At 42.4% G+C, this 72089-nt stretch overlaps 2 protein-coding genes across 2 annotated transcripts; one reads left to right on the top strand and one right to left on the bottom strand.

Annotated features, from left to right (window-relative positions):
* Positions 1-30452: 30452 nt before the first annotated feature.
* On the top strand, positions 30453-51959 carry ITGAD (integrin subunit alpha D). Its single transcript, XM_043559954.1, has 30 exons — positions 30453-30570; positions 32321-32426; positions 35193-35296; positions 35429-35499; positions 35625-35739; positions 37088-37218; positions 37883-38028; positions 38587-38740; positions 38837-38987; positions 39184-39257; positions 40560-40689; positions 40806-40948; positions 41100-41240; positions 41334-41543; positions 42244-42374; positions 42493-42650; positions 43534-43688; positions 43947-44078; positions 44900-44973; positions 45204-45345; positions 46843-46956; positions 47070-47149; positions 47251-47334; positions 49621-49699; positions 49863-49970; positions 50079-50156; positions 50360-50473; positions 50624-50725; positions 50984-51094; positions 51567-51959. The coding sequence occupies exons 1-30, from the start codon at positions 30537-30539 to the stop codon at positions 51678-51680; spliced, it is 3486 nt and encodes a 1161-aa protein (XP_043415889.1). The 5' UTR covers positions 30453-30536; the 3' UTR covers positions 51681-51959.
* A 912-nt stretch (positions 51960-52871) lies between these two features.
* LOC122471407 (cytochrome c oxidase subunit 6A2, mitochondrial) lies at positions 52872-53585 on the bottom strand. The gene is made up of 3 exons (XM_043559955.1): positions 53450-53585; positions 53124-53260; positions 52872-53006 (listed from the first exon to the last, which is right to left on the bottom strand). Exons 1-3 carry the CDS (start codon positions 53520-53522, stop codon positions 52926-52928), a joined length of 291 nt encoding a protein of 96 aa, XP_043415890.1. The 5' UTR covers positions 53523-53585; the 3' UTR covers positions 52872-52925.
* Positions 53586-72089: the final 18504 nt, after the last annotated feature.

The following is a 72089-nucleotide window of genomic DNA, read 5'->3' as shown; positions in this document are numbered from 1 at the left end:
AGTAGCCAAGGTAATTCGGAAGAAGACCAAAGCAGGAGGCATCACAATCCCAGACTTTAGCCTCTACTACAAAGCTGTAATCATCAAGACAGCATGGTATTGGCACAAAAACAGACACATAGACCAATGGAATAGAATAGAAACCCCAGAACTAGACCCACAAACGTATGGCCAACTCATCTTTAGCAAAGCAGGAAAGAACATCCAATGGAAAAAAGACAGTGTCTTTAACAAATGGTGCTGGGAGAACTGGACAGCAACATGCAGAAGGTTGAAACTAGACCACTTTCTCACACCATTCACAAAAATAAACTCAAAATGGATAAAGGACCTGAATGTGAGACAGGAAACCATCAAAACCCTACAGGAAAAAGCAGGAAAAGACCTCTCTGACCTCAGCCGTAGCAATCTCTTACTCGACACATCCCCAAAGGCAAGGGAATTAAAAGCAAAAGTGAATTACTGGGACCTTATGAAGATAAAAAGCTTCTGCACAGCAAAGGAAACAATCAACAAAACTAAAAGGCAACCAACGGAATGGGAAAAGATATTTGCAAATGACATATCGGACAAAGGGCTAGTATCCAAAATCTATAAAGAGCTCACCAAACTCCACACCCGAAAAACAAATAATCCAGTGAAGAAATGGACAGAAAACATGAATAGACACTTCTCTAAAGAAGACATCCAGATGGCCAACAGGCACATGAAAAGATGTTCAGCGTCGCTCCTTATCAGGGAAATACAAATCAAAACCACACTCAGGTATCACCTCACGCCAGTCAGAGTGGCCAAAATGAACAAATCAGGAGACTATAGATGCTGGAGAGGATGTGGAGAAACGGGAACCCTCTTGCACTGTTGGTGGGAATGCAAACTGGTGCAGCCGCTCTGGAAAGCAGTGTGGAGGTTCCTCAGAAAATTAAAAATAGACCTACCCTATGACCCAGCAATAGCACTGCTAGGAATTTATCCAAGGGATACAGGAGTACTGATGCATAGGGGCACTTGTATCCCAATGTTGATAGCAGCACTCTCAACAATAGCCAAATTATGGAAAGAACCTAAATGTCCATCAACTGATGAATGGATAAAGAAATTGTGGTTTATATACACAATGGAATACTACGTGGCAATGAGAAAAAATGAAATATGGCCTTTTGTAGCAACATGGATGGAACTGGAGAGTGTGATGCTAAGTGAAATAAGCCATGCAGAGAAAGACAGATACCATATGGTTTCACCCTTATGTGGATCCTGAGAATCTTAACAGGAACCCATGGGGGAGAGGAAGGAAAAAAAAAAAAAGAGGTTAGAGTGGGAGAGAGGCAAAGCATAAGAGACTGTTACAAAATTGAGAACAAACTGAGGGTTGATGGGGAGTGGGAGGGAGGGGAGGGTGGGTGATGGGTATTGAGGAGGGCACCTTTTGGGATGAGCACTGGGTGTTGTATGGAAACCAATTTGTCAATAAATTTCATATATTAAAAATAATAAATAAATAAATAAATAATAAAAATATGTTAAATATTATTATTATATTATTTAAAAAAACAATAACTTTTCCTAAGCCTGTTGATTAGAACAAAATTCAGGCTTGCACACCAAAGCTTGATGAATGTGCTAATGATTATTACAATCAACTCTAAATTGTCTTTAAGTAAAATTCTGATCTTCTTTTAGATGTTGAATCCACCTAGGTAGCATTTAACTCTATGTTTATCAGAGGGTTAAGCTTTTCTCTTTTAGTTAAAGAGGAGCAGAATGGAATGGGAAGTAACCCACTCCAAATATACTTAATATGGCAAACCAACTCACGCCCTACATGAGTCAACTAGAAGAAAGATTGCTAAAATTCTCAATGTTCAACTCCAGAAAATGAAGACCCTTGAACAAAACCAAATAGCCTTTCTGCTATTATTGAATTTAAAAAGAGAGAGAGATTGTTACAAATTTAAATGTTCCATGCATCCTCAGCCCTCTGGTCAGTCTTTCCAAAGCCCTCTGAATTGCCAGTGACATGGTCCGGGGAACTACAAGGGCTCTTCCCAATCCTTCTTCTTAATCAGCTCAGAAAAAACACTTTTCAGATTGGTAATTAATCTCTCCCTGTCCTTATTGACATCAGACCTACACTCTCAGCGCTTAACACCCCTGATATAAAGCAGTCCCTGTCTTGGAGCACTAAAACAGCTCAAATACTGGGGGTGTCTAATAAGCTTCAATAGTTTCCTGCCTCTGAGCATATTTTCTTTTATCTAGGCCCCTTGAGAGACACCCATCCTTTTTCTCCTTTGTTCTTATGCCCTTATTCATTTATCGGACCAAGATTTCTTAGAAAAGTATCATAGCAAAATCTCTCCCAAAAGGGGGAAATCATTCCAGAACTTGACAGTTGTAACCAAAGTAGCCACTAGGGGAATTAAATGACCATTCGACATCTTTTGTTTGTTCTGTCTCTGACAGTACTATTGCTGAGTCTGCGGACACTGATTATTTATTCTTATTAGATCTGATACCATCCTCTTTATGCAGGAAAATCCTCAACTTATATGGGCAGAATCTACACTGCATCTCCCATCAGGATTTAAATAGATCCTTTAAAACCTCCTCCCATAATAATCAATACCTTATAAAGAAGTCCTTCAAGGCATCAAGCCCATTATAAAAGATTATAAAGCTCAAGGTCTAATTACCCCTTCCAATGGTCCCTGCAACACCTCTGTTTTACCTGTGAGAAAACCCAATGGCCACGGATGGAGGTTTCTCCAAGACCTCTGAGCAATAAATACAAATAACCACAGTTATCCCTCAGTACCCTAAAGTTCATAAGCCCCATGTGCTGACATCCATTCCCACTGAGAGCAAACTCTTCACTATAATTGTTTTATGCAGTGCATTTTTAGTATTCCAGTTGATAAAGATAACCAATATGTTTTTTGTCTTTTACAGGAAAGAACAGAAATACACCTGGACAATAATGCCCCGGGGATTCACAGAGAGTCCTTCCCACCTTTACAAATCTTAAAAGCTGATTTAGATGATATAAAATCTTCTACAGGCTCTAATTTATTACGGTATACAGACGATTTGCTTCTCCCTTCCCCTTCCTCAAACCTCTTCACAGAAAAGTTCTTGGCCTTAAAGGACACAAAGTCTCCAAAGAAAGATTACAGTTTACTCAGGCTCAGGTTAGATACTTAGGGAATTGGATCTCAAAACAAGGACTGCATTTGATCCAGAAGAAACTCCTCACAACTGCTTAATACCGGCAGGTTACCTTTTCAATCCCAATGAAAATTTACAGATAACCCCTCTAACCAATACACGTTGTTCATAGTTTCCTGATGGTTCTTATTTAAAGGATAAAAATGGTAAATATTGTCCTGGGTATGCTATTGCAACTCTCTTTGAAGTCATTGCAGTCATTGCAGCACTTTTACCTTTGGCTATTACAGCTGAATTATACACCCTTACTCAAGCTTATACTTTAGCCAAGGATAAAACCACAAATATTTATACTGATAGTCAGTATGCCTCTGGAGTAGCTCATGATTTTCAAATATTATAGAAACAATGAGGTTTCCTTACCCCCAATGGGGATAAGATTTAAAATGGCTCGTATGTACAACATTTATTAGATGTCATACTTTTGCATGTGGCTCTAGCTGTTATTAAGGTTCTGGGGTATTCCAGACTCAACTCCATAGATGCCAACAGAAGCCACCTCACTGATATATGTACCAAAAATGCTGCTTATAATGAGACCAATAGCCAAATCTCTGTCATGTTCCAAAGGGATGTTCTCCCAAATGATAAGTTTTGGGAAAATTGACCAGAAAAAAATTGGGGAAACATGACCACAGAAAAGGAGAAGCAATATTGGAAATTTATTGATTATTGGTTTGATAAAAAGAGAGAGAGAGAACTCTGGTTTCGGCCAAATAACAATCTGGTCATTCCAGTAATTCTAAAATTCTCAATACTTGTAATTGTAACATGCATTAAGCCATTGGTGTACTGACAAAATGACAGCATTCGTGGACCCATATTGGTGGAGAACAGTTAATAAGACCATAAGAAGGGCCTACCTTACTTGTCCCACTTGTCCAAAGTATAATCCAGGAAAAGCTGTTCATACGGATGGATTTCATACAACTTCTCCATCTCGTAGTTTGTATGTTTTCTCACTGGACCAAATCTTTTCCTTCGTGGATAGGCTTGCATCTCTTCCGTGGCTAAAATTCTGTTAGAAAAGATTATCCCTACCTGGGGAACCCCTCTAAAACTTCATGGTGATTAGGGAACCCATTTTACCGGTCAGGGGGTTTGACAAGTTTGTGCTGTTCGGCCAGTTTTACAACACTTTCACTGTGCAGTGATAAAGGTATCTTCTGTTACATTGCTGAGGTGACTTTGAAAATCACCTAAGGGTAGGGGCTAGTTGCCAGTAGGTACAACAATGTGTTCGGAACCTTCAGGTCCACCCTGAAATAACATCCCGGGAAGGAAGAGGGGCTAGGGTTAAACCAATCACCAACAGCCAATGATTTGATCATGCCTATGTAACAATGCCTCCAGAAAAACCCAAAGGGATGGGTTTGGAGAGCTTCTGGTTGGTAAACACACAGAAATTTAGGGAGAGTGATGAAGTTGGAGGTGGCACAGAAGCTCTCACCTTTTCCCAAACCTTACCACGTGTATTTCTCCTGTCTCACTATTCTTCTTTATATCTTTTATAATAAATTGGTTACCTGGAAAGTAAAATGTTTTTATGAGTTTTGTGATCTGCTCTAGCAAATTAACCCAATGGGGGCGGGTTGCTGAAACCTCCAGTCTATAGTCTGTTGGTCAGAAGCACAAATGCAAACCGGACCTACAGTCGGCATCTGAAATGGCAGTAGAGGGCAGTCTTGTCGGACTGAATCCTTAATCTGTGGAATCTCCAGGTAGATAGTGTCAAATTGAGTTGAGTTGTAGGGCACACAGTTGGTGTTGAAGAATTGCTCATTTGTGGGAAAACATCACACACAAACTTCATTGGGATTGGGATGCTCAGAACCATTATAGCTATACTTAAAAAAAAAATTAAGCAACACATTTAATAATTTTTTCAAATCAGTGTGAAGGAGGATGTGTTTCCCATCTTTCACCAGAATGACTTCTGCCTGCCTCAGTAATGGAAATCATGACCACAGGTCCACACAGCTTAATTTCCACATTTAGTGAGTGAGTGTGTGTGTGTGTGTGTGTGTGTGTGTGGGCGGGGGGTGGGGGTGGGGGTGTTGTTCCCTACTTTTTATTTGATTAAACAAGAAAATCCTGATGAAAATTATAAGTCAACAGGATAGTAGCATGTGTTGACAGCTGTGTATATTTCTATATTTTCAGATAAAATGTAAACCCTAAGTTATGGAGAAGTCTCTCAGATCACTTTCAGAATTTTCTTAGGCTTTAAGTCAATGAGAATTCCAAAGAGAGAAGTTTGGGTGCTGAGATTCAAGGATAGTAGCAAATGGACTCCTAGCCCTGTCTTTGATTGCATTTGATCAAAGATTCTATGCTGTGCCGCACCATTTGGATGTGTGTTAAAATATGTCTAACAATGCATCACTTGTTTCTTTGTCTTTCTTTGATGAGTAAAGAACATCTTAAAGTCTGGGGGAAAGTTTGTAACACAATTTGGTCTTAAGAAATTCCCAAAGCTTGTCCTTAATATTTAAAATTGTGCTATTTTGGTCCTAGCGGGACAGGTTTAGTCTCTTTAATATGTGGAACAATATATTGCTAAGATGTGAAGCTTGAAAAACTACTTGAAATTTTAAAACTGGACCTACAAGTTATCTTCTGACTCTGATAAGATGCTTTAAACCTCGTTAATTTTTAAATCCCATATGATTATAATGGAATACTACTCAGCAATAAAAAGGAAAGAAGTATTGATACCGACAACAATATGGACGAATCTCAAAATAAAATCTTGCCTTGGGGCGCCTGGGTGGCGCAGTCGGTTAAGCGTCCGGCTTCAGCCAGGTCACGATCTCGCGGTCCGTGAGTTCGAGCCCCGCGTCAGGCTCTGGGCTGATGGCTCAGAGCCTGGAGCCTGTTTCCGATTCTATGTCTCCCTCTCTCTCTGCCCCTCCCTCATTCATGCTCTGTCTCTCTCTGTCCCAAAAATAAATAAACATTGAAAAATAAAATTAAAAAAAAATAAAAGTAAAAAAATAAAATCTTGCCTTTTGCAACAACGTGGATGGAACTAGAGTGTATTGTGCTAAGCAAAGTAAGTCAGTCAGAGAAAGACAAATACCATGTGATTTCACTCATATGTGGAATTTAAGAAACAAAACAGATCAACATAAGGGAAGGAAGAAAAAATAAGATGAAACAGAGAGGGAGGCAAACCATAAGAGACTCTTAAATACAGGGAACAAACTCAGTGTTGCTGGAGAGAAGGCGGGGAGAGGGGTATCTGCTAAATGGGTGACAGCATTAAGGAGGGAAGTTGTTGGGATGAGCACTAGGTGTTATATGAGCGATGAATCACTGGGTTTTACTCCTAAAACCAATACTACACTGTACGTTAACTGACTTGAATATAAATAAATAAACAAATAAATAAAGGTAATTATCTTGAGTGAAAGAAGCCTAATGAAAAATAACAAATTCTATGTGATATGATGTATAGAAAATCTTTTTAAAATGCAAACTAACGTATAGTAACAGAAATAAGATCAGTGGTTGCCTGAGGATGGAAGAGAGAGGATTAAAAAGAGGCACAAGGTGGCAAAACTGGATACCCACATCTAAAAGCTTGAAGCTGGCCCCTTACCATTGCCTGAGTGGCCTTAAAAGGGGTGAACTTGATGGGGAGTGTGCTCTCAGAGCCAAAGATTGGCTGGAATAAATGAAGACCATGGTGCAAGGTCTTTTCCCCTTCTGACATACTATCATCCTTGGATTGTATTATATACTCAAATTTTGTCTGTCTATTGCTTTACAAACTAACCCTCCTCAAGAATATTTCTTTAGCTAGCCTTAAGAAGAAAAAATATATTTTATTTAATAAACAAACATGTGCCCAGATGCAATGCCGAGGAGACAATTATTGTATATCTTTATAATTAGCTCAAAATGGCTCAAACATGTACAAAAAATAACTCAAATGGCTCAAAGACCTAAGTGAGTTAGTTAACCTACAACACCCTTTGAAAATAGGAGAAGCTGGATTCCTGAAAAATTCATTACATTGGATTTGGCAATCATTTCATGGATATGACACCAAAAGAACAGACAACAACAACAACAACAAATATATAAATTGAACTTCATCAAAATTAATTCTGTGCATTGAAGGACACCATCAACAGAGTGAAAAGATGGAATAGGAGAAAATATTTGCAAATCATATATCTGATAAGAGGTTAATATCCAGAATATCTAAAGAACTCTTACAGCTCAACAGCAATAACCACAATTTTTTAATGGGCAAAAGACATTAAATAAATATACATATGTAATATATTTATAATGTATATATTTAATATATAATATATAATATAAATATATTTAAATATATTTAATATTTATAATATATAAATATATATTATATATTTAATAAATTTAAATATGTTTAAATATATTAAATTTTATATTATATTATATAATTTATATATAATATAATATATATTCCAAAGATATACAGATGGCTAACAAACACATGAAAAGATGTTCAACATCACTAATCATTTAGGGAAATGCAAATCAAAGCCACAATGAAAAACCACCTCACAACCATTAGGATGAACATTGTCTTTTTTAAAATAGAAAATAACAAGTTTGGGGAAGGATATGGAAAAGTTACAGCCCATGGGCACTATTAATGAAAATGTAAAGTGGTGTGGCTTCTATGGAAAGCGGTTTGGTGGTTCCTCAAATAATTAAAAATAGAATTGCCATATGACATAGGAATTCTACTTCTGCTATGTACCCAGAAGGTACTGAAAGCAGAATCTTGAAGAGATATTTGTACACTCATGTTCATAGAGATATTATTCACAATAGCCAAAGGATAGAAGCAATCCAAGTGTCCATCAATGGATAAATAAAATGCTAATGAAATAGTGCTTATTCAGCCTGAAAAAGAAAGAAATTCTGACATATGCTATAATGTGGATGAAACTTGAGGACGCTATGCTAAGTGAAATAAGCCAGGTACAGAAAGACAAACACTCTTTGATTCCACTTAGGTGAGGTACCTAAAATAGTCAAATTTATAGCGACACAAAGTAAGATGGTGGGAGTTGATGGGAATAGGGAGTCATTGTTTGATGGATATAGGGGTTCAGTTTTGCAAGACAAAAAGAGTTCTGGAGAAGGATGGGAGGAATGGTTGCACAAAAATGGGAATGTGCTTGATACTACTGAACTATACACGTAAAAATGATTAAGATGACACATTTCATCTTATGTGTACTTTACCACAATTTAAAATAAAAATAAAAATTCATGGGACTGGGGGCGCCTGGGTGGCTCCGTCGGTTGAGCGTCCGACTTCAGCTCAGGTCATGATCTCACGGTCTGTGAGTTCGAGCCCCGCGTCGGGCTCTGTGCTGACAGCTCAGAGCCTGGAGTCTGCTTCACATTCTGTGTCTCCCTGTCTCTCTGCCCCTCCCCCATTCATGCTCTGTCTCTCTCTGTCTCAAAAATAGATAAACATTAAAAAAAAATTCAAAGGACTGTATTTCTCCCTAACATTACTTTAGTGTGAAAGGAGTCTCCTACTAACGTATATTTCCATACAGCACTGCAAAGATGAACACCAAGAGGCCATGATTTTGTCAGATTTAAAATTTTCTCTCTCTCCTTCAGCACTTAATCAAGGTTAAAAGGTATATTGTTACAAGCTGCACCATCCGCAACAAATAAAATATATGTAGACCAACCTCTTTAGGGAAATGCTCCATCAGCAGCGATCCCACCCAGTTTTCTGCCACTCACAGGGTAAGCATCAATTGCAAACAAACAACCAAACCTCATTTTCTGTTACTTGGGTTTTCAGCAATAAACAAAAATCCATCAAGCACGTCTCCCTCATATATGCACTGCAAAGAGCCTAGGGCTGATTCAGACTTTCAACATCATTGATTTAATCCAAGTATAAAGTGGTGTGTTTATTCTGCCACACATGATTTAGTCATTGATATTCCACCATATACTTCTGAGACTATACAATGTTCAAGCTGTTCCTTGGTAAAGGGATTTTGGCCTTACCTTATTCTTCAGGCATAACATTTGCCAAAAGCTCAGGGTAGCCTATTCAATAGCCATCAGTCCTGCTATTTCTTCCTGGCTAGCACTATTACTTCTATTATTAGGCTTCTAAAAGGCAGGTGACTACTCTCTCAGCACTCATGTAACCTAGGGATGGAACTTACTTGAATCAAGGTCCACAGGACCTAAGGGGGAATCTGAGGATCTACGGAAAAGATTTATTTCCCTAATAATAAAGACGAGAGGAGAAACTGCATGGGTTTTCAAACTTGGGAATCGCCAGGATGAACTCTGAAAATTGCCCCTGTGCACAGAGGGTCAGGAGAGACTGAAGAAAGAGGTAGGCTGCTCCAGACTGGTAGGTGTCAGGGTTAATAAGCAAGAGATTGTTTTGGCAGCCACAGGACAAGCATATCTCCACACCCACCTGCCATGATTTAAGAGTTTGTGTACAGAGGAGGGAGTTAAGATGGAGAAGTTGTACGGGGACTCTGAGTTTGTCTTGTCCCTGAAACATGGCTGGATCAGCACCAAACCAATGTGAACACTTAGGAAACTTATCCGAGGATTAACACAACAATCTTGCATAATTTGAGTCACAGAACTTGACAGGTATGTGGTGTGAAGGGTGAGTTGGGGGAGAGAAATGCCACAAAGATGCGAAGGGTAGGGAGCTGTTTTTTCAGAGAGGGGACGAGACAGAAAGAGAAAGAGGGGGAATGCAGTGTATCAGGATCGTGCAAGAAAATCACTCCACCCATAGTACCTGGAGAGAAAGTGAGAAAGTAAGAGTGAAAGCACTTGCAGGGGACTGGACAAGAAGTATCCAGTGATGGGGATATAGGAGAGGGTTTCAATACCACCAGGTTTTGTTCTATTATCTATTACTGTTCTATAAGCAATGGAGTGCAGAGTCCTCAGGTTCAGAGCTTAGTGCCTGGCAGTGCTCTGGTAAGGAAACAGGTTGAATCCCCAGGAGCAGGCAGTGTAGTCTGAGGGGTCCAAGTGCCACATGGGAAGTGATTAGAGTGCATTTGATAGAGGCCATACATCCTCCCCTTGGGCAAAGATCCTGGCGGACTCCTGAGAACGACCACGTTTGCTGATATTAGGACAAAGGCGTCAGAGTGTGGCAAAACTTGGTGCCAGCTGTGTGTTGTGATTTGCCATGAACTCTGAACCTCTGCCACTGCACGATCATGCAAATATTTTCTGGGACAAGCTGGCACCTGGCCATTGCTCCACAAGACCCTCCCCCAGAGAATCAGCACAGGTCTAAGATGCGGGTGGCTCTAAAGTGTGGGGTTTTGAAACACAGCCCCATCTGAGATAAAATTCTGGAGGGAGGTGCCACTTGGCAGGGAGACAGCTTGGACATGGACAAGGTAGATGTGGGGAGTGGGTGGCGGTCTGAGACAAGCGAGGGGTGCTTGATCACAGATCAGTGAGAGCACAAAGTTCCTGTACCAGAGACTAGGGGGCTGAGTGAATCAAATTTCACCCTGAGCGCATGTGGGCACATGTGCACCCACATGTGTACTAGCACACACAGATGCACCACAGTAGCTAAGCAGTGCCACCAAGTGGAAGATGGAGCTGTTACACCAAGTCCTTCCCAACTTCACCCTCTGAGCACATCCTCAGAAAACCAGCACAAATCCCTCCCACCTGCTTAGTCTAAGAACTATATATAGTGTGCTTGCTTCAAAGTTTCAGTCCTAGGGGAAATTGGATGTAACTTCATTCAGGTCTCATTCTGTTTTTTTTTTAATAAAATTTATTGTGAAATTGGTTTCCATACAATACCCAGTGCTCATCCCAACAAGTGACCTCCTCAATGCCTGTCACCCACTTTCCCTCTCCCCCACACCTCCATCTACCCTCAGTTTGTTTTCGGTATTTAAGAGTCTCTTATGGTTTGTAAAATCTGTTTGCTGGTTCATTTGTTTGTTCATTTTCTTTATTTCTGTTTTTGCTTAAATTGTTTTCTTTTTTCTTTCTCTTCTTTCTTTCTTGGATATGGAAAGAGCAAATTCTTTTTTATTTTTATAAAAATTTTTAAATTTTTAAATTTTATTTTATTTCCTGTATTTTATTTTATTCTTTTCTTTTCTTTTTTTCTTTTTTTTTCCAATATATGAAATTTATTGTCAAATTGGTTTCCATACTGCACCCAGTGCTAGTCCCAACAGGTGCCCTCCTCAATACCCATCACACACCCATCCCTCCCTCCTACCCCCATCAACCCTCAGTTTGTTCTCAGTTTTTAGGAGTCTCTTATGGTTTGGCTCCTTCCCTCTCTTTTTTTTTCATTCAGCTCTCCCATGGTCTTCGGTTAAGTTTCTCAGGATCCACATAAGAGTGAAGACATATGGTATCTGTCTTTCTCTGTATGACTTGTTTCACTTAGCATAACACTCCCCAGTTCCATCAACGTTGCTACAAAAGACCATATTTCATTCTTTCTCATGGCCACGTAGTATTCCATTGTGTATATAAACCACAATGTCTTTATCCATTCATCAGTTGATGGACATTTAGGCTCTTTCCATAATTTGGCTATTGTTGAAAGTACTGCTATGAACATTGGGGTACAAGTGTCCCCTATGCATCAGCAAGCCTGTATCCCTTGGGTAAATTCCTAGCAGTGCTATTGCTGGCTGGGTCATAGGGTAGATCTATTTTTAATTTTTTGAGGAACCTCCACACTGTTTTCCAGAGTGGAAACAGTTCCCATTTGTCCACATCTTCGCCAGTATCTGTATTCTCCCGATTTGTTCATTGTAGCCACTTTGACTGGCATGAGATGGTATCTGAGTGTGGTTTTGATTTGTATTTCCCTGATGAGGAGTGACGTTGAGCACCTTTTCATGTGCCTTTTGGCCATCTGGATGTCTTCTTTAGAGAAGTGTCTATTCATGTTTTCTGCCCATTTCTTCACTGGATTATGTGTTTTTTGGGTGGGGAGTTTGGTGAGCTCTTTATAGATTTTGTATACTAGCCCATGATCCGATATGTCATTTGCAAATATCTTTTCTCATTCCGTTGGTTGCCTTTTAGTTTTGTTCATTGTTTCCTTTGCAGTGCAGAAGCTTTTTATCTTCATGAGGTCCCAATTTTCATTTCTGCTTTTAATTCCTTTGCCTTTGGGGATGTGTCAAATAAGAAATTGCTGCGGCTGAGGTCAGAGAGGTTTTTTTCCTGCTTTCTCTTCTGGGTTTTGATGGTTTCCTATCTCACATTTTAGGTGCTTTGTCCATTTTTAGTTTATTTTTGTGAATGGTGTAAGAAAGTGGTCTAGTTTCATTTTTCTGCATGTTGCTCTCTAGTTCTCTCAGCAGCACCACTTGCTGAAGAGACTGTCTTTATTCCATTGACTCTCCTTTCCTGCTTGGCAAAGATTAGTTGGCCATACTTTTGTAGGTCCGATTCTGGAGTCTTTATTCGATTCCATTGGTCTATGTGTCTGTTGTGCCAATACCACGCTATCTTGATGATTACAGCTTTGTAGTAGAGGATAAAGTCTGGGATTCTGATGCCTCCCGCTTTAGTCTTTTTCTTCAAAATTACTTTGGCTACTCTGGGTGTTTTGTGGTTCCATACAAATTTTAGGATTGCTTATTCTAGCTTCGAGCAGAATGCTGGTGCAATTTTGATTGGGATTGCATTGAATGTGTAGATAGCTTTGGGTAGTATTGACATTTTGACAATATTTATTCTTCCAATACATGAGCATGGAATGTTTTTCCATTTCTTTGTGTCTTCTTCAATTTCCTTCATAAGCTTTCTATAGTTTTCAGCATAAATATCTTTTACATCTTTGGTTAGGTTTATTCCTAGGTATTTTATGCTTCTTGGTGCAGTTGTGAATGGGATCATTTTCTTTATTTGTCTTTCTGTTGCTTCATTATTACTGTATAAGAATGCAACTGATTTCTATACCTTGATTTTGTATCCTGCGACTTTGCTGAATTCATGTATCAGTTCTAGTAGACTTTTTATGGCATCTGTCGGGTTTTCCACGTATACTATCATGTCTTCTGCAAAAAGTGAAAGCTTGACTTCATCTTTGCCAATTTTTATGCCTTTGATTTCCCTTTGTTGTCTGATTGCTGATGCTAACACTCCCAACACTACGTTAAACAACAGCGGTGAGAGTGGACATCCCTGTCATGTTCTTGATCTCAGGGAAAAAGCTTTCAGTTTTTCCCCATTGAGGATGATGTTAGCTGTGGGCTTTTCATAAATGGCTTTTATGATGTTTACGTATGTTCCTTCTATCCCGACTTTCTCCCTATCCTTTCTCTTATTAAGAAAGGATGCTGGGGGCGCCTGGGTGGCGCAGTCGGTTGGGCGTCCAACCTCAGCCAGGTCACGATCTCGCGGTTCGGGAGTTCGAGCCCCGCGTCGGGCTCTGGGCTGATGGCTCAGAGCCTGGAGCCTGTTTCCGATTCTGTGTCTCCCTCTCTCTCTGCCCCTCCGCCATTCATGCTCTGTCTCTCTCTGTCCCAAAAATAAATAAAAACGTTGAAAAAAAATTAAAAAAAAAAAAGAAAGGATGCTGGGGCACCTGGGTGGCGCAGTCGGTTAAACGTCCGATTTCAGCCAGGTCACGATCTCGCGGTCCGTGAGTTCGAGCCCCGCGTCAGGCTCTGGGCTGATGGCTCAGAGCCTGGAGCCTGTTTCCGATTCTGTGTCTCCCTCTCTCTCTGCCCCTCCCCCATTCATGCTCTGTTTCTCTCTGTCCCAAAAATAAATAAAAAACGTTGAAAAAAAATTTTAAAAAAAGAAAGGATGCTGAATTTTGTCAAATGCTTTTTCTGCATCGATTGACAGGATCATATGGTTCTTATCTTTTCTTTTACTAATGTGATGTATCACATTGATTGACTTGCGAATGTTGAACCAGCCCTGCAGCCCAGGAGTGAATCCCACTTGATCATGGTGAATAATTCTTTGTATATGCTGTTGAATTCGATCTGCTAGTATCTTGTTGGGAATTTTACATCCATATTCATCAGGGATATTGGCCTGTAGTTCTCTTTTTTTTCTGGGTCTTTGTCTGGTTTAGGAATCAAAGTAATGCTGGCTTCATAGAATGAGTCTGGAAGTTTTCCTTCCCTTTCTATTTTTTGGAACAGCTTGAGAAGGATAGGTATTATCTCTCCTTTAAACGTCTGGTAGAATTCCCCAGGGAATTCTGGACTCTTATTTGTTGGGAGATTTTTGATAACTGATTCAATGTCTTCGCTGGTTATGGGTCTGTTCAAGTTTTCTATTTCTTCCTGTTTGAGTTTTGAAAGTGTGTGGGTGCTTAGGAATTTGTCCATTTCTTCCAGGTTGTCCAATTGTTGGCATATAATTTTTCATAGTATTCCCTGATAATTGCTTGTATTTCTGAGGGATTGGTTGTAATAATTCCATTTTCATTTGTGATTTTATCTATTTGGGACATCTCCCTTTTCTTTTTGAGAAGCCTGGCTACAGATTTCATTGATCTGCTCTACAGTTTTTTTAGAGTCTATATTGTTTATTTCTGCTCTGATCTTTATTATTTCTCTTCTTCTGCTGGGTTTGGGGTGTCTTTGATGTTCTGCTTCTAGTTCCTTTAGGTGTGATGTTTATTTTGTATTTGGGATTTTTCCTGTCTCTGGAGATAAGCCTTGATTGTGATGCATTTTCCTCTCTGGACTGCCTTTGCTGCATCCCAAAGCATTTGGATTGTTGTGTTTTCATTTTCATTTGTTTGCATATATTTTAAAATTTCGTCTCTAATTGTCTGGTTGACCCATTCCTTCTTTAGTAGGGTGTTCTTTAACCTCCATGTTTTGGAGATTTTCCAGACTTTTTCCTGTGGTTGATTTCAAGTTTCATAGCATTGTGGTCTGAAAGTGTGCATGGTATGATCTCAATTCTTGTATACTTATGAAGGGCTGTTTTGTGACCCAGTATGTGATCTCTCTTGGAGAATGTTCCATGTGCACCCAAGAAGAATGTTCCATGTGCATTCTATGCGATGCAGAGTTCTAAATATATCTGTCAAGTCCATCTGATCCAATGTATCATTCAGGGACCTTGTTTCCTTATTGATCCTGTGTCTAGATGATCTATCCATTGTTGTAAGTGGAGTATTAAAGTCCCCTGCAATTACCGCATTCTTATCAAAAAGGTTGCTTATGTTTGTGATTAATTGTTTTATACATTTGGGGGCTTCCGTATTCAGTGCATAGATATTTATAATTGATAGCTCTTCCTGATGGATAGACCCTGTAATTATTATATAATGCCCTTCTTCATCTCTTGTTACAGACTTTAATTTAAGTCTGGTTTGTCTGATATAAGTATGCCTACTCCAGCTTTCTTTTGACTTCCAGTAGCATGATAGAAAGTTCTCCATCCCCTCACTTTCAGTCTGAAGGTGTCCTCAGGTCTAAAATGAGTGTCTTGTATACAGCTAATAGATGGGTCTTGTTTTTTTATCCATTCTGATACCCTATGTCTTTTGGTTGGCACATTTAGTCCATTTACATTCAGTGTTATTATTGAAAGATATGGGTTTAGAGTCATTGTGATGTCTGTAGATTTCATACTTGTAGTGATGTCTCTGGACCTTTGCGGTCCTTGCAACATTTAATTCACAGAATCTCCCTTAGGATCTCTTGTAGAGCTGGTTTAGTAGTGAAGAATTCCTTCAGTTTTTGTTTGTTTGGGAAGACCTTTATCTCTCCTTCTATTCTGAATGACAGACTTGCTGTATAAAGGATTCTTGGCTGCACATTTTTTTTCTGTTCATCACATTGAAGATTTCCTGCCATTCCTTTCTGGCCTGCCACGTTTCAGTAGATAGGTCTGTCACTAGTCTTATCAGTCTCCCTTTATATTTTAGGGCGTGTTTATCCCTAGCTGCTTTCAGAATTCTGTCTTTATTCTTGTATTTTGCCAGTTTCACTATGATATGTCGTGCAGATCGATTCAAGTTACATCTCAAAGGAGTTCTCTGTGCCTCTTGGATTTCAGTGCCTTTCTCCTTCCCCAGATCAGGAAACTTCTCAGCTATGATTTGTTCAAGTACACCTTCAGCCCTTTTCTCTCTCTCTTCCTCTTCTGGAATTCCTATTATATGAATATTGTTCCGTTTGATTGCATCACTTACTTCTCTAATTTTCCCCTCATAGTCCTGGATTTTTTTTATCTCTCTTTTTCTCAGCTTCCTCTTTTTCCATAATTTTATCTCTAATTCACTTATTCTCTCCTCTGCCTCTTCAATCCAAGCTGTGGTCGCCTCTATTTTATTTTGCACCTCATTTATAACATTTTTTAGCTCCTCACGACTATTTCTTAGTCCCTTAATCTCTGTAGCAATAGATTCTCTGCTGTCCTCTACGCTTTTTTCAAGCCCAGTGATTAATTTTATGACTATTATTCTAAATTCTTGTTCCATTATATTGGTTAAATCGTTTTTGATCAATTCGTTAGCTGTCACTACTTCATGGAGTTTCTTTTAAGGAGAGTTCTTCTGTTTCATCATTTTGGATAGTCCCTGTGGTGGCTCCAAACTGCAGGGCTCTTCCCCTGTGCTGTCTTGAGTAGCTTGTGTTGGTCAGTGGGGCTGCAGTCTGACCCAGTGTCTGTCTCCAGCCCACCACTGGGACCACAGTCAGACTGGTTGTACCTTATCTTCCCCTCTCCCAGGGGCCAGACTCATTGTGGAGTGGTGTGGCCCCTGTCTGGACTACTTGCACACTGCCAGGCATGTAGTGCTGCTTCATTGGGATCTGGTGTATTAGCTGAGGTGGATCCGCAAGATGCACAGGGGCGGGAGGTGAAGTCTTAGCTCAATTTGCCTTCAATGGGCCCCTGCGGGAGGGGCCCTGCAGCACAGGAGGGAGGCAGACCCGTCAGAGGGATGGGTCCACAGAAGCACAGCATTGAGTGGGTGGTGCCAGCAAGTTCAGTGATGGGAACTAGTTCCCTTTGTGGTTTTGGCTGGGGGATGGGAGAGGGATATGGTGCTTGCCGGCGCCTTTATTCCCGCTGAGCTGAGCTCTGTCTTCTGGGGCTCAGCAACTCTCCCTCCCGGTGTCCTCTTGCCCTCCCTGCTCTCTAAGAGCAGAATTGTTGACTTTTAACATTCCAGATGTTAAGTCCTGCTGGCTGTCAGAACTCATGCAGTCCAACCCCTCTGCTTTTGCAAAGGGCTTTGCCTTTCCAGGTGGCCTGCCCCTTCACCACCCGGCTCCCTTCTGCCAGTCCATGTAGCATGCACTGCCTCTCTGCCCTTCCTACCCTGTTGTGGGCCTATTGTCTATGCTTGTCTCCTGAGAGTCCGTTCTGCTAGTCTTCTGGTGTTTTTCTGGGTTATTTAGGCAGATGTTAGTGGAATCTAAGTGATCAGCAGGATGAGGTGAGCCCAGAGTCCTCCTATGCAACCATCTTCACTCCAAAATGAAGACATCAGGGTTTAAATCCCAGCCAAGCAACAGGGAGGCGCGGGAGTTGGCAGAACAGGACAAACTGCCTCATTTTCTCCATTGCACTGTGAGGACAACCTGAACAGAGTGGTTTGGGACACTCACTCTGTGGAAGAGAGACTGGGATGTTGCCATTTTTCTCACCATCACCAACAAGGTGGGGAGACTCAGGGAACAGACAGCAAGCCCACATTGGAGGTGGGACCTAACTACACCAAACCACTCCCCTTCATGTTTGATAACTGCATATCTACTGGAACAGGACTGATGCTGTAGAACCAGACAGCACTTCCTCCAGACCAGCACTGCCACTGGTCCCAAGGCACCCAGCGGTTGTGCATTTTATGATTTAATTTTGGACAATTTTGGACAAATATATATATATATATATATTTGTATATACATATGTACATATATATATTTGTATATATTTATTTTTTCCTTCCCCCCCTTCCTTTTCTCCTTCTTATCTCTTCCTTCCTCTAGTCTAGTTATTCTCATTGTTGGTTTGTTTAAGCAGACAAATTCAATCTATTCTCTTTATACCTGTTCTATATCTCCTTCTTTATTTTTCCCTCTCTCTCTCTGGATTAAGCCATAGAGTTTCTCTGCCCGGTCAATTTTCTTTTCTTTTCTTTCTCCCTGCCCCTGTCACATCTCCCTTTGTATGGGATAAGGCTTCCTCAATAAACAATGCCACCAGCCCATTATATTGATGTAGCTGGTGTTTTTTTTTTCTGTTTTTGTTTGTTTTCTTTTCTAGTGCTACTTGAGTGAACAAATCAAAGCATCCCTGGTGTGTGCACACCTGGTGCTCACTATGAGTAAGGTGATAAAACAACTAGAGTCACAACAACAGAGAGCAAGTAACACTCTCCAAAAAAACACCTCTGAATATAGTAGTGCTCACAGGCACAGGGCACATAAAATGCTTTAAAACATATAAGGGATAGAAAACTAGCCAAGATGATTAATTCTCCTCAAAAGAAATTCCAGGAAGGAATGACAGCTAAAGAATTGATAGAAACAGATATAAACAGTATAACTGAACAAGAATGTATATTGATAGTCATAAAATTAATCACTGGGCTTTAAAAAAGCATAGAAGACAGCAGAGAACCTATTGCAGCAGATAAAGGAACTAAAAAATAGTCATGATGAATTAAAAATGCTGTAATTGAGGTGCAAAATAAACTGGACTCAGTGACAGTGAGGATTGAAGAGGCAGAGGGGAGATCAGTAAAATAGAGGATAAAATTACTGAAAAAGATGAAGCTGAGAAAAAGAGAGATAAAAAAAATTCTGGACCATGAAGGGAGAATTAGAGAACTAAGTGCTTCAATGAAATGGAATAATATCCATATCATAGGAGTTCCAGAAGAAGGGAGAGAGAAAGGGGCGGAAGGTGTACTTGAACAAATAATAGCTGAGAACTTCCCCAATCTAGGGATGGAAACAGACATTGAAATCTATGAGGCACAGAGAACTCCCTTCAGCCATAACTTGAATCGATCTGCACAACATACTATAGTGAAACTAGTAAAATAGAAAGAAAAGACAATTCTGAAAGCAGCTAGAACAAATGGGCCTTAACCTACAAGGGTAGACACATAAGGGGAGTAGCAGACCTATCTACTAAAACTTGGCAAGCCAGAAAGGAGTGGCAGGAAATTTTCAATGTGATGAACAGAAAAAATATGCAGCCGAGAATCCTTTATCCAGCAAGTCTGTCATTCAGAATAGAAGGAGAGATAAAGGTCTTCCCAAACAAAAACTGAAGGAATTCATCATCTCTAAAACAGCCCTACAAGAGATCCTAAGTGGACTCTGTGAGTGTAATATTGCAAAGACCACAAAGGACCAGAGAAATCACTGCAAACATGAAACCTACAGATAACACAATGACATTGAATCCGTAACTTTCAGTAATAACACTGAATGTAAATGGACCAAATGCTCCAATCAAAAGACATAGGGTATCAGAATGGATAAAAAACAAGATCTATCTATTTGCTGTCTACAAAAGACATATTTAAACTTGAGGACGCCTTCAGATTGAAAGTGAGGGGATGAGAAAGCATCTATCATGCTATTGGAAGTCAAAAGAAAGCTGGAGTAGCCATACTTATATCATACAAACTAGATTTTAAACTAAAGGCTGTAACAAGAGATGAAGAAGGGCATTGTATCATAATTATGGGTCTGTCCATCAAGAAGAGATAACAATTATAAATATTTATGCACTGAATATGGAAGCATCCAAATATATAAAACATTCACAAATGTAAGCAATCTTATTGGTAAGAATGTGGTAATTTCAGGGGACTTTAATTCTCCACTTACAAAAATGGACAGATCATCTAGACAGAAAATCAGTAAAGAAACAATGGCCCTGAATGATACACTGGACCAGATGGACTTGACAGATATATTCAGAACTTTTCATCCAAAAGCAACAGAATACACATTCTTCTTGAGTGCACATGGAACATTCTCCAAGATAGATCACATGCTGGTTCACAAAACAGCCCTCAATAAATATAAAAGAATTGACATCATATAATGCCCCTTTTCAGATCATAATGCTATGAAACTTGAAATCAACCACCGGAAACAGTTTGGAAAACCTCCAAATGCATGGAGTTAAAGAACATCCTACTAAAGAATGAATGGGTGACCAGGAAATTAAAGAAGAAATTTAAAAATATATGGAAAGAAATGAAAATGAAAACAAGATAGTCAAAGCCCTGTGGGATGCAGCAAAGGCTGTCCTAAGGGGAAAATACATTGCAATCCAGGCCTATCTCAAGAAACAAGAAAAAACCCAAATACAAAATGGAACATCAAACCTAAAGGAATTAGAAGAAGAACAACAAAGAAACCCCAAGTCCAGCAGTAGAAGAGAAATAATAAAGATCAGAGCATAAACAATCTAGAATCCAAAAACACATTAGAATAGGTCAATGAAACTAAGAGCTGGTTTTTTGAAAAAAATAAACAAAATTCATAAACCCCTAACCAGATTTCTCAAAAGGAAAAGAGAGAGGACCTAAATAGATACAATCACGAATGAAAATGGATTTATGACAACAAATCCTCAGAAATACAAGCAATTATTACAGAATACTAAGAAAAATTATATGCCAACAAATAAGACAACCTGGAAGAAATGGACAAATTCCTAGACACCCACACCCTACCAAAACTCAAACGGGAAGAGATAGAAAATTTGAACAGACCCATAACCAGTGAAGAAATTGAATCAGTTATCAAAAATGCCCCAACAAACAAGAGTCCTGGGCCAGATGGTTCCCAGGGGAATTCTACCACACATTTAAAGCAGAGATAATATCTATCCTTCTAAAGCTGTTCCAAAATAGAAACAGAAGGAAAAATTCAGGACTCATTCTATGAAGCCAGCATTACTTTGATTCCCAAACCAGACAGAGACCCCACAAAAAAAGGAGAATTACAGGCCAATATCCCTGATGAATATGGATGCAAAAATTCTCAACAAGGTCCTAGAAAATTGAATTCAGCAGCATATAAAAAGAATTATTCACCATGATCAGGTGGGATTCATTCCTGGGCTTCAGGGCAGGTTCAATATTTGCAAATCAATGTGATACATCACATTAATAAAAGAAAGGATACAAGGGAATTAAAAGCAAAAGTGAATTACTGGGACCTTATGAAGATAAAAAGCTTCTGCACAGCAAAGGAAACAACCAACAAAACTAAAAGGCAACCAATGGAATGGGAAAAGATATTTGCAAATGACATATCGGACAAAGGGCTAGTATCCAAAATCTATAAAGAGCTCACCAAACTCCACACCCGAAAAACAAATAACCCAGTGAAGAAATGGGCAGAAAACATGAATAGACACTTCTCTAAAGAAGACATCCAGATGGCCAACAGGCACATGAAAAGATGTTCAATGTCGCTCCTTATCAGGGAAATACAAATCAAAACCACACTCAGGTATCACCTCACGCCAGTCAGAGTGGCCAAAATGAACAAATCAGGAGACTATAGATGCTGGAGAGGATGTGGACAAACGGGAACCCTCTTGCACTGTTGGTGGGAATGCAAACTGGTGCAGCCGCTCTGGAAAGCAGTGTGGAGGTTCCTCAGAAAATTAAAAATAGACCTACCCTATGACCCAGCAATAGCACTGCTAGGAATTTACCCAAGGGATACAGGAGTACTGATGCATAGGGGCACTTGTACCCCAATGTTGATAGCAGCAATCTCAACAATAGCCAAGTTATGGAAAGAACCTAAATGTCCATCAACTGATGAATGGATAAGGAAATTGTGGTTTATATACACAATGGAATACTACGTGGCAATGAGAAAAAATGAAATATGGCCTTTTGTAGCAACGTGGATGGAACTGGAGAGTGTGATGCTAAGTGAAATAAGCCATACAGAGAAATACAGATACCATATGGTTTCACTCTTAGGTGGATTCTGAGAAACTTAACAGGAACCCATGGGGGAAGGGGAGGAAAAAAGAAAAAAAAAAGAGGTTAGAGTGGGAGAGAGCCAAAGCATAAGAGACTTAAAAACTGAGAACAAACTGAGGGTTGATGGGGGGTGGGAGGGAGGAGAGGGTGGGTGATGGGTATTGAGGAGGGCACCTTTTGGGATGAGCACTGGGTGTTGTATGGAAACCAATTTGTCAATAAATTTCATAAAAAAAAAAGAAAAGAAAAAAAAATAGAATTGAGTCCCAACAACTGATTTAGACACAGAAACCCAGCAGCTATTAGAATTATGCTGCAAATGAGATCACAGTCTGATCCTCATAGGAACAGAGGATGTGCAACCCAGACCTCTTACCACCAATACTGAATTTAGTCAACATCTCAGAGTATTTGGAGAAAATAATATTAATTTACAAAGATCTTTGATTGGATAGCATAGGCCTAGACAGTAAGATGGCCTATATCTAATGCCATCCCTGAAAAACATCTCAATGGAAAATATCAGGGAAGCTACTCATACAATAATTAAATTAAGACTATTGGCTATGTTTGAGAAGGGACAGACACTCTTATGCTACATGTGGAAGCAACAGAAGAAATTTAAAATGTCATCCTAAAAACTGCTCCCATTGGACAGAACAGCACTATTTACAGTATTTTCAGGCACCAGAAACACAGAAGAGCTGATTGATTTTATAAGAAGAGCAGAGCAACTTAGTCAAGAAAAAGCTATTGATAGCTTTGAGAAAGTGGGAGAAAATGGCAGAATAGGAGAATCCTGAGCTCACCTTCTTCCATGGACATTCTGAGGCAACATGTAATGCAACTCACCCTGACAGCAACCTGAAGACTGTCAGAAGAGACCTTCTGCATCTAAAAACATAAAGAGAAGGTCACATCAAGAAGGGTAGGAGGGGCAGAGACATGGTCAGGCACCAAACCCCCATCACAATGACCCATAAGTCAGAAGGATATCACAGGCACAGAGGACTGAGAGGGTCAAGCTCCACACCAGACACCCATGGCTCTGGGGACCTGCACGGGGAAGAAGAGGCCCCATGATGTCTGGCTTTGAAAATGAGCAGGACTTCCCTCTGGGAGCTTTGAAAATCAACAAGGCTTAATTAACTCTGGGATACCTGAGGGCTATAGGAAATGAAGTCTTTGCTATCAAGGGGCCAGCACGCTGTATCACTTTGTCAGAGCCCCAAACAGAAGCATCCATATGAAAGCACCTGGTAATAAATGAAGGAGATTTATTGACTAATTTTAGGGTGTGTGTTGTAGGGGCAAGTTTCTGCAGGAGGTTTCTCCTAAAACAGAAGTGCTGATAAGCACCATTTTTCTTGCCTTTTTTCAGGCTATCTGGCCAGAGGCGTTCAGAAGCCAGTTCTCATGCCATCCACGTTCTCATTCTAGCACTGCTTGCCCCACCCTGACATTCCCCTTTGGACCTACCCCACTCAACCCATCTGCCCTAACAGGCACTTTTCCAAAGATTCTCCTACTGCACCACACCCGACAGGCAGCATTGGTCAGGACCAGTCTCCCTCTAAAGTGACTGCTAGGGCACAGCAGGTAGTCCTGGTTGGGACCAGAAACCCTTCCAGAGTGGCTCCTGCCCCAAACTAGCCCCAGCCACCAGCACACATGAAGTAGCTACTCAGCCAGCAGCACAGGATGCAAGCCCTAACTACAAGTTCACACACAGTAGTCATGGCCAGTCATTGCTGACAACTGGGCTGAGGGTCTGCCTCACTGACCAGCATGTCTGCAGTAGTGACAGATCAGTCACAACAGGAGGACACAAGCAACCCACAAAAAGCACACTTCTGGAGCACCTGGTTCTGGTAACCAGGAGATTGTGCTACTGGATACCACAGGATGTCTTGTACACAAGGCCACCAATTTTAAGACTAGGAGACATAGCTGATGGACCTAGTACACAGAAACAAACACAGAGGATTAGACAAAAGGAGGAGACAGAGAAATATGTTCCAAATGAAAAAACAAGACAAAGCTCCCAAGAAATAGTAAAAGGAAACACTGATAAGCAATTTGCCTAATAAAGAGTTCAAAGTAATAAAATACTCGCCAAACTTGGGAGAAGAGTAGATCAATTCAGTGAGAACTTCATCAAAGAAACAGAAAACATAAAAAGAACCAGTCAGAGATAAAAAATACATTAACTGAAATGAAAAATACACTAGAGGAAATCACTACAGATTAGAGGATGCAGAAGAATGGATCAGCAATCTGGAAGAAAGGGTAGTGGAAAGCATCCAAGCTGAACAGCAAAAAGAAGAATTTGTTAAGTGAGGATAAGTTAAAGGATCTCTACAATAACACCAAGCATAGTAACATTAGCATTATATGGGTTGTTGGAGGAGAAGAAAAAGATAAAGGAGCAGAAAAATTATTTAAGAAGAAATAAGTAAAAACTTCCTTAATCTGGGAGAGGAAATGGATATTCAGGTCCAGGAAGCATGGACAACTCCAACCAAATGAATGCCAGGAGGACCAAGTGTCCATCAATGGATGAATGGATAAAGAGGATGTATGTGTATGGGGTGTGTGTGTGTGTGTGTGTGATGGAATATTATTCAGCCATAAAAAAGAATGAAATATTGCCATTTTCTATGACATGGATGGAGCTAAAGAGCATAATGTTAAGCAAAGTAAGCCAGTAAGAGAAAGACAAACACCATATTATTTCACTTATATGTGGAATTTAAGAAACAAAACATACAAGCAAAGGGGAAAAATGAGAAACAGACAAATAGAAAAACAGCAAACTGATGGTTAGCAGAGGGGTGAAAGGTGAGGGGTGATGGGGATTAAGCAGTTCACTTGTCACGATGAGCACACAGTGATGTATGGAATTGTTGAGTCACTATATTGTACACTTGAAACTAACACAGCACTGTATGTTAACTATACTAGAAATAAAATAAAAACTTAAAATTAAAAGCGTTAAAGAGGGGTGACTAGGTGGCTCAGCTGGTTAAGCAGCTGACTCAATTTTGGCTCAGGTCATGATCTCACAATTTGTTAGATCAAACCCTGTGTCAGGCACTTGGGGCCTACTGGGAATTCTCCTTCTTCTTTCTCTGCCCTCTATCTCTCTCTCTCTCTCCCTAAAAACAAATAAATAAAACTTTTTTTAAAAAAAAAAAGCAAAAGATCTGTATGTCGAAAACTATAGAAAGCTTATGAAGGAAATTGAAGAAGATATAAAGGAATGGAAAAACATTCCATGCTCATGGATTGGAAGAATAAATATTGTTAAAATGTCAATACTACCCAAAGCTATCTACACATTCAATGCAATCCCAATCAAAATTGCACCAGCATTCATCTCAAAGCTAGAAAAAGCAACCCTAAAATTTGTATGGAACCACAAAAGGCCCTGAATAGCCAAAGTAATTTTGAATAAGACCAAAGCAGGAGGCAACAGAATCCCAGACTTTAGCCTCTACTACAAAGCTGTAATCATCAAGACAGCATGGTACTGGCACAAAAATAGACACATAGACCAATGGAATAGAATAGAAACCCCAGAACTAGACCCACAAACGTATGGCCAACTAATCTTTGACAAAGCAGGAAAGAATATCCAATGGAAAAAAGACAGTTTCTTTAGCAAATGGTGCTGGGAGAACTGGACAGCAACATGCAGAAGATTGAAACTAGACCACTTTCTTACTCCATCCACAAAAATAAACTCAAAATGGATAAAGGACCTAAATGTGAGACAGGAAACTGTCAAAACTCTAGAGGAGAAAGCAGGGAAAAACCTCTCTGACTTCAGCTGCAGCAATTTCTTACTTGACACATCCCCAAAGGCAAGGGAATTAAAAGCAGAAATGAACTACTGGGACCTCGTGAAGATAAAAAGCTTCTGCACTGCGATGGAAACAATGAACAAAACTAAAAGGCAACCAACGGAATGGGAAAAGATATTTGCAAATGACATATCGGACAAAGGGCTAGTATCCAAAATCTATAAAGAGCTCACCAAACTCCCCACCTGAAAAACAAATAATCCAGTGAAGAAATGAGCAGAAAACATGAATAGACAATTCTCTAAAGAAGATATCCAGATGGCCAGCAGGCACATGAAAAGATGCTCAACGTCGCTCCTCATGAGGGAAATACAAATCAAAACCACACTCAGATATCACCTCATGCCAGTCAGAGTGGCTGAAATGAACAAAACAGGAGACTATAGATGCTGGAGAGGATGTGGACAAATGGGAACCCTCTTGCACTGTTGGTGGGAATGCAAATTGGTGCAGCCACTCTGGAAAGCAGTGTGGAGGTTCCTCAAAAAATTAAAAATAGATCTACCCTATGACCCAGCAATAGCACTGCTAGGAATTTACCCAAGGGATACAGGAGTGGTGATGCATAGGGGCACTTGTACCTCAATGTTTATAGCAGTACTTTCAACAATAGCCAAATTATGGAAAGAGCTTAAATGTCCACAAACTGATGAATGGATAAAGAAATTGTGGTTTATATACATAATGGAATACTACGTGGCAATGAGAAAGAATGAAATATGGCCTTTTGTAGCAACATGGATGGAACTGGAGAGTGTTATGCTAAGTGAAATAAGTCATACAGAGAAGTACAGATTCCATATGTTTTCACTCCTATGTGGATCCTGAGAAACTTCACAGAAGACCATGAGGGAGGGTAAGAAAAAAATGGTTAGAGAGGGAGGGAGCCAAAATATAAGAGACTCCTAAAAACTGAGAACAAACTGAGGGTTGATGGGGGATGGGAGGGAGGGGTGGGTGGGTGATGAGTACTGAGGGCACCTGTTGAGATGAGCACTGGGTGTTGTATGGAAACCAACTTGACAACAAATTTCATAATAAAAAAAAGAAAAAAGAAAAAAAGAAAAAAAAAGACACATAATAATTAAAACGGCAAAAAATAAAGAGAGAACCTTGAAAGCAGCAAGAGAAAACCAAACAAGAATATTTTATCCAGCAATGTTAACATTCACAATTGAAGAAGAAATAGTTTCCCAGGCAAAATTTAATGGCCCTACCTATGGCATATCATTTTAAGTATACATGTGACAGTTATTTAAAATACTGGAAATGTCAAATACACATTATAATTATAAAATCATTTCTAAGCAAAAGTTTTTAGCTCAATTTACTTGAGCTGATATTTAATGAATAGAAAAAATTAATTAGAAGCTGGGAAGGGCACTGATGCAGGGAACAGGGCCAAAGATTATGATTTCTGGCTTTGAGGCTGACTTACCTACTTTCTGCAAAGAATGTCAAGGACAAGTTGAACAATACCCTTCTTCCTCTTGTGCTAAGGGGTCCGTAGCAAACAGCACCCTCCATCAGTTCTGTGAATCTGTGAACTTCTTTCTGTGTTTAGAACCACAAAATGATTTTTGATTATTTTCCTTAACACAAAATGTAAAGATATCTTTGTTTCCTCCATCTACAGTACACCTCATCTTTTAGACACAATCTTGAATGAATTAACATTTCATACATAATTTTTAATTTGGGACTTCCCTTCCCAAGCAAAGCTTGAGGGTAACTAATATTTCGCTGATTTCAGCAACTGTAAAGATTTCCAACTGCCTCAATTGTATTATCATTTGTCTCAGCAAAATTTTTGCTTGTTTTGCACTCATTAAAAAAAACAATAAGGGCATATTGCAAAAAGATATTAAAATATTTATAAAAACCACACAGTGTCATAAAAGTATCTTTCTCCTAGGCCTGGTGATGAATGTTCCAAGGTTCTGATTCCTCCAACTTGCTGCAGGTGATATTCCTCAACTCTAGGTATCTTCAGGGCACTTAATGGGGGTTCTATACTTGGCAGAACCACCAACTCTCTGTAATTTTTTTAAAGTTTTTGATATGGTAATTTATAATAAATACATATTTGGTCTTTGTCTTTTTTCTGGCACAGAGCTCCTAAAATCTTGGAATTCCCAAGTGATAAGAACAATATAGGTGTCTCATGTTACAAGGTGAGGTTTGGAAAGCACCTAAAAGTGGGAACTGGTTGCCAGTAGAGCCAAACATGGAATTAGAAGGTTAGAAGTTTCAGTCTCAACCCCCCCTCCCCAATTTCCTGGGAGGAGAGAGGGGCTCTAGATTGAGTTCAACCACCAAAGAGCAATGACTTAATAAATCATGCCTATGTAATGAAGCTTTCATAAAAATCCAAAAGCAGAGTTCTGGTAGCTTCTAGGTAGGTGAACAAGTAAAGATTTGGGCAGATTGCCATGATTGCCATGAAGCCTTCATGCCCTTTCCCCATACCTTGTCCTATGCATCTCTTGCATTTGGCTATTCCTGAGTTACAACCTTTTTAATGAATCAGTAGTTTGGTAAGTAAAGGGTTTTACTGAGTTTTGTAGTTGCTCTAGGAAATTACTCAAATCCAAGGAAGGGGTTGTTGCAGACCTTCAAGCTATAGCCAGTGGGTCAGAAGCAAAGGTTTTATGTATTGGTTTAATATGATTTTAGATCCACTAGCAAGACAAAATAAAACTTGCCTTCATAAGTAAAGTTGTTTTGATATAAAAATAAAAGAAAATAAAAAAGTTGTTTCAGGATGTCATTATCTCATCTTTTCTCACTAATAAAAACTCAGTAGCTCAGCTGCTGAGGGCCCTGCTGGAGGCTTATCAGTAAAAATATGTGAAGAAGCAACCCTGAAAAGGGGACATTAATACTACAAATACCAAGAGTTTGTGAGGACTATCCAAGAGTGTTTAGTATGGTCAAGGCTACAATTGGCTGATCTAAATAGCCTTCTGAAGACCTTGGGGGAAGTTAGCTCCTGCCATGGTAAAACCAGCAATGATGAAAGCCATGCAGCAACCTAAGGTAGAAGATCATCTTGCCCACTTACACCCTGCCATTGTTCTCTATCACATGCTGTAGCACAGGGGAATTTTACCTTTGCACTGGTAGCTGGACATCAGTTCTTGGTTGGCTAAACTCTCTCTGCTGAGTATCATTTTGCCCTGTATTTTAACCTTATAAATCTATTCCTGGACTTTGATACTTTGGACCTTTTTTCATGTTTTTGAGAAACATTTGTGTATGCTTAATTATAGAATATTCAAAACACAAAGGAAATTACAAAGAATAAATACCCTTATCTACCCTTATCCCATTTAACAAATGTTAAAATATTAAAGTATTAGATATCAAAATATCAGGAGTTGAATGTTAAGTTTAACAAGTTCAGAAGTTACCTTTCCACCTCATCTGAGGTAAACATTGTTCCATATTCTATCCTCATAAATTAGTTTTGCCTGTTCATACAAAATGAATCAAACATTGTGCAGTCTGGTGTTTGACTTCTTTTCCTAATAACAAAGTTGAGATTCATCCATATTGTTACATCAATCTGTAGTCTGTTCTCTTATTATGGGCTAGTAAACCCCTTGCATGACTACTAAGCCTATTTGCCAGTTTGATTATACATTTTCCTCTTGATGGAATCTGGTTTTTAATTTACATTAATTTTTTAAATTTAAATTCAAGTTAGTTAACATATAGTTTATTATTGGTTTCAGTACAATTTAGTGATTCATCACTTACATGTAACATACAACAGTGCTCATCCCAACAAATGCCCTCCTTAATGCCCATCACCCATTTAGCTCACCCCCACCTACCTCCCCTCTAGCAACCCTCAGTTTCTATTCTGTATTTAAGAGCCTGATACAGGGCTTAAACTCATGGACCATGAGATCATGACCTGAGTTGTAGTCAGTCACATAACCGACTGACCCACCCAGATGCACCGAGTCTGGTTTTTTAAACAACAGCCTCCTAACTCATGCTCAATCCCCAACACTGCTATCTGAGGGGGAGGTCTGCCTTTCTCCAGACTCACATCCATGTGGTGGGGCATCTGCAGCCATCTGTTTTACCCCTTCAAGTCATATGCACTTTGGTTTCTGAGCCCCAGGGGGGTCCCAGGATTCCCTGGGTATCAACTGGATCTCAAGGGATGGGGGAGGGTGGACTTCTGGGAAAGCCAGGCCCTGGACAAAGAAGTCAGATCTCTAAAGGTGGTGGCGATGGGAGAGTATGGGCGATTTTCTCCAAGGGTGTCTTTGGCCTCCTGTCCCTGCCTCTGTTCTATGATTAACCAAAGACTTCCTCACTATGCCCCTCCTTCTGTTACTTGAAGGCCTGAGTCATTATTTTAATTCTCCCCGAGGACACTGAGCATCCTTCAGTGCTCTATTGCTCAGCTCTTCACTTCTCCTTCGATACCCTGCTCAATGATGGCTTTTGGAATTATGCTCCTCTTAGGTGGTAAGTGGGGCCTCAGAGCTGGAAGAGGTCTGGGCGGGGGCGTCTCTGTCTGATAGGGCATTCTGGGGCTGGTGGTCAGCTCATATAGCTCTGTGGAGGAGGTGAAGCTAGGGAGTGTCTTAGTGTCTAGATTCTGGTGTGGAAAGAGGAATGGCCTGGAACCAGGGGAGGGTCATAACCTGAGCAAAGATGAGATAAGATGGACTCATAGGCTAAGTTTGGGTGGAGAATAAGCTACGTCTCCACATTCCCCAAGGCTTCCCCCCACCTTCTGTCAGGCCCCTGGTGTGTGTGTGTGTGTGTGTGTGTGTGTGTGGTGGTATGGTTGACAGGAGTCAGCCTCAGAGCCCCAGGGGGGAAGGCCATAGAAGTCACTAGGGAGGGGAAACTTTGGATATCTCATCCTTGGTCCTTGGTTTTGATTTCAGGTAGGTTGTTCCACGACTGCCAAGAGAATAGTCCAGAAACTGAACCTGTAACAGGATCACATTTCTGTGTCATTTGAAATCATTTGTGTGTCAGTCAAAAATCAGATTCCACACAAAAATCCAGGCTTTCAGCTTCTCTTGAGAAATGGGAAGGTCTGGAGCTCTGAATTCTAGACCCTGGTAATGCTTACCTCCTTTAAAAGGGCCACATGCTCTAAGTGCCCATAATTCCCTGGTACTCACACCACCCACTTCACTCACTGATGTCACCCTCTTGGCCTCTGAGACATTTCAGTCTGAGACTTTTGGCATCACCCTACTTGTCTGGTCATAGGTTCTTTTTTCAGACTCAGAAATAGAATCATCCTTTGAGGAGATTTGGGATGTGAAGCTCCCTTGCATGTGGCCATGGTAGGATTATGGCACCTTCAACATCTGGCCTTTTCCCAGAACCCCAAGATTCAGTTGTTTGGACCTTGCCTGTCACATCCTGGCCTAATGCTTTATATTCTTAGAGCTTCCCTACTTTGGGGTTGGAGTTGACTCCTCAATCCAGAGACAGCTGGGAATTCTAGTAGAAATGGAGAAGAAACCTGCTGTCTGGGAGTGAGAGTTGTGGGAAAAGCCCTTGAAATGTAGGGGGCCTTCCACTGAGGTTTTTGAGCTTAGTCACCAGAGAGGAGAATGTGAAGGATCAGGAGAGTGGGTTGGAATCCTGGCTATACCAGGGACTTCCTGTGCAGTTCTGGGTCAGCCAACAAATAGTAATTAGTCACCTGTTAAGGGCCAGGCACTGCCTCAGGCAGCAACACAAGATGGTTGCAGTCCTTGTTGTCTTAGAGCCTAGCACCAAGGAAGGGGGGCATGGGAAACACATAAGAATAAATAATTAATCAAAAAATTCTAAGTCTGTTTCCCCATCTGGACCTTAGGGTGGACCATGATGTAATTATTAATGGTGTCCCTTTCATTCTCAGAAGGTCTCAGTTTAGGAAATGAATTGTATTATCATAAGGGACATTCTTGAGCTAACATACCATGAGGTGACAGGCTCAATTTCAGGTTGTACATGTCCTTTGAAATATCCTTGAGGGGGCATTTCTCTGGATTGTTGCCCTTTGTATTGTGCTTTGATTATTGTTGAGGAAGGGAGAGACAGGAGCCACACAGATGGCAAATCAGGAAACAAAAAGAACACCCTTCTCCTGGGAAGATGAGCTGGACTGGGGTGGGCATCAAGATCCCAAAAGTCAGGTATCCAGAGGAGATGAGGCTTCTCTGACTGTTCCTCCCACCCTCACTTCCCTCTCCATATTCCTCAGTCATTGCTTCTTATTATGGGTTCAACTTGGATGTGAAGGAGCCCATGGTCTTTCAAGAGGATGGAGTTAGCTTTGGACAGAGTGTGGCCCAGTTTGGCAGATCGAGGTAAGCCCTGCCCACTCTCCCCACCCTCACCCCTTCAGCCTTCAGGCAAATGGATGAACATGGGTTAGGAGGTATCTGGAGGAAGGGCAGCATGGGCAAAGTCTGACACCACTGACACCACTACTACCAACTATTCACGGTCCCAGGAAGGGCCACAAACTCTGGACAAGACACTCCTTCAGGAGGGAGATCTTGAATCTCCTCCAGACAGGTCTCGCTTTGTGGCATGTGACCAGTGTAAGTGACCAGTACAGTTACCCTTGCACTTGTAATAATGTTTTGCAGTCTTCTTCTTGAAATTATTAAGAATTGATCTTAGCATTTGTGTGTGGTCATTAAGATTGATGGGGAAGTAGAGATGTGCTGGAGGCTTGGAGTTTTGGCTCACATGCAGTCTAGCCTTCTGTGGAGTGGTTCTTAGCTTCCTGCTTCCCCACACCTATCCAGTGACCCCTGCTGCCCTCAGCCTCTGGGATGAGTTAGGCAAGGTCAAGGTTGGCTGTGCACAGTTTGCCCAGTCTGTGGGGTTTGCACCGGCCCTGGGAAAAGCCCTGTGCCTTGGGGAATTCAACACTAAGTAGCAAACAGGTAAAGACAGGACAGGTAAAGAGGAGGATCATGGGGAGGAAAAAAAAGGGAAAAAAACTTTTTTTCTCCCAGAACAAAAGGCCCACATTTTTATTTCACACTGGGACTGTCAATTATGTACCTCACCCTGCTTCCAGAAACTCACATTCTCAGGTCCCAGCAGCAGGGACCCAAGTTGTTAAAATCCCAATGTGATGCAAGTATAACGGAAATCTGGAGGCATAAGAAGGAAGAGATCAAACCCAGGAGGGAATTCTAGGAAGGCTTCACAGAGGAGGTCAAGTTGGCAATGAGCCTGAGAATACAAGAAGATTTAATTGGCCAAGAAGTAGCATATTGAGGTCGCTGAGTTCTAAAAGCACATCCATCCCCCTTCCTCACCCAGCTGGCAGGCTGGGGCATGGAAGAAAATGCCAGATGTCAGAGTTATGGTTTTTTTTTTTTTTTTTTGGTTTGTTTGTTTATTTTGAAATATACAGGGCAAAAACTGAAGTGCCCAATCTTGGAAGGTCCAACTCAATAAATTTTTCATATGTGTATACCCAGGTAGCTGCCGCCTGGATCCAGGTACAGAACATCCTCAGGTCCACTCCCCTGGATTCCCTTAGGCCTTTTCTGATCACTCAAAATCCAACAAATTCAAAGATAGCCACTGTCCCACTTCCATCACCATCAGTTACACACACACACACACACACACACACACACACATCTATAAACTATTGATTGACTGCTGTTCACCAGTATTTACAAAAAAGTAAATATATAGACTGGATGACATGCTGATTGCTACAAAGCTATTGTTTTTCCTGTTGTCTGTTGAAACACAACCCAAACACTGAAAAGACCAAGCCTATGAATCAGGAATAGATAGGGTAAAGAAAAACATGTAGATGAAAAGTTTGCTCATCCATTTATGCCAGCAGGTCCCAAACTGCTACATCTCTAACCATCTATTTAGGTTTTCATCAGCAAGTGTTAGACCCACAAGGATCTCAGCTTTCCATAAAGGAATAGCTTTCTAGAAGGAAGATTTAAATGTTAACCTAATGTGGTTTGCCTGGCTAATTAGTTAAAAACACACAAATATTTGTCTAGTTTTCTCATCTGAGTGGAGAGATTATTGGCAGAGATAACATTTTTTTAAAATTAAAAAATTCTCTCCTCTCAAAAGGTTTTATAAATAAATTTTTGCACTTATATGACTGTAGATATTGATATGGAGTCTGATGCTTTTGCTTTAAGTTGTCCAACTCAAATTGCTTATGTTATATTTAAATTATCCAATTAATTACAGAATAATCTTTTTGTTTTGATACTTTATGGCTTAAAATTTTTCCATGTAGGGGTGCCTGGCTGACTCAGTCAGCTAAGCATCCGAGTTTGGCTAAGGAGATGATCTCACAGTTTGTGGCTTAGAGCCACACATTCAGCTTTGTGCTGACAGCACGGAACATGCTTGGGATTCTGTCTCCCCTCCCCTCTGCCCCTCCCCAGCTCATTCATGCTCTCTCTCTTTCAAAAATAAATAACCTTTAATTTTTTTCCAGGGTACCTGTTGGATTGAGCACTGGGTGTTGTATGGAAACCAATTTGACAATAAGTTATATTTAATATAAAAAAATTCTTTTGGGGCGCCTGGGTGGCTCAGTCGGTTAAGTGTCCGACTTCAGCTTAGGTCACGATCTCATGGTCCGTGAGTTCGAGCCCCGCGTCGGGCTCTGGGCTGATGATGGCCCAGAGCCTGGAGCCTGCTTCCGATTCTGTGTCTCCCTCTCTCTCTGACCCTCCCCCGTTCATGCTCTGCCTCTCTCTGTCTCAAAAATAAATAAACGTTAAAAAAAATTTTTTTAATTCTTTTTTTTCCATGTAACTTGAGGTGATCTATTTCTTGGGTGGCTCAGAATGATGGTACCCCAGAAACAAAATGCACTTACTCATGGCTGGAAAATGTTTTTCTTTTGAATATATTTATTTTTGGTTAATGTTAAAAAACAGCACTCAAACCATTTGTATAAATAAAATGAAGCTCTCCTTTTTGAATAGCCTCATGAGTGGCAAATGCCAAGAGCTTCCCTCTCAAACTCTCACTTCCTTGTTACATGGTGATACTTCCTCACCTGAAGCGCCCTGTGTCCTTACCCCTCATACAACTATATGTCATGCTTGTGCCTCCAGACTCGTGGTGGGAGCCCCCCTGGAGGTGGTGGCGGTCAACCGGACAGGACGGTTGTATGACTGTGCAGCTGCCACTGGCCTATGTCAACCTATATCACTGCACAGTGAGTGACTCCACCTGGGAATTGGGGCCCTCAATCCTCCTGTACAAGAATGTCTCTCCTTGGCCTCTAGTCCTGATTCTCCCCCCAAATGAAGGTGTGCCCATGAGTATGATCATGTGTATCTGCCCTCAGCACCACCAGAGGCCGTGAACATGTCCCTGGGCCTGTCCCTGGCAGCCTCCACCAATCGCTCCTGGCTGCTGGTGAGTTTCTCTGGGTCATAGAAGGGTCACAAGGGCAGGATCAGGGGCCAGAGGAGGCTTGGGCTGGGGGAGAAGAATATGGAGAATTCTGGGGCCCCTTTGCTCACACAGGTCTCTGCCTCTAGGCCTGCGGCCCAACCATGCACAGAGCCTGTGGGGAGAATATGTATGCAGAAGGCTTTTGCTTCCTGTTGGGCTCCCACCTGCAGACCATTCGGACAGTGCCTGCTGCCCTGCCAAGTAGGTCCCTTTAGAGACAGCATTTCTGTTTTATACACATACTGGCACAGAGGAGTGGGCAGAGCCTGAGACTATGGTCTTGGCTTCCTGTGCTCATGGCATCTTCCCAGAGGCCTCAGTGAGCCCAAGAAGGTCTGGGAACATGGTCTGGCCTCGTAAGAAGGGCAGCTTACAACAGGTTCTCTAAGCTGGTCGAGGGGAAAAGGTTTGGATGAGGCGGAAGGGAGCTTCAGCGTGCTGGCAACAGGAGGCATGAGGACCTCACAGTTGCCAACAGGTGCAGAGATGCTTCTTGGGCTTTCAAAGGAAAGGCCTTGGATGGTCGAAAATGTGGTGAGGATGATAGATCCAGCGATCCAAGTACGAGGCCATTCCTGATAACTCACTGATGAATTTCTAAGGGGAGCAAATGTTAGGGCCATGGAAAATGTGATGCACATTTTGTTGCTGATGTCTTCCACAGAGAGTGGTGCCAGGGACACTGAACATCATCTCTCTGAGAGTCATTCTGAATAAGTCTGTCTTCTGTGTCCTTGGGCAAGTGACCTAATTCCCTGGTTTTCATTTCCTCATTGGTTAACTGGGTCTTAATAATTGACGTGGTTATGAGGATTAAAAGATTTAATATAAATATAAAGTGCTTAGACTTCTGCTTGGCACATAATATGTAATTACCATTATGACTGAAATTCTAGCTAGGACCATGTGTTTGGACTAGGAGGAAGATACAGGTAAACTGTCTTCTCTGTGGTATCAGAAGAGATACTGAGCTCCAAGTAAGAGCCAGGGGCACTTAAAGTGCTGACTGAGAGCAATGCTTTGGACCAGAGAAGTCATGATGCCAGGGAAAAATAAAATAGCAGCATAAACAACTCTCAACCAAACTGTGAGAGCAGAATCTACAATGGGGACATAGAGAGTGGAGGAAGGGTGTTCAGGACTTTGGGGGGTGCCGTGACCTGCCTTGGATGTCTGTGCAGCCAGGGTAGGGGATGTGGCATTTCAGCACTAGGAAGTAGATTCTTAATCTCTATCGTCTATTTAACCCATCCCTCCACCTACGTCTCTTCTGAAAAGGATCAGTTTGTTGTCTATAGTTGAGAGTCTGTTTCCCTGTTTCTCTCTTTCTCTCTGTCTCTATCTCTCTTTCTTTGTGTTTTTGTTTTCTTTCTTAATATTTGGGCAATGGATTTGGGCCTTTTCGGTAGAGGGTGTTGGAAAATTGGTAGTAATTGGTTCATAGACCAAGAATGACCCGGTAAGTCTGTTGAGCAGGAAGGGTTTCTGGGCCCTGGGAGACAGCTGGGCCCCACACTAGCATCTCTGATTCCTTCCTCCTTCTCTACAGAGTGTCCAAGTCAAGAGATGGACATTGTCTTCCTGATTGATGGCTCTGGAAGTATTGACCAAAGGGACTTTAAGCAGATGAAGAACTTTGTCATAGCTGTGATGGGACAGTTTGAAGGCACCAACACACTGGTGAAGATTGAGTCCCCAAGACCTGGGGAGTGCTGGGCGGGTGGTGGTGGCTGCCTTTGGGAAAGGCCAACCTAGGGGGAGACCTGGCATTGTTGGGGGTGGGCTCAGTGGACCTGTGACATGATAAAGCTAAGGTCTCAGTGCAGGGATGATTTGTGCCCTTACCTGAGGAAATTCCCCTGTGGCATTTAATATGTCTTTATATGGCCCAGGAAATATAAGCTTTTTTTACTGTTAAAAAGCATTGAAACGATAGCAAAAATAGCTTTGCTATGAAATTAGACTGAAGATACCTTGGCCAAATACTTAATGATTTCTTTGTTGTGTTTTCCATGCAAGTCATGATTTCTCTTATTTTATTTCTCATTAATTAGTGTACATGTGTGTATGAATTCTTGAGAAGTGAGGAAATATAGCCTACAAGTGGATTTTATACACTATGAAAGTTTTTAAAAATCCTATTTTAACAAATATTGCAGTATTGCCAAAGTATGAAAGAAACATTATTTGTTTTTGATTTCTAGTTTTCTTTTTGGGCCAATTTCCCCCTGAGTTTTAGCCTCAAAAAACATGGAAATTGTTTATAAATCCAAAGTTAATCCAAAATTAAAGTTTATTAAAAAATAACTCTTGAGCACCAGGGCATTTTTCTTGGCCTTTGCAGTTCTCACTGATGCAGTACTCCAATGATTTGGAGATCCACTTCACCTTCACCAAATTCCAGAGCAGCTCAAGTCCTCAGAGCCTGGTGGATCCAGTTCTCCAATTGAATGGCCTGACGTTTACAGCCACAGGCATCCTGAAAGTGGTGTAAGTTCCCCCTTCTACCTCATGTGGACACATTGCCACACCGCTTCCTCATGCTGGTCTGAACAGCCCTTCTCCAGGACTATGGGAAGCTCTGGGGAAAGGGTCTATAAAGGGAAGTAAGGAGGCTGTAGGGGGAATGTTCCTCCTTGGATCTGTTCCCAGATATAGGATGGAACTCTTCTGCAGTGTTTCTTCTTTGCCTGACCTTGGATTGGCAGGACCCAGATTCCACCTGGAGCAGCCAGATTCCACCTGGAGCAGCCAGATTCCACCTGGAGCAGCTTTGGTTCAAATAATCTGAGTTCTCATTCTGGCTCCCTGCTGGTGACCTGGGAAAACCTGGGAGTTACTGACTTTAAGTCTCAAATAACTGCCAAATGAGGACAACTTACAACTTGGTTGTAAAGATTACATGAGATAATATGCACCTCATGCATGGCATAGTCTGAGGGTACCAGGGTTCCCTAGTCTCCTCAGATGACCTTCTAGAGCTGCAAATGATTTCTTTTCAAAATCAGTTTCATCTCAGGAGAGCCAACTCCCTTTCTTCCTTGACAGGAAAGAACTGTTTCATAGTAAGAATGGTGCCCGTGAAAGTGCCAAGAAGATTCTCATTGTCATCACAGATGGGCAGAAATACAAAGACCCCCTGGAATACAGTGATGTCATGCCCCTGGCAGAGAAAGCTGGCATCATTCGCTATGCCATTGGGGTACGTCCTCTTCCTCGTGGCTCTCTCAGACTGAGACTGCATCTCACGCATGCAGAAAGGCTGGTGGGCTCTTCCTCAGCTGCCTCTCTGCCACAGGTGGGAGATGCTTTCCAGGAACCCACTGCCAGGGAGGAGCTGAACACCATTGGCTCAGTGCCCTCTCAGGATCACGTGTTCAAGGTGGACAACTTTGCAGCACTCAGCAGCATCCAGAAGCAGCTGCAGGAGAAGATCTTTGCAGTGGAGGGTAAATACAGGGCAAGCTTGGGTCTTGGAATCCAAAGGTTCCCAACCCGATTGTTCCCTACAGTTCTGAGGGTCCATGCCTATTCACATGTCACCCAAAATTGTGCCCCAGAACCTGAGACCCAGACTCATTCTTCTCCTTCTAAGTCCTTGTGGTCTCATGGTCCCCAGAGCCTAAGTGACCTGTTTTCCCACAGGAACCCAGTCGAGGACAAGTAGCTCCTTCCAGCATGAGATGTCACAAGAAGGCTTCAGTTCAGTGCTCACCATGGTAGGTGGAGCATATGCTTGATAAACAGGTCTCAGGCACCAATCCTGGGCCAGCCCTGTGCTGGGTCCTGGGACCCAGAAGTAAATAAGAAGGAGATCCTGTCCTCAAGGTCACTGTCCGTTTGGAGAGAGACATATAGGCAGTGTATGTAGGTGCTAGGAGCACGGCAGAGAACAGGATAGCCAAGGTTCCTGCTCTCACACAGAGCACATATACAGTGGGAGGAGACAATAAACACAAACAAAAGATCTTCAGATTATGCTCAGTGTTAGAAGAGAGCAAGAGAGATGATCAGAGGAGGCCTGAGGAATAACAACTGAGGGTGAATGATGAGAAAGGGATAGGTGTGGGAAAATCTGGGGAGAGATTGCTCCAGGGAGAGGAAAAGGCAAGTGCAAAGGTCCTGAAGCATGAACAAGGTTACTGCACTAGAGAGATGAAAGGGACAGCATAGCTGGAGCAGGGTGAGTGAGGGGCAGCATGGAAGGAGTGGGTGGAGAGATGGGAAAGGCCAGATCATGCAGACCAAAGAAATGACAAAATAGCATGACTTATGTGAAAGCAGATGTGTGTTAAAAATATCCAGAGGGATTTTCTTCAAAAGAGTTTTGGGGGTGAGTTGGAGGGACATAGAAATGAATCGAGGTTGGTAATGAATTGATCATTGAACCTGGGTACTTATGAGTTCATTGTGCATTTCTTTCTACTTTTGTATATGTTCTAAATTATCTATAGTCAAAAGTTTAGAAAGGCAATAAGCAAGGTATGCAGAGTAGGAAACACCTATTACTCCCTGAGGGAGCCAAGGAAGACCTCACAGAGAAGGTGGCTTTGAGGATGACTCTTCCCAAGAGAGGAGTTGCGTCTCAGAAAGAGAGGAGAGGTGTCCAGGTCAAACACTTGGTGTGTTCAAAGCATAGAGCAACTGCACAGGTTTGTCTGGGGAGGACCTGAGATACCATCCTCAGGGTCTTGGTGACAGGGAGCCATCTTGGGTTGCCAGCTGGGTGATGACTATATATTTGGTCTGAGGAAACCTAACACTGAGGAGGGTGGAGCAGAGAAGAACACAATAGGAGGCAGAAAGGGCAGTGGGTGAGAAGAGCTGGGACTTACTGGAGCAGCGGCACTGGGGATGGACTGAGAGAGACATTAGGAGTCAGGGATTGAAGCTGCTGGACAGGACTGGGGAAGGAAAAGAGAATTCCAAATAATGAGTGGAGTTGGTAGCAGGCATTGCTTTGGAATAGGCTGCCTTGTTTTGACTCAAAACTGCTTAGCCCTGGAATCCTTTCCTCCCAGGATGGACCAGTTCTGGGGGCTGTGGGGAGCTTCAGCTGGTCTGGAGGTGCCTTCCTATACCCCCAAAATATGAGCCCCACTTTCATCAGTGTGTCTCAAGAGAACGTGGACATGAGGGACTCTTACCTGGGTGAGAAAAAGCTGTGGTTGGGGGCACAGGCGGGAGGAGATGAGCTGCCTGGAAAGGGCAGGAGCTTAAGGGATGGGGAGGAAGATTTTGTGCTGAGGCCTGCCCCCCCACCCCAGGTTACTCCACTGAGCTGGCCTTTTGGAAGGGGGTGAAGAGCCTGATCCTGGGGGCTCCCCGCCATCAGCATACTGGGAAGGTTGTCCTCTTCACCCGGGAGTCCGGACAATGGAAGCCAAAGGCTGAAGTTGCAGGGACCCAGGTTGGGTGTAGAGGAATCCAGAGTGGACCATGAGGGTGGCAGGGTGTCCAAGGATGGAGAGGGAGGAGATGAAGGGGTTTGGGGGACCACGGGATAAGGTTCTGGTGGCAGGGGGCAGGCAGGCAGGGTGACTTCACGCTCTGCCCTCCAGATTGGCTCCTACTTTGGGGCCTCCCTCTGTACTGTGGATGTGGATAGAGATGGTAGCTCTGACCTTGTCCTCATTGGGGCTCCACACTACTACAAGCCGGCGTGGGGGGGCCAGGTGTCCGTGTGCCACTTGCCCCAGGGGGTGAGTGTCTGATGAGACCTGGGATGGGTGGGGCCTGGGAGTGGGGTGGAGGGGTTGTCTGGGTTGGGGCATGACACTGGTTTTGTTCTGCAGAGGGCTACGTGGCAGTGTGAGGTCATTCTCTGTGGGGAGCAGGGCCACCCCTGGGGCCGCTTTGGGGCAGCCTTGACAGTGCTGGGGGATGCGAATGGGGACAAACTGACAGACGTCGCCATCGGTGCCCCAGGCGAGCAAGAAAACCGGGGTGCTGTCTACCTATTTCATGGAACCTCAGAACTGGGCATCAGGCCCTCCCACAGCCAGGTGAGGCCCCTCTCTGAAGCCTCTTCCAGTTCCACCTCCTTTCCCATGTCTTAGATGTGCCTGATGGCCCTGTGCCTCTTGTCATGGACCTTAGTAGTAGCTATTCTCCTTTTAGGGGTTTATTGCCATGAATTTCACCAGGCCCAGCTAAGTGCAAATTATCTCTCTTTTGTCCTTTGGCTCCAAACAGACTCCAATCTGTTGTGGGCAGTTTAGTGGGTAAGAGATTGCAGGCCCTGGTCAAATGCCTGGCCAGTCATGTCAGCTGTGTTGCCTTAGGCAGTGACGATTTAACCTCTGTGAGCCTCAGTTCCCCTCTATGAAACATTAAATGATAAACTCCATAGGCTTCTTGTAAAGATGACTCAATAGAGTACTAAGTACTCTGTTCATCAAATATTTATGAAGGAAGATACACGTGATGAGTAAATTAACCTATTGTATTTCTATTGTTATGCTTTAATTTTGTCATTAGCCTGTACCCTCACATGAATTGGACCAAAGGAGCTTGCCTCTCTCTGTCTGAGATCCCTGGGGTCTCACTACACTTGCTTTCCACTCCTACCCCTTCATTTCTCCCTTTCAATTTTTCCATTCAGTTCTACTTTCATTCACTGTATTCTCCTTTCCAAATCTTTATTCTCAAACCTTTCAAATGACCTTCCCTTGACTTCCACTTCTCCTTTCCCTCTTTGGCCAGCGGATTGCAAGCTCCCAGCTCTCTCCCACACTCCAGTATTTCGGACAGTCGCTGAGTGGGGGTCAGGACCTCACCCAGGATGGACTAGTGGACCTGGCTGTGGGGGCCCGGGGACAGGTGCTGCTGCTCAGGTGATAACTCCCCACATCCCACCCTTTCCCTCTGTGTGTCCAGTTCAAAAGCTGCCCCCTCCCTTGTTCTCCTCCCCAAGGTCAGAGTCAGGTCCTCAGCCCCTCTTTGCACCCTCAGGAGTCAGCCAGTGCTGAATGTGGGGGTGACTATGAGATTCATGCCCTCGGAGGTGGCAAAGGCTGTGTACCAGTGCTGGGAAGAGGTGCCCACCACTCTGGAAGCTGGAAATGCCACAGTCTGTCTCACTATCCACAAAATTTCACTGGACCAGTTAGGTGAGTTTCTTCCTAGTGAATCTAGCCCCTTACCCCATAAAGGTTCCCACCCTATCGTCTGGAGAGAATGGGCCCAGGAATCCAAATACCACCTCCACATCCACCCAGCTGCCAGTGTTGGAAACCTGGGTCCCTTTTCTCCCCCTCTCCCCACACCCAGGCCATAGGTTCTATCTCCAGGATACATCTGCCCATTTCTCCCCACTGGCCCCAGCCACCTCCTACCTTTCCTACCTATACTTTGAGCTGTTCCCATGTCTGTTTTTTGCAGCTCCCACCCTATCTCCATAGAGAAACTATAGGGATTGTTCCTAAAATGCAAATCTAGTTTCCTTACTTTCCTGCTTAACACCCTTCAACCACTTTCTTCTTGCATTTAGAGAGACCAAAATCCTTCCCTACAATGTCCTTGCTGACTTTGCTCCTCTCTGCCCTTCCAAACTCACCTCATCCCACTCTCCCTTTTTGTAAATGTGCCATCCTCTCTCTCCCTTCTGGTCTTAGCCACCATTCTCATGGTCTGGGATTTTCTCTTCCCCATTCTTCACCAACCCCTGCTCATCCTCCAGGTCAGAGATCAGACAAGGCTCACCCAGGGAGGCACCTCTGACGTCCAGCAAGCCCTCCTTGGTACAACTGAGGATCCCACTGTTGAGTTGATCATGGTGTGACATTAAGTCCTACATGCTCATCTCTTTTCCTAGACTGTGAGCTTGGGGCTATATTTCTCTATCTCCTTCTCTACCTCTATCCCCAGCACCTGTTACATCTCATGACCCATAGAAAGTGCGCAGCAAATATTTATTGCACGAATAAAAAAAAAAACATAGAACTTCAGAGGTTCTCTTTGACTTTTCGTCTTCTGTTTCCCATTCTGCTCCAGGTGATGTCCAAAGCTCTGTCAGGTATGATCTGGCATTGGACCCAAGCCGCCTGATTTCTCGTGCCATTTTTGATGAGACCAAGAACAGGACTTTGTCTCGAAGAAAAACCCTGGGGCTGGGGGATTACTGTGAAACCATTAAGCTGCTTTTACCAGTAAGGACTTTGGGTTCTGGGAAAGGTGGGGGGAGAAGGAGCCCAAGGATAATCTCTGGCATCTCTGCTGCCTGTCGGGTGAGGTGGAAAGGGTGGGGAGAGTGGGGCCTGAGAGAGGAAAGTTGAGGCCAGAGTACCTGGCTGAACAGCTTGCACAGAATTCTGACTGGACAGCAGGAAATGGATGCAGTTGAGAAGGGCCAGTGGTGGAAAGTAAGGAGAAGGATAGTGGGGCTTTGAAAGCCTATTCTCCCTCAGGACTGTGTGGAGGACGTGTTGAGTCCCATCATCCTACACTTCAACTTCTCCCTGGCTGGGGAGCCCATCCCCTCATCTCAGAACCTTCGCCCTGTGCTGGCTGTGGGCTCACGTGACCTCTTCACTGCTTCTGTGAGTCTTCTGACGAAATCCCAGGGATGTACTGATTTTCACTGTATCTCTGTGTGCTTCAAAACCTATTTTGGTTCCCAACCACATCAAGTCCAAATTGCCTCCACCCAGTTACCAAGGCCCAGCCTAGCTAAGACCCTTACACGTGTCCCAGCTGGTGCCCACTTTATCTCAATATAAACTCTCTGGTTCTCATTTTTCAAATCCTTCCCAACTTTTCTCATTCCTACTTCTGTTCCTTTTTCCATGTGGTATCTCCTACTTGGAAAACATTTCCTTCTCTCCACCCCAAAGATCTTCTCTAGTCCCCAAAGCTCCAGTCTTATCTTCCACTCTTTTGGAAACCACATTCAGCATCTATCACTTCTCTGGCTTCCTATTACTTCATGGTGATACCAATGTTACATGACTGGAATCATAGCAATCTGCATCTACTTTTGTGGGTCCTTTAGAATTGTGGGTTCCATAAGTACAAGAACCATGTCTAATTCACCTGTAGTTTCCAGTTTTTCTAACTCCCTACCCACCCCCTTATTGTTACTTAACAATGTTGAATAATTGTTCCAATGTGAGTTGGATTTAACTCCTCAACTAAATTCTGTGCCCTTTGAAACCAAAGTTCTTATCATTCTTTTATATTCTAACTGCCCCTTCCCTACTGCCCCACTTCTTGTCAGTGTCTAGCACACTGTTGGGTGCAGAGTGGGTGTTCAGTAATACTCAATAATGAGCATTACTCATTATTAGGAGGAGTGTTCCTAATGAGGGGAATGAAGAAAGGTTGAGACATGGATGGGAAGAGATATTCTGTTTTGCTGCAGCTCCCCTTTGAGAAGAACTGTGGACAAGATCACCTCTGTGAAGGAGACCTGAGTGTCAGTCTCATCTCCTCAGGGTGAGCTCTATCTGCTTTCATTTCTAGACACTTGAGCTTTTGGGTCTCCCATCCTCATAGGATGAGATGTACTTTTGTTTCCCTTTGGCTCTCCTTCTAACAAAGAAATTTTGATCGGAGTGTTCTCAGCCAATAGTTCATGAGTTCCCACAGTCCCACGCCTACCCCCTATCCAATTCCAACTCATTTCCAATGGAGCCTCTTTTTCAGTTTTGTCCTTCCTCCTCCAGCCTGCAGACCCTGGTGGTAGGGAGCTCCTTGGAGCTTAATGTGACAGTGACTCTGTGGAATGAAGGTGAGGATTCCTATGGAACTGTGATCAACTTCTACTATCCAGCAGGGCTGTCCTATCGACGAGTGTTAGGAACCCAGGTAAATAGCTCCCTTGGGCTCCAGTTGCTGGGATCTCTTCCCTGCTCTGGGTTATAGTAGTTTTCTTTTAATTCTTCTCTGGTGAAATATAAACACACACACACACACACACACACACACACACACACACACAGAGTTCCAGAGTCAGAGAGGGATGGAGGGAGGGAGGAAGGGAAATAGAGTGAGAAGTGCATAAAGCTTATGTATAATGAATAATATTAATGAAATATCTATGTAATTAGCATCAGGTCAAGAAATAATACACTGCTGGCACCCCCAGATGTCCTCCCTGTGCCTTTCCTTATAACCTCACTCTCTCCCCGAAGGTAATCACTAAAGTATATTAGGAACTGATGATCACAGTAAGAATAGTGATTGCCGTTTCTTAGATAAAACCAGTGAGTTTTTGCCAATATTTGAAATTTATATGAATGGAAACATGTTATATGTTCTCTTGTATATTTATTCATTTCTTCAACATATGTTTGTGAAATTCATCCATGTTGTTCCTTGTGGCTGTAAAACACTTTTATTGCTATTTGGAATCCCTTTGTATGACTGTACCACAACTTATTTACCCATTTCACAATTGATGGTCATTTGAGTTGTTCTCTGATATTGGCCATGACTATTCTTGAGCATGTATCTTGGTACACATATGCATAATATTTGGAAGATGTATGTCAGTTATGGAATTTCTGAATCATTGAGTATGCATATTTTCAATTATAATAAGTAAAGTCAAACCATTTCCACCTATTTGCACTTCCATCACCTGTGGCTTTCCATCCACTCCAACACTTGGCATTGTCAGACTTTAAAATTTTTGTCTACCTGTTGATACCTCCTTGAAGTTTTAATTTACATTTATTTAATGAAGTTGAGCAAATTTTAATCATTTCCTGGTCATTTTGATTTCTTCTTTTAGGAAGTGCTTGTCCAAGTCTTTTCCTTATTTTTCTACTGAGTTGTCCATAGTTTTCTAGTTGTTAAGAGCTCTTTAATATTCTTGTTACTAATACTTTTCCAGTTATATGTATTAAGTATATTTTACAGTCCTGTTCCCAGTCTTTTCAGTCTCTGTATATTGTCTCTTGATGAGCCAAATGTCTTAATTTGATTGTGGTTGAATTTTATCAAATATTTTCCTTTGTCTTTTTTTTTTTTTTAATGTGTGGATCTTGTCTGAAATGCTTCCCTACTCCAAGGTTATGAAGATAATCCCCTGTATTATCTTTTAAAAGCTTTATAATTGTGCCTTTTCACATTAAGAATTTTTATCTAGCTGGAATATTTTAATGTATGGAGTGAGGTAGGGATCCAATGTGTTTTGCTCTTTTGTTTGTTTTATTTTGTTTTGAATAGGCCGATTTTCCTAAGATCATTTTTTGAAAAGTCTGTCCTTTTCCCTACTGTTCTGCAATGCCCCACTGTTATATATCTAGCCCACATATGCGCATGGGTAACATATTTGAATTTCTTTTCCTCCTCTGGAAGCAACCACACCAGCGCCCACTGCGACTGGAATGTGAGGCAGCGCCCACAGGGAATGAGAGCCTGAGGAGCAGCAACTGTAGCATCAACCATCCCATCTTCCACGAGGGCACTAAGGTGAATGCTTCCCCCCAAATCCTCATCACTCTCCTCCTTTGTCCTTACCCATTTTCTTCCCCCACTCCCCCATGACTTTCCTTATCCCCATTCTTTCATTCTTTTCCTCTCAGGGCACCTTCCTAATCACATTTGATGTCTCCTACAAGGCCACCCTAGGAGACAAGTTGTTTCTGAGGGCCAATGTAAGCAGGTGAGTCCAGGTGTATCCCTCACTCTTCCATCTCATGCACCAGTCTGAGATTTCTCTCTTGGATTCCTTCCCAACTGGGCTCCCCCCCCCTCTCTCTCCAGTGAGAATAATAAGCCTACATCCAGCAAGACCACCTTCCAGCTGGAGCTCCCTGTGAAATATGCTGTCTACATGGTGATCAGCAGGTATTTAATACCTGCCCTCCCTTGACCTCTGACTTTCCTCTAAGCCTAGTACCTCCCATGGTTGCCCAGCCTGCTCTTGAAAGGATGGGTATCTAAACTATCCCCTCTGATTCCTCACATGGAAATACTTGTGACCAGCCGTACATTTATCTATAATACCATCTACCATACAGTTCTTGCTTCTTCTCTGATGAATTGGCCTACTATTTGGATGCACATTTGCCACCATTGTGCACTCCTCTCTCTTTCTCTAAGATGGAAGCTTCCTTTAACATGAAGCCAATTCTGGTTTTGGTGCTAGATATGAATGTGCAGAGGTGAAACTAACTAGGTTAAGATTGAGGCTTTTTTAGCACTCTGAAGTGGGGAATATGGTTTGTCACCACACAGAGGAAATAAAAGGTCAGGTTTTCACCAAACCAGAAGGAGAGCAGAGGTGTGAGAAACTGCTGGGAAAGTCTCTAAGAGGCCAAGGCTGCAGCAGGCCACAGGAGAGGCAAGTGCAGGGCTGTTGCTCTCAGTTTTCAAGGTGGGTGGAGGAGCAGGGGCAGGTCAGGCTGGAAGCAGAGCAAAGAGCCCTGAATACCTCACCAAACTCCAGAGGTTTAGTGAGTTGGTCAGAAGCTTATAATATTGCCATGGGACAGAGTTTGCTACTGTTGCTGCTGCTGCTGCTGCTGACACATGAAATTTTAGGGGAACTGGGTTGGGGGTGCTGATCAAACAGTGTGTCATTGCCCTTCCAAACTCCGTGTCCTAATTTCCCCTTCTAACCATGGGAGAACAGTGAAACTTATAATTTAAGAGCTTCCAGTTATATATACTTAATGATATGACAGGCATTTTAAATGTACTTGACACGTATCTGCATTCCTTTAATCCTTCGAATAACTCTATGACATAGTTATTGTTAACCACCCTTTTTTAGCAACAAAGAAATCAAGAGGTTAAATAACTTGCCCCTGTCAGTCAGCTGGGAAGTGATAGCACCACGAATCACTCAGATGGTCTGGCTCCAGAGCTTGTGCTCATGCCCATATACTACTGTGCCTCTCCAAGGATTGGGGAAACTGAGTGATTTACTCAAATTTGAAAAGAGAGTTAGAACTGAAGTTTTAAGGTGAAAAAACTGAAGCACAGAGAGAAACATTTGGGATCAGGAGCATAGAGGAGGGCAAACACACTGAGGGAAAAAATAAATTCTAACATTTATGTCATTGCTGCAAACTGCCTCACAACTCTATTACAGGCACTGTTATTAGCATCCTCATTCTAAAGAGGAAGAAACTACAGGGCTCCAGAGAGGTTTAGTAGCTTGCCTTAAATTAGTTGGGTAGGAAGTGGTAGACTGAAATGTGAACCCAGATGGCTTGGCTCCAAAACCTGTGTTCTTAATAATCAAACTGACAGTCACATCTGTGGGAAAACTGGCGGGGGGGGGGGGGCATGGAATTTCTGTATGGCTGGCCTGGCTTCTGTACACTAGCTGCTGGTGAAATGTGCAGGTCCCGTTGCTTGTTTGCTTGATTCCACTGAGACCTTAGATGATAACTCTGGAAAGACAGGGATTATGGCTTGTTAACTGTTGTATCTCCAGAGTCAAGCAACAGCCAGTCACAGGGTAAATGTTTACTGAAGAAGGCCACGGATGCATGGATAGATGGACGGAAACCCACCTGCAGCCTGGGACATTTATGTCCGCTCCAGGGTCTTGTGTTCATGCACCATCCTTTTTCACATTTACTTAGCTGCCCCAGGATAGCCACATTTATTTTATTCTTTCCATCTGGAGGGGCTTGCACTGCATTTTTTCCTGAGTGATCCAACCAAGATTCCCTTGAGTCCCCTTAGGCTTTTTTGTTCTGGCAGTGGCCTCTGCAAGCATTACCTAAGGCCAACCATGTACCTACTAGAGGAGAAAGCCATGTGAATGCCTTCTTCTCATGGGAAAGTGTTTAAATGTTATAATAAGTAATGTTTAAGTTGGGCCTTTAAGTGACATTTTCCAGAAGGGGAGTGGTAATTACATTCCAAGCAAAAGAAAGAACTTGAACAAAGTTATGGGAACTTGAAAGAGCCAGGGTATCAGAGGGCAACCTAGCAGTTCTGGGTGACTGGGGCAAAAGTCATGGGAGAAGGGCTGAAGCTGAGTCTGCAGAGGCATGTGGGGACTGTAATTATATCTCTGGGCATTCTTCTGGGCCCACAGAGCCTTTGGAAGATGACTGGGGCAAAAGTGAGGATGGCTCCGTAGCTGTTTCTCACCAACAAGCCCTCTCTCTCCAGGCAGGAAGAATCTACCAAGTACTTCAACTTTTCAACTTCCGGTGAGAAGAGCAAGAAAGAAGCTGAGCATCGTTATCGTGTGAGAAGCCAGGGAGCGTCCATATCTTCCCTCCCATGGTGCTGCTAATGTTTGGAGCTTGTGGAAAAGAGACAGGCAGTGTACCTGAGGGCTAGATCCAGGAAAGGAGTAGGATTGGGGATGCTCTAGGACCACAATAACGTTGTGTCTCAATTTTCTGCAGGTGAATAACCTGAGTCAGCGAGATCTGGCCATCAGCATTCATTTCTGGGTTCCTATCCTGCTGAATGGTGTGGCTGTGTGGGATGTGGCTGTTGTGGCCCCTTCACAGGTGCCTGCTTGCCTTTCCTAATGCTCCGGAGTCTGACCCCACAGTGCCCCACACCGTCTTACCAGTGAAATGTTGGTCATTTTGTGGCTATTTTCTCTCTCTCACTAGAGTCTCCCCTGTGTGTCAGAGAGGGAACCTCCCCAGCATCCTGAATTCCTGACCCAGATTCCAGGGAGTCTTGTACTGGTGAGAAAGACCCTGGATTCCCATTGCAGGACCAGCTGCATATTGGGGTATATAGGGAAATGCACTTGCTGGGTTGCAGATGTATACATATGTCCTATAATTGTTCATCTGTTCTCGACCCCAAGCCTGACAGAGTTTATTTTCTGCTGTCGTTCTTGCCTAAATTAAGACCCTCCTCAACTTCATTCCTCTCCTGTCCCTAGAACTGCTCCATTGCTGATTGCCTGAGGTTCCGCTGTGACCTGCCCTCCTTTGGCATCCAGGAGGAAGTTGAATTCATCCTGAAGGGCAACCTCAGCTTTGACTGGGTCAGCCAGGTGTGTAGGCCCAACAGGAGAGCCCCCCCTTCCCCCCAGGATTCAGGTGCCACCAGATGACGTCTGTGTCCATCCTCCAGCCAGGACATTTCTTGAACTCTGTGCCTTTTCCAGTGCTAGTTCCCCATCTGTGCCCCCTCTGTTTTATAGACATTGCAGAAGAAGGTATTGATTGTAAGTGTGGCTGAAATCACGTTCAACAGGTCCATGTATTCCCAGCTTCCAGGACAAGAGGCATTCTTGAGTGCTCAGGTAGTGACTGTGTGGTAGGCAGTGGCCAGGCTGGTAAGAGGGCTCCTAATGCAAAATCTGTGGTGCCTTGTGGGAGACTCACAAGCCTGAGGGAGGAAGGATGAAGGTCTCTCAGCAGGAGGGTTGTCCCTACGCCCATGAGTTTTTCTGTATGTCACCCCTTGGAGTAAAGGAAGGAGGGGAGAGAGCTAAAGGTTGGGAAACCTGGAAAGAGTCTGGGACAGCAAAAAGTCTGATGCTTTCTAATTCCCAAATTAGATGGAGATCATGCTAGATAAGCATGAGGTATATGATCCCATTCCCCTTGTTGTGGGCAGCTCTTTGGGAGGACTGCTGCTGCTGGCTCTCATCACAGCCATCCTCTACAAGGTGAGTGTTTTAATCCCACTCTCAACACCAGCAGCATACAACCCAAGCCCTCTCAGAGACAGGATGGTATAGTGGAAAGAACTCAGACAATGGAGTCAGGCCAGCCTGTGTGTGCATTTTGGCGCTGCCTTGCTCACTCTTTAATGTCAAGCAATTTGCTCTACTTCTCTGAACTTGTTTTCTCATTTTTGAAATGATAATCATGCCTATATCTACAAAGTAGCTGAAGTGAGACAGAAACGAGGACAAGGTATGTGTGTAGGCCTGCCTATGAATCTATGCTGTTTTACTATAGCTTATATGCATAACCATTGTGCTTGGCACACAGTAGATAATACACAATAGCTGTTGTTCACATAAGTGTTCTGGCACAGAAATGCAAGCCAACTTCTCTTCTCTTTCAGCCTCTTCCTACTCCCAACTTTCTTCCTTGCCCTCTTACCCAGCTTTTCTAATTTACTTCCCCTCACAGCTTGGCTTCTTCAAACGTCAGTACAAAGAAATGCTGGATAACAAACCTGAAGAGACTGCCACATTCAGTGGGGAAGATGTCCACTGTGAGGCCTCAAATTTGCCTTTGTCCTAATAATTCACTTTTCTGTTTGTATCTACCCCTATTGGCTGGGCTTGACTTTGCCTACAAATCTATTTCCATGGGAATAACTTCTGTATAGATATGGACTGGACTGAGCAACTTACCAGGTGCTAAGCCACTTTCTCAAGGTATTTGAAAGGTTTTTATATTTTAACATATTTGTCAGAGTTCTTCAGTGATGACTCACTTTTTACAAAAGCAAGCATTATGCCAGCATAAATTTTCATATATAAGAATTGCCATATTAAATAAAGATGTTTATAAAACATTCTTCTTTAATCAAAGAGCTTTAGTTTAGGGACCTGAGTACTATTCTAGGAAGAGTTGAGGGACCCTGCTTGTGGGCCTAGAAAACATTCACTCACTTTTTCAGGTGATTGAGGCCTGAGATAATCTTTTTTTTAATGGCACTATATATGTAGCATCAGGGGAGTAGCCAAAGGAAGAACTCAATGTGTCTGTTTCTCACGGGTTTCAGCACAGGCTTCAGGCTCTTTGGTAATGTGAAGTGAGCAGACTGTCCTAAGAGGTGAGTGAAATGCCCTGAACTTGTTTGAACCGATCTCTCCCTTGAATGAGATCCCCAGAGGCTAGGAGAGCCAGGCTTCCAGAAAGGAGCATATGATTTCCCAAACTAATACAGAAGACTCATTAAGGGTGGTCATAGAGAATAGCTAAAATATTCCAAATCCAAAACTAGGTCATGAAGACTCACAGATAGGGCTATAGTTCCTCTGTTTGAAATCAGGGTTGTTTCCAAAAACCAGAATTCACAAAAGCTGTGAATCAATGTCAAGAGACAAGTGGTACTTCAGAGTCTGCAGCCCTGAGTTTCCAGGGACTTCTGAGGAGGGCCCTTATTTAAGTCATTTAATATCTGAGAATCTCATTTCCTCGTCTGGAGAAGGGGAACCAAAATTATATCTTGTTCCCAGAGTTACTGTGAGGTTAGTGTTATGTGAAAGACCTTTACAGGCTATAGCTCTAATTATCAATAGGTGAGAGAAAGGGAGGATGGAGATCTCCTACCTAGTCATCAAGGATGTTCCCTGGAGCACCTCCCAAATCATGGCCTTGGGAAGAGCATGTAGACCACAGACTGCATTGTGCGCATGCACCCAGTGGAACTCCTTGGAGGCCCCTCCAGCCCCTATCCTGGTCCCCAGAGAGCCTGCGGACACACAGTTTTCACACCTTTATTGGGGCTGGGGGCATCCACTGGGGCCTCAGGGCCATTCACTGTTCATAGCCGGTGGGCAGAGGGTTGACACGGGGGTTATGGAAAAGAGTATGGTTGCCGTCTCCCCAGGAGTAAGGCTGTGAATAGAGGGAGAGCAGATTGTCAGCGAGGTCCCGGCCAAGGGGTCCCCCAGCACCCCTTGCCCGTCTGAACCATGCTCCCGCTCTGGGGGCCAAGGTTTCAGGCCAGCATACCTTGGTGCGGATACGGAGGTGGTGGTATGGGATGAACTTGGGGCGTTCACGATGGCCCGCGTGGAGCCAGGAGTTAAGGGTGCAGAGGGCCACACTCGGGAGCGCCAGCACGAAGGTCAGGAGGCGCCAAGTGCTGGCTACGGCAGGGTGGGGGGAAGGCAGAGATGAGAGAGAGGTGGGGAAGGGAGGGCCTCTGAAGGTTAGAGTTAAAGGGTGGGTGGCGGGGAGGCGGAGTGGGGGGCGGTCCTCAGAACCGCGGAAGGCCAGACAGGCGGGAGAGGGGTACAGGTATGTAAGCCACAGGGTCAGGCAGCAACCCCACTCACCTCCTGCCCCTCCATGGTCTCCCTTTGCTGTGCTTGCCAAGCCCCGACTCAGGGACCTCAGAGGCAGAGCCATTGTGGTGAGAGAAGCTGGAAACAGTGAACTGCCCTTTCACTCTCCTTCACCACGGCCTAGATTCCACTCCCTTCTTTTTGGGCCAATCACCTGTTGAGTCTGTAACATGGGTGGCTATTTTTAGGGGGTTTCTATATTTAAAATGAGGCCTTTACTGGCCTGAGGTCCTTCTCTCTAGACATCTGCCATTTGGTGCTTCTTATTTTGATAAGGGGACATTTAAAAACAATATGCCGTTCTTTTTACAGTTGCAGGGAACTATTTCCTTCAATATTCTATTCCCAGTGGGTGTCACACAGCAGGTTTTTAGTATTGTAGATTGAATAAAGTGACTTTTTGAATCTCAGTTTTTTAATCTGTAAAATGTATAAGAATTTATACCTTAAATGAAGTTTATGAAGTTTAATCAAAGTAACATAGGAATATGCCAGCATAGAGTCTAGCACATAACAGTAGCTCAGTATATGCATTAGTCACAATATTTTACAAAGAATAGAACTCACTCTAACTGGTTTTTAAAAGATAAGCAATTGAGAATCTTAGGTAGTTCACAGTACCTCTGGTATGGCCAGAAAGGCCAATAATCTGTGCAGCCAAAAACAAACCATTCTGTGGGCCAGCTGCAGTGAGACACCACCATAATTTGCACTGCTATACTCCAGATGCCAAAAACTTCACCCATGCTTCCCTGGAAAAACAGATTCTTCCACCCTCACACCCTCTGGAAAGTGGATTTTTCATGAATTTTGCATCCTTGCGTTGGTGTCTTCTCAATCAGAGAAATCATGTGGACCCCAGTTGACGATAGGTCATTGCCTGTACCCTAGCTTCAAGAAAGGCTTGGAAATTGAGTTTGCATTCTGCCTTAAGGAGACAGGAATTATATCTTGAAGAAAATCCCCAAATACAGGAAGAGTATTCAAAAGATACTGGGTGCAGTACCCGGGTGGCTCAGTCGGTTAAGCGTCCAACTTCAGCTTAGGTCATGATCTTGCAGTTTGTGAGTTTGAGCCCTCACTGGGTTCTGTGCTGACAGCTCAGAGCCTGGAGCCTGCTTCAGATTCTGTGTTTCACGCTCTCTGCCCCTCCCCCACTTGTGCTCTGTCTCTCTGTGTCTCTCAAAAATAAATAAAAACATTTAAAAAATTAAGAAAAAGGTAGCCACAGACTCGACAAGTATCTACTGCTAAGTATGTTATTTCAAGCTGAAAAATCGGATTACATGGAGGAAAAAGAAAGCCTGGGTAGACCTGTGTAAGCCCTGTATCAAAGCAGGTCATTAGAAATATACAAGACAGCGGAGTTGATTTCTGCCTGGCTCACTGTTCTGTCCTCAGCACTAGCACAGAACCTGGCATGAAGTAGTTGTTCTAAAAATGTGTATTTATTGAATGCTCGAATGATGTTACATGGGTTAACCCTATATAAATGCCTTTGCCAAAGTACAATCCTACAGGATATCTCCAGCTTGGATCAGGACTGATGTGATGGACCTAATATGAATGTAATATATAAAAGAAAACATGATTTTTTGTATCTAATCTGAATTACGAAAGAAAAATGAGGAAGGTACATTTTTAGGAAGGGGCTCCATACTTCTTCCTCCTGTTGGTTTGAAACTGAACACTAGCTTCTACTTAACTTTCTGAGGCTTTTTTTTTCTAAGTAACCTTGTTGAACATTCAAATGGTATATAGTGTTTCTAAATTGTTCCTGAGCCCTCACTGAGCTATAATGGAATTCTTCCTATGACTGCTTTTTCCCACTTGGACTTTGGAATTGCTACTGAGAAGATGGGCCTTATTCCAGTTCAGGTTGTTTGGCATTTCCCTCCACATACAGTCTCCTCAGCTTATGATTATGGCTTCTAGAGAAAGCATATGACCAGGGGTACTTTTACTTGAAAACATTCTACGTCCTTCTCCCTCCACTCAGAGCTTTGTTGGTCACTGCCTAACAATTGCCTGAGTGTTCCCATCCCTTTGTCTCAGCTTGGAAATTTCCAGGAAGAGTTTTCTTGCTGGTACTTGGTGAATGCCCCTAGAGATGCTACCATTCTCTGCTACTGTCACGCTCATGTGATGCACCTATCCAGTACTCAGTTTTCTATTTAGGTAGTCTGTGCTTTCCTAGATTGATCAGTGTAGAGGCAATGTAGAGCAGGTCCTTCAGTCTTTGTACCCACCATTTTTTCATAAGGTCTCTCTCACACAGTCAATTAATTGGGCTGCTTCCAAAGCTTCTAGTTTCTAGAGGCTTAGATTTTTCTTTGCTTTAGGTGGAGGGGAGAACTTTCCAGTTGTTAAGTAAACCCCAGTGGGCAGCATCCCCAGCCCTTTCCAGACATTCTTCAGCTATTGGTGGTGAAGAGAGTGGAGAGACGATTCCATGCCAGTTTCTCTTGTGCCTCTTTCCTAGGATGCTACATATCATCACCATATTCTCCAAAGCAAAGATCAACATCTGATCTACTAAATACAAATTTTGGGTGGGAGGCCGACCAACCTGGCAGAGAAGTAGGGGGATCTATACTTCCCACATCTCTCAAACAAAGAAGGGCTGAAGTCAAAGGACTTTGAACCCCAAGAGACTCTGAGGAAAAGAGACTGAGTCTAACAAGAAGACACCAGGACAACCTGATGGGCTATAGGTGGGTGATTGCAAACTGGGGAAGATAAAATGGGCTGCATAGGCATGGAGGGGAGAGATCCCCTTCTGCAGAGAGACAAAGGGAAGAGAAAGAGCGGCTGGGGAAGAATAAGACTGTATCTGGACAAGAGAAAAACCTTGGACCAGGATGGAGAGGGATCCCATCTCTAACTGCAGGGCTTTCTTCAGACTGGGGCTGGCTGCCCTGTTCATGCACCTTGGGAGAAGGGGAGCCACCCCCAGTTTCACTGGTAGGTCAGGGCACAGTCTGCAGGAGAAAGTGGTCCTCCCTGAAGTGCTGCAGCACAGGACAAAACCAGCCTGGACCACATATCGGTCAGTATAGAGAGGCACTTCCCCAGTGCCAGGGTGCATGGAGTGGGGGTTTAAATCCCAGCCAAGCACCAGGCCATGGGAGTCGGCAGAGCGAGACAGACCATCTCATCTGCACCTGTGGCACAGTGAAGACAGCTCAAATGGAGTGATTTGGGACACTGGGTCCATGGAAAAGACAATGGGGGGGTCGCCATTTTTCTCCCCACCACCACCATCAAGGCAGGCCTCAGGGATTGGTCCTTGGGGCTCACAGTGGAGGCAGGACCTGCTTACACCAAATCATGCCCCTCCTGGCTGGATAACTGCATGTCTACTGGAGCTGGATAGATGCTGAGGAACCAGACAGCTCCCTCCTCCAGACCAGTGCTGCTGCATTGCCTGGGTTAATTCTACGAAATTCTTGTTATTTAGATATATTCTTCCTTCCTTTTCTCCTTATCTCTTCCCTCCTCTAGGCTAGTTACTCTGGTTTTTTGTTTGTTTAAACAGACATATTTAATCCATTCTCTTGATACATGTTCTACACCTCCTTCTTTACATTCCTTTCTCTTTCTCTGGAATAATCAAGCCATGTAGTTTCTCTATGGGGATAATTTTATCTTCATTTCTTTTTCCTCTCATGTCCTTCTTTATTTTCCTTTCTCTCTCTCTGGATTAAGCCATTTAGTCTCTCTGCCTGGTCAATGTTTATTTTTTCTTTTTCCCTGCCCCTGTCATTTCTCTCTTTGTATGTGCTCTTCCATCAGCACTGCCTCCACCATGTTCTTTACTTGCAGCTGGTGTTTCTGGTTTTTTGACTTTTGGATTTTTGTTTTGTTTGTTTGTTTGTTTTATTTGTATTTTTGTGTGTTCTTTTCCTGTTTGTTTGTTTTCCTTTCCAGGGCTTTTTCAAAGAACAAATCAAAGCATACATGGTGGAGGGTCCAAAACATCACTGGGAGTGGGGAAATAAAATAACCAAAGTCACAACAACAGAGAGCAAGTAAAACTCTCCAAAAAACACCTTCTGAAGGGCCAGGCCCTGGACAGCATATGAACCCTCTTTAACATAGCTGTGCTCGCAGATGCAAAGCACATAACAAGCTTTTAAAACTCATAAGGGACAGAAAAGCCAAAGAGATGAAACAGAAGAATTCTTCGCAAAAGAAATTCCAGGAAGAAGTGACAGCTAATGAATTTATCAAAACAGATATAAGCAATATAACTGAACAAGAATTTAGAATAACAGTCAAGATTAATCACTAGGTTTGAAAAAGGCATAGAAGACAGCAGAGAATCTATTGCTACAGAGATCAAGAAACTAAAAAATAGTCATGATGAATTAAAAAATGCTATAAATGAGGTGCAAAATAAAATGGAGGCGGCCACAGCACAGATTGAAGAGGCAGAGGAGAGAATAGGTGAATTAGAAGATAAAATTATGGAAAAAGAGGAAGCTGAGAAAAAGAGAAAAAAACATCTAGGATTATGAGGGGCAAATTAGAGAACTAAGTGATGAAATCAAATGGAACAATATCTGTATCATAGGAATTCCAGAAGAAGAAGAGAGAGAGTAAGGGGCTGAAAGTTTACCGGAACAAATCATAGCTGAGAACTTCCTCAATCTGGGGAAGGAAAAAGGCATTGAAATCCAACAGGCACAGAGAACTCCCTTCAGATGTAACTTGAATTGATCTTCTGCACGACATATCATAGTGAAACTGTAAAAATACAAGGATAAAGACAGAATTCTGAAAGCAGACAGATATAAGTGGACCTTAACATAAAAGAGTAGACACATAAGGGTAGTAGCAGACCTATCTACTGAAACTTAGCAGGCCAGAAAGGACTGGCAGGAAATCTTCAATGTAATAAACAGAAAAAAAATGCAGCCAAGAATCCTTTATCCAGCAAGCCTGTCATTCAGAATAGAAGGAAAGATAAAGGTCTTCCCAAACAAACAAAAACTGAAGGAATTCATCACCACTAAACCAGCCCTACAAGAGATCCTAAGGGGGACTCTGTGAGTGAAATATTGCAAGGACCACAAAGGACCAGAGACATCACTACAAGCATGAAACCTACACAATAACTCTAAACCCATATGTTTCAATAATAACACTTAATGTAAATGGACTAAATGCTCCAACCAAAAGACATAGGGTATCAGAATGGATAAAAAAATAAGACCCATCTATTTGCTGTATACAAGAGACCCATTTTAGACCTGAGGACACCTTCAGGTTGAAAGTGAGGGGATGGAGAACTATCTCTCATGCTACTAGAAGTCAAAAGAAAGCTAGAGTAGCCATACTTATATCAGACAAACTAGAATTAAATTAGAGGCTGTAACAAGAGATGAAGAAGGGCATTATATGATAATTACAGGGTGTATCCATCAGGAAGAGCTAACAATTATAAATATCTATGCGCCAAAAGGAAGCACCCAGATATATAAAACAATTCATCACAAACATAAGCAATCTTATTGGTAAGAATGTGATAGTTTCAGGGGACTTTAATACTCCACTTACAACAATGGACAGATAATCTAGACAGAAAATCAGTAAAGAAACAATGGCCATGAATGACACACTGGACCAGATGGACTTGACAGATATATTCAGAACTTTTCATCCAAAAGCAGCAGAATACACATTCTTCTCGAGTGTATATGGAACATTCTCCAAGATAGATCACATTCTGGGTCACAAAACAGCTCTCAATAAATATAAAAGAACTGAGATCATACCATGCACACTTTCAGATCATAGTCCTATGAAAGTTGAAATCAACCACAGGAAAAAGATTGGAAAATCTCCAAAAGCATGGAGGTTACAAACATTCTACTACAGATTGAATGGGTCAACCAGGTAATTAGAGAAAAAATTTAAAAATATATTGAAACAAATGAAAACAAAAACACAATTCAAACCCTTTGGGATGCAGCAAAGGCAGTCCTGAGAGAAAAATACATTGCAATCCAGGCCTATCTCAAGAAGCAAGAAAAATCCCAAATACAAACTCTAGCAGCAAACCTAAAGGAAATAGAAGCAGAAGAGCAAAGACACCCCAAACCCAGCATAATAAGGGAAATAATAAAGATCAGAGCAGAAATAAACAGTAAGGAATCAAAAAACAAAACAAAACAAAACAAAACAGAACAGATCGATGAAACTAAGAGTTGGTTTTTTGAAAAAATAAACAAAATTGATAAACTCCTAGCCAGACTTCTCAAAAGGAAAAGAGAGAGGACCCAAATAGACAAAATCACAATTGAAATGGATTTATTATGACCAATCCCTCAGAAATACAAGCAGGGAATACTATGAAAAATTATATGCCAACAAACTAGACAACCTGGAAGAAATGGACAAATTCCTAAACACCCAAACACCAACAAAACTCAAATGGGAAGAAATAGAAATTTGAACAGACCCATAACTAGTGAAGAAATTGAATCCATTATCAAAAATCTCCCAACAGATAAGAGTCTAGGCCCAGATGGCTTCCCTGGGGAATTCTATCAGATATTTAAGCAGAGTTAATACCTATCCTTCTCAAGCTGTTCCAAAAAATAAAAATGGAAGGAAAATTTCTGGATGCATTCTATGAAGCCAGCATTACTTTGATTCCTAAACCAGACAGAGACCCAGCAAAAAAAGAGAACTACAGGCCAATATTCCTGATTAATATGGATGCAAAAATTCTCAACAAGATACTAGCAAATCTAATTCAACAGCATATAAAAAGAATTATTCACCATGATCAAGTGTGATTCATTCCTGGGCTGCAGGGCTGATTCAATATTCACAAATCAATTAATGTGATACATTACACTAATAAAAAAAAAGGATAAAAACCATATGATTCTGTCACTAGATGGAGAAAAAGCATTTGACAAAATACAGCATCCTTCTTAATAAAAACGCTAAAGAAAGTTGGGATAGAAGGAACATGCTTAAACATCATAAAAGCCATATATAAAAAGCCTACAGCTGATATCATCTTCAATGGGGAAAAACTGAGAGCTCTCCCCTGAGATCAGGAACACGACAGGGATGTCCACTCTCACCGCTGTTGTTTAACATAGTGTTGGAAGTCCTAGCATCAGAAATCAGACAACAATGAAGTAAAAGGCATCAAAATTGGCAAAGAAGAAGTCAAACTTTCACTTTTCTCAGATGACATGATACTCTACATAGAAAACCCAACAGACTCCACCCAAAGTCTGCTAGAACTGATACGTGAATTCAGCAAAGTTGCAGGTTACAAAGTCAACGTACAGAAATCAGTTGCATTTTTATAGAACAATAATGAAGTAAGAGAAAGAGAAATAAAGAAACTGACCCATTTACAATCGCACCAAGAAGCATAAAATACCTGGGAATAAACCTAAGCAAAGATGTAAAAGATCTGTATGCTGAAAACTATAGAAAGCTTATGAAGGAAATTGAGGAAGATACAAAGAAATGGAAAAACATTCATGCTCATGGATTGGAAGAATAAATATTGTTAAAATGTCAATACTACCCAAAGCAATCTACACATTCAATGCAACCCAAATCAAAATTGCACCAGCATTCTTCTCGAATCTAGAACAAGCAATCCTAAAATTTGTATGGAATACAAAAGACCCCAAATAGCCAAAGTAATATTGAGAAAGAAGACCAAAGCGGGAGGCATCACAATCCCAGACTTTAACCTCTACTACAAAGTTGTAATCATCAAGACAGCATGGTATTGGCACAAAAACAGACACATAGACCAATGGAATTGAATAGAGACTCCAGAATTGGACCCATAAAAGTATGGCCAACTAATCTTTGACAAAGCAGGAAAGAACATCCAATGGAAAAAAGACAGTCTCTTTAGCAAATGGTGCTGGGAGAACTGGACAGCAACATGCAGAAGAATGAAACTAGACCACCTTCTTACACCATTCACAAAAATAAACTCAAAATGGATAAAGGACCTGAATGTGAGAGAGGAAACCATCAAAACCCTAGAGGATAAAGCAGGAGAAAACCTGTCTGACCTCAGCCTCAGCAATTTCTTACTTGACACATCTCCAAAGGCAAGGGAATTAAAAGCAAAAATGAACTATTGGGATCTCATGAAGATAAAAAGCTTCTGCACAGCAAAGGAAACAATCAACAAAACTAAAAGGCAACCAACGGAATGGGAAAAGATATTTGCAAACGACATATCAGATAAAGGGTTAGTATCCAAAATCTATAAAGAACTCACCAAACTCCACACCTGAAAAACAAATAATCCAGTGAAGAAATGGGCAGAAAACATGAATAGACAATTCTCTAAAGAAGACATCCAGATGGCCAACAGGCACATGAAAAGATGCTCAATGTCACTCCTCATCAAGGGGAATACAAAACAAAACCACACTGAGATATCACCTCATGCCAGAGTGGCCAAAATGAACAAATCGGGAGACTACAGATGATGGCGAGGATGTGGACAAACGGGAACCTCCTTGCACTGTTGGTGGGAATGTAAACTGGTGCAGCCGCTCTGGAAAACAGTGTGGAGGTTCCTCAAAAAATTAAAAATAGATCTACCCTATGACCCAGCCAGCAATAGCACTGCTAGGAATTTACCCAAGGGATACAGGAGTGCTGGTGCATAGGGGCACTTGTACTCCAATGTTTATTGCAGCACTTTCAACAATAGTCAAATGATGGAAAGAGCCTAAATGTCCATCAACCAATGAATGGATAAAGAAGTTGTGGTTTATATATACAATGGAATACTACTTGTCAATGAGAAAGAATGAAATATGGCCTTTTGTAGCAATGTGGTTGGAACTGGAGAGTGTTATGCTAAGTGAAATAAGTCATACAGAGAAAGATACCATACGTTTTCACTCTTATGTGGATCCTGAGAAACTTAACAGGAGACCATGGGTGAGGGGAAGGGGAAAAAAAGTTATAGAGAGAGAAGGAGGCAAACCATAAGAGACTTTTAAAAACTGAGAACAAACTGAGGGCTGATGGGGGGTGGGAGGGTGGGGTGGGTGTGTAGTGGGTGTTGGGGAGGGCACCTGTTGGGATGAGCACTGGGTGTTGTATGGAAACCAATTTGACAATAAATTTCATATTTAAAAAAAAACATGATGAGTACCACTACATATCCATAAGAATGGCTAAAATTAACAGACTGACAATACCAAGTGTCCCCAGGATGTGAAACAAATGCAACCCTCATACATGGCTCTTGAAATGTGAAATGGTCCTGCCACTTCGGAAAGCAGTTTGACAGTTTGTTAACAGTAAATTAAATGCACATTTACTGTATGACCTAACAATTCTACTCTTATGTATTTACCCAAGAAAAATGAAAATATGGCCACGCAAAGCCTTTTTTTTTTTTTACAAATCTGCACAGCAGCTTTATTCATAATAAGCAAAAACTGGAAACAGTCCAAATGCTCATAAAAGGTGAAGGAATAAACAAATTGTGGGATCTCCACATAATGGCATTCTTCTCAGCAACAGAAAGGAACAACTATTTTTACATGCAACAAATAGATGAATCTCAAGATTATGTTAGACCAAAGAAGCCAGAAACAAGAGTATACACTATATGATTCCATTTATATGAAATTCTACAATTAAGGCATAACTATAGGAGCAGAAAGCAGGCCAACAGTTGTCTGGAACTAAGGGAGAGGCTGACTAGAAAGGGGCATGAAGAAAGGGTGATGGAAATGTTCTACATCTTAATTGTGATGGTGGTTATGCTAGTGTCTACATTTAGCAAAAATCAGACTACAAATGTACTGACAGCTTTATTGAAGTTATGGATAATAAAATACACCCTTAAAAATATCTAAGGTTTTTTTCTGAGTGTAGAGGGTAGACAGGAGTATCAATAATGATTGGTCAATTTTTAAATGATTTTATTACATTATAAATAACAGTTTAAATAGCTAGCACTTATAGAGTACTTACTATTTGCCAAGTGCTGTTCTAAGAGTTTCACATATTAGATTAAGCCACCCAGCAGCTCTCTATCATAGGGACTATTACCCCATTTTACAGATGAAGAAATCAAGCCACTGAAATGTCTTAATCTTGCCAAAGGCCATCCATTTGTTAAGTGACAGAACCAGGACCCAAATGATCTGGTTTGAGAGAGCTTTCCCTAATTTCTATGCTACATGCCTCTCTCTAGGACAATTCTGAAAAAGGAGTCCCCTTTCCTCCATATTCCAACCTTCTCTAAGAAAAATATGTTCATGTTTGCAAGTTTCTTCAGGCTTTGCCCATATTCTTGCAAATTTAAGTACTCTATAATCACAGTTTAGTACTGAGCAAGAGGAAGCTACTCCAAGAAAAATATGAATCTAATTCTTTTTTCCAAAAAGAAGATTCTTTTTCTTATGAATGTTTTTGGTTCATTCATTTTTTTCATAATGATATTTTAATGCTAACTTTTTAAGATAAATTCTTTTGTTTAAAATACCTTGTTTTATTCATTTCCTTTATTGTTGGAATATATCATTATTATAGATAATGCTATAATAAGCATTTTAATGCCATTCACAGAGCTTATTTTTCCCTGTTGAATCTCTAGTGAGTTATCCCTAGGAGTGCGGCTGCTGCCGCATATCAGAAAGGGCCTTGGGCCACCATAAAGCACAAGCTCTTCTAACTTTTTTTTTTAAGATTATTTTAAGCAATCTCTACACCCAAAGTGGGGCTTGACCTCACAACCCCAAAATCAAGAGCTGCATGCTCCACTGACTGAGCCAGCGAGGCACACCAAGAAGCTCTTCTGACTTTATGGTTGTGGTTAAATTTGCTAATGCCTGAGATTGGTCCAGCCACAATAATCCCAGCCTATTCGTGGTCTTGAAAGTCCTAGAAATGCTACAGAAGTTCTGGTGACTCTCTTCTGGGAGTCAGCTACAATATGTCGGTGCAATCAGCCTTTATGACAGTTAAAAGAGCCACAGCCTGCCAAAAACTTTGATCTAGGTGACCACTACAGTCCCTCATTCTTTCTGTGACTGTCACAACTGTCCCCTCCTACATTCCCTGTCATTAATCTAGCCTGGGCTTTCTTTACCTCATCTGGAGATTATTGTATGTTTCCTAGTTGGCCTTTTTGGAATGTTTCACCTTACTTCCAATTATCTTACACAAACTTGTCAGACATGTTTCTCATTATATGGTAGTGCTTCCTGACTATTTTCACAGCATGGGACACATAGAAAATGTTAAAAACAATTTGTGCAGCATACTCAGATAAAGGGTTGAGGCTGCTTCCAGCTGGAAGTACCTGGCCCAGTGCTTCTGGTCATCCCAGACCCCACTCACCTGCCCTCAGGGTTAAAGCAGTGGCTCTCAACCCTGGCTGCACATTAAAATTACCCAGTTTCTAAAAATTCTCTTGCCCACACTGCACCCAGGAGTAATAACCCAGATAGAATATAGCCAGAGTTGAGAAGCTTTGAACTAAAGGGATATCTCAGTTAATTCTCAGTAACCTCTACACCTTGTTCGTCTTTCACCATAGAACTTGCTTCTTAGGAATGGGTCCAGGGTATTAATAAACTAAGGTCTAGGTCCTGAACTTAGGTGTGTGGAGCTCTCAATAGCTGGACTCCACCATGCCACATGATAATAAAACTTAACCTTACCAAACTGTCTAAGGCTAAATGAGTGTCCTAGGCTGGGAATACACAGACTTTTAGTAACAGTGGTGTAAAGTTCTGAGAAAGCTGGACCCGAGGGCCTGAGTATTTGCACCTGTGTGGTGGGGCGGGGCGGGAAGGGGCGGGGGTAGGGCGCTTAAAGGCAGAAATCAGTGGTGGCCTTGGGAATAGTAGGAGGCCTGGATTCTAGGGCCAGGAGGGGCTGTGGCACAGCAAGTGCTGAGGTAATGGTTGGGAAATGAATTAGTTAATGGAATAAGCAGGCTCTAGGAAGAGAATGGAGACCACAAAGCTGAAATGGGCAGTGGAGATGCTCCTCTCACCCCTTCCAACCCTGATAATACCAAAGTACTTGCGGGGGTTCATGGGGCGACCCATCAAAGGGGTTCGATGGATGCATGCGTTCAGAAATTCCTCCTGCTCCAGGTAAGAGGCAGCAGGCTCAGTCTACTGCCCTTCGTTAGCCCTTACCCAGTGAGATCCCATACCCACAGGTTTACTGCATGACACCTGGGAGTGCCGCCAAGCGGGGCCGGTCACCTCCACTCTCCGGACCCCAGACCCCAGTCCAGATGCGTTGCAGTGGGACGACGCTCTGCGAGGGCTCACCCTGGAGGGAACGCGGAGACATCGAGGTAGCGTCCTCGGAGCCGCGAACCCCGCTCCGGAAAAGAGAGGCCACCGAGGCTCCACGGACAGCAGTCTCTGCGGGGCCAGTCAGGAAATGTAGTCGCCCGCAAGGGGTCTCGGAAGCGGTAAAGGATTGATCCTTGCCCCGAAACCACTTATGTGAGAGTCTCCCCAGTCGCCGAGACGGGGATGCCAAAGGCCCCGGGCACTGTTACCCAGCCTCGGCCAGGGGCGCTCCGTTTCCAGCCCGTCCTGCTCGCTTCTCACTTCCAAAAAACTGCCCCCACATATCCCCTGGTGTTCCCAAGAAGGGGGCGAAATAGGGCAGAGAGCACACCCAGAGAACCGCGTAGGAACTGCCATTCCAGTGCCCAACTAGAATGTGAGAGGAAATGGCTCGGGGCGAACTGTACTCAATCGAGAAGCTTCAGACCCGCGCACCGCGCCAGGCCGAGTTGCCCTCCTCGGGAATCACCCAGGCCCCGCGGCTTTAAGTAGAGCGCTCGCGCCGGCCATGCCCCGGGGCGTGCTCCTCCCCTCAGTCCCCACGACTCGCGCCTCACCCGGGAATTGAGACTGAGAGAAGGATGTGGAGGGGGCTGGACGACCGCGCCCTCTAGGGACAGAAGGCAGTGGTGAGGACCAGGCTGGAAAGCGTTGGAGAAAGTTTAGGATGGCGAAGTTTAAAACAGACGCTGGGTTGCCGGTCTGGGATTAGGGTCAGAAGAGTGAGGTGCTGGCTTCTGGCACAGAATTTAAGGAGGTGCCCAAGAATATAGTAGTCAAGGTAAACATTTTAATGCAATGTCTCAAGAAAATCATAATTAATGCAAAAAAAATCCATCATGAACAAAATACTAAAATTTTAAATAAAGACAAAATTCAACCCTATGCTTTCACAACCTTGCTTCACTTATCTTGTCCTAATCATAGCCCTGGTCCAATGAAATCTTATTTACAAAAACAGGTGGTTGCACAGGCTGTAGTTTGCTGATTAAAAAAAAAAATCAAGTATTAATCTTCATTGCCAAGTATCTTCGTTCCCCCTTATATTTTGCAGTGCCCCACTCATCTTATCCTGATGCCACCTGTGCCAAGTTCCCTCAGATTTGGGAGGCACATATCTGCCCTCGTACTGGGAAATGGACTACTTCCCGAAAGGACCTTGAGTATGTTTTGAGTTCTGCCACTAGCTGCCTGAGTGACCTTGGGCCAGTCACATGCCTCCCCTCCCTCACAGTTGCTACTTGTAGAATTAGGGAGAGTCCAACTGCATGATGGAAAAGAGTCCTGATAGTGCTCACAAGCAGTGATTCTCACAAGATGGAACAGAAGAAAGTTCACTAGAAACTCACATACCTGTATATGACTACAAAATGGTCCTAGAATCATTGTTCCTAATAGCCAAGAACTGAAAACAATGGATGTTCATCAGCAGTTAAATGAATATATAAATTAATGGTATTTCAAACACTGGAATACTATATAACACAAAAATGGATGACTACAACCATGTATAACTACCTTGCAAACACTGTAGCACAAAAGAAACAAGACAGAATATATACAATCCAATTCCATTTCCATAAGATTCAAAATCAGGCAAAATCACATTATATTGTTTAGAAATTCATATATAGATAAGAAGTTATCATCACAAATGTCTGGATACTGCTTATAGCCCCAGAAGAGAGGAAGAAGGTGTGAAGGGGTGCTTTGGGGTACAACATTTCTGGCCTTGGGTAATGGTTATGCAGATATTACCTTTTAATTATTCTTTAAAGTGCACTTTAGAAGGGGCACCTGGCTGACTCTGTCTGAAGAACATGGGACTCTAGATCTCAGGGTTGAGAGTTTGAGCTCCATGTTGGGTGTAGAGATTACATAAATAAATATGAGCACATAGGTTTTATGTACTTTTCTGTACATAGAATATTTTTAAAAATTTTTTTTCAATGTTTATTTATTTTTGGGACAGAGAGAGACAGAGCATGAATGGGGGAGGGGCAGAGAGAGAGGGAGACACAGAATCAGAAACAGGCTCCAGGCTCTGAGCCATCAGCCCAGAGCCCGACGCGGGGCTCGAACTCCCGGACCGCGAGACCGTGACCTGGCTGAAGTCGGACGCCCAACCGACTGCGCCACCCAGGCACCCCTAGAATATTTTTGAAATACTTGAACAGATAGGAAAGTATCTAAAACAGTGCCTGGTACATGGTAGGTGTTTGATAAATATTTTCAAAATTGATGAAATAAAGTAGTGCTGTAACAGACCCTTGGTCACACAGTAAGTGCCAGAATTAGGATGGCCCTGAGGTTGTTGGTTGAAGGTCTGGGTCAGAAGCTTAGTGACAATGAAAATCTCAGAGTAGTGGGATTTTATTGCACTAAACATGAAGAGCAAGTAAGTGTTCTCAAATCATTACTAGAGATGTGTAAGAGCTGATGTCCAAGTAAGGTCCTGCCAGGTCTCAGGGATCCTTGAAGTGGGGAAGAGAGTTACTAAACCTCTTATCCCCCAACCACATAATCCTGAAATTCCAATCAAACTACTGTACATGGTTACAGAAACGACCACATTATCTAAATCTAACATCTGGGGTCTTGATGTAATTTCTTGCTGCACCTCACCTTGTCCACACTTTGTATTATAATGACCACTCTCCCTGCCTAGTCCTCATGGGTTGATAACCTATTTTAATGGACATGGGAAATTAGTTAAAGTCCAGGGAAGGGCTGGAACTGATGGTCTTACTAGTTTCATAGTCCTCCTGTTTAGAACTGTCTCCTGACTGCTTCTCAGTTGCACCAAGTCCTGGGGATGCTCAAGAATCACATCCCTCTTTGGAGAAGTTTACACTGTATTAATTTTTTCAAAATGCAAACTCCTTTAAAGCTTGCCCAGTAAGTTAATTTTTTTATTTTATTTTATTTTATTTTTAATTTTTTTTTTAACGTTTATTTATTTTTGAGACAGAGAGAGACAGAGCATGAATGGGGGAGGGTCAGAGAGAGGGAGACACAGAATCTGAAACAGGCTCCAGGCTCTGAGCTGTCAGCACAGAGCCCGACGCGGGGCTCGAACTCACAGACCGCGAGATCATGACCTGAGCCGAAGTCGGACGCTTAACCGACCGAGCCACCCAGGCGCCCCTGCCCAGTAAGTTAATTAATTAGACAACAATATATTATCAGCTATTTGCTCTTATCAGAAGGTTCACATTTCTAAATTGCTGCTATCAGATAATAGAGAAACTAAGGGGTATCAGCTACATTATTTTCTTGTTGAGAAAGAGGAGAACAGCAGGCTTGGAGGGAGATATTGGGAGCTGGGAGGGTGTGTATAGACCTTGGAGTGAGAGTAGGAGTGGAGGGAGGAATCTTTTAACAGACACCTATCCTGCAGCCTTGGCACCTCTATTGCACAGTGTATTTCCCTCTATGAGAGTCGATGTTCACCAAAGTTCCTATTGGCAGCTTCATAACTATGTAGAAGGCATAAGCATTGTTAATTTTTGTGCCAACAAAGCTAGGATAGCCTGGGTAAAGGTATTCTTTGACAGATTCAAGAAAACCTCCATAAATAGATTCTGAGGGTTATTTACTTGTCAGGAGATCTTGGTGAGATGAGATGGTGAAGGGGTTTTGGATGGAGCTTCAGAAAAGGCCTAGAAGTGGGAAATGGCATCATCAAGTTGAGTGGGTTAGCCAAGGCTGTTGGTCCCCTGCTGGAAACCTCTCATTCTTACCAGCTTCTGTACACACCTGATTTCTAACTACCAGCACCCATGTTCTTTGACTGAGGACCCTCTGTGGACTCCAGAGTCAGCTGTGCCTGCTGCTTGGCAGGTCAGAAGCGTGTAATGAGAAAACAGCTATTTTGAGTTACTGCCTAGGCATTTTACTGTATGACAAGCCTGCTCAAACTCAGAGTTTGGACATTTAGATAAAGAGCTGAGCTTAGGATTCCTGCCCTAAGTTCATATTTTGTTTTCCCTAGGGCATATTTTAAAATAACTACTTGGCAGCACCTGGGTGGCTCAGTCAGGTTAAGCATCAGATTTCAGCCCAGGTCACAAACTCATGGTTCATGAGTTCCAGCCCTGAGTCAGGCTCTGTGCTGACAGATCAGAGCCCGGAGCCTACTTTGGATTCTGTGTCTCCCTCTCTCTCTCTCTGTTTTCCCCCCACTTGCACTCTGTCTCTCTCAAAAATAAAGATTAAAAAATTTTTTTAAATAACTACTTGGATTTGAGCCCTCAAGAAGTTAGTGACCTCTGTCCTAACCACCTTAGGTGCTTTCTTAGGTAGGTGCTTGCTACTCTGCTCTCTATCTATCTCCTGTGGTCATGATCTGGGACAGAGGGCTGCCCTTCCCTGAGCTAATTGCCTCTCCATGTCTGGGATTTGTGAGTAATAAATCCTGTGACTTTACTTTCTTTTTGTGAGTATACTGAAACTGTGCCTTCAATCAAAATGACTCCAGGAGTTTTCACTTCCCCAAAGTGGGAGCTTGGGTGCTAAGGGGGTTAGCTACTGACCCAGTGTGGGTGGCTTGTGCCCCTTCATCCAGTGGATCATAAACTGCATATTCTTTTTTTTTTAATTTTTAAACTGTTTATTTATTCTTGAGGGAGACAGAGACAGCGCATGAGTGGGGAGGGGCAGAGAGAGAGAGCGGGAGACACAGAATCCAAAGCAGGCTCCAGGCTCCTAGCTTGTCAGCCCAGAGCCTGATGCAGGGCTCAAACCCACAAACTGCAAGATCATGACTTGAGCTGAAGTCGGATGCTTAACTGACTGAGCCACCCAGGTGTCCTCTGCATATTCTTTTTTTTTATTTTTAATGTTTATTTATTTTTGAGAGAGAGAGAGACAGAGAGAGTGGGGAAGGCAGAGAGAGAGGGGGACACAGAATCCGAAGCAGGCCCCAGGCTCTGTGCTGGGGCTCTGCTCTGTCAGCACAGAGCCTGATGCGGGGCTTGAACTCACGAACCCCAAGATCATGACCTGAGCCGAAGTTTGACGCAGGTGTCCCCCACCTGCATATTCTTAGTTTAATATAACAGTTATAGGCCTCCCAACACAAGAGTATACAATATATTATATAGGTACTTGATCTCTACATGTAAGAGAATAAATTTGGAGCCCTACCTCACAACCACACACAAAAATTAACTCACAGTAGATTATAGACTTAGATGTAAAAGCTAAAAGTATAAAACTTTTAGAATTCTCATGACTTTGGATTAGGCAACATTTTCTTATATATGATACCAAAGCACAATCAGCAAAAGACAAAATATAAACTGTATATCATCAAAATTAACACCTTTTGTGTTTCAAGGGACATCACTGAGAAAGTGAAAAGGCAACCCACAAAATGGAAGAAATGTTTTGCCATATATCTGATAAGGGGCTTGTACCTAGAATATATAAATAACTATGGCAACTCAATAATAAAAAGACAAATAAACCAATTTAGAAATGGGCAAATGACCTGAATAGATAGTTCTTCAAAGATGATGCACAATAAGCCAATAAGCACATGGAAAGAAGCTAAACATCAGCAGCCATGAGGGGAATGCAAATGAAAACCACAATGAAGTACCACTTTATACCCATTAGGGTGACCATAATAAAAACGACAAATAGGGTACCTGGGTGGCTCAGTCAGTTAAACATGACATCTCAGGTCATGATCTCACAGTTTGTGAGTTTGAGTCCCACATCCAGTGAGCTCAAGCCCCACTTCGGGTGAACACAAGTCCTGCTTCCAGTAAGCCCAGCTTTTCTCTCTCTCTCTCTCTCTCTCTCTCTCTCTCTCTCCCTCTCTCTCTCTCTCTCCCCTCTCTCTTTTTCTTTCTCTCTCTCCCCCTCTCTCTCTGCCCCTCATTCACTAGTGCCCTCTTTCTCTCTCTAAAATAAATAAATAAATAAATAAATGACAAATAACAAATAATTAACAAATGTTTACAAGGATGTGGAAAGATTGTAACAACCATACAATGCTGGTGGTAATGTAAAATGACACATCTGCCTTAGAAAACAGCTTGGCAGTTCTTCAAATGGTTGAACACAAAGTGGTATGTTCCAGCAATTCCTAAATATACACTCCCCCCAAATAAAAATATATTCCCTCAAAATCTTGCATATGGATGTTCATAGAAACATTAGTTATAATAGTCCCAAAGTGGAAACAACCCAAATTTCTAGCTCTGATGAATGGATAAAGAAAATGTGCTATTTCCTTAAAATGGAATATTATTCCCAATAAAAAATAATAAAGTACT

The sequence above is a fragment of the Prionailurus bengalensis genome, chromosome E3 (assembly GCF_016509475.1).
Source record: "Prionailurus bengalensis isolate Pbe53 chromosome E3, Fcat_Pben_1.1_paternal_pri, whole genome shotgun sequence".
Taxonomy (NCBI): Eukaryota; Metazoa; Chordata; class Mammalia; order Carnivora; family Felidae; genus Prionailurus; species Prionailurus bengalensis.
Note: the sequence above shows the minus strand (reverse complement) of the source record. Positions and strands in the feature narration are given on the sequence as shown.

Bases quoted from the DNA above. Each gene is read 5' to 3' on its own strand.
- ITGAD (XM_043559954.1), top strand. From the start codon at position 30,537: ATGATGGCTTTTGGAATTATGCTCCTCTTAGGTG. The intron at 35,297-35,428 runs GTGAGTGACTCC...ATCTGCCCTCAG, and splicing joins TCAACCTATATCACTGCACA to CACCACCAGAGGCCGTGAAC. The intron at 44,974-45,203 runs GTGAGCTCTATC...TTCCTCCTCCAG, and splicing joins GTCAGTCTCATCTCCTCAGG to CCTGCAGACCCTGGTGGTAG.
- LOC122471407 (XM_043559955.1), bottom strand. From the start codon at position 53,522: ATGGCTCTGCCTCTGAGGTCCCTGAGTCGGGGCTTGGCAAGCACAGCA. The intron at 53,261-53,449 runs GTGAGTGGGGTT...ACCCTGCCGTAG, and splicing joins AGACCATGGAGGGGCAGGAG to CCAGCACTTGGCGCCTCCTG. The intron at 53,007-53,123 runs GTATGCTGGCCT...CTCTATTCACAG, and splicing joins ACCTCCGTATCCGCACCAAG to CCTTACTCCTGGGGAGACGG.